The following is a 59,457-nucleotide window of genomic DNA, read 5'->3' as shown; positions in this document are numbered from 1 at the left end:
CAGCTGGAACAGGATTTGACGGCCTTACAGAGATTTGGGAATGTTTTCGTGAGGTTGAGCTCCGGGTTGTTTTGTGCAGTATGCCTGTGGGTGGAGGTAAAAGAAGGAAAAGAGAAAGTTCCCACTTTTCTCAATGGTAGCTACAGTATGGGTGATATACTGTATTATATAATTATATAGATACCAAACCGCTGGTATTCCATACGTACTCCCACATATATTCAAGCCTGTGGTCTTCAGCTGATTCAAATAGCATCCTATCATCACAGGACATACATCACACTGCACACTGCTCCCTCTGGAGTCTTCAGATAAGTTTTTTTCACAGCCCCATCACATGGAAACATTCCTTACTGTGTACATTTGTTATTTATTTGCTGCTAAAAAGCAAGCTCCACTCTTTTGAATAATTTTCCTAAGACTGGCGACTACACAAGCTTTAGTTAGGCTGGATACCAATGTTAGGTAACAAGTTTAATTCATCTGAAAGGTTTTTGGGCTTCTTACTTAAAACTGGCCAAGCAACAACCTTGCACGAGCCCTTGAATCCACACTTCTCACAAACTCTGAACAAACACATAAAACTAAGAGAGTGTCCAAATGAGACACCATGTTGGTCTATTTGAAATCCAGAGACAGACACTGTGTATTCATGTGCAGCCTCTCCGCTTTTATACAGGCTATACATACGTGGTAAGGCAGGGAGTAAAACTGGCATCAGTTATATTCGGTCAGACAACATAAGGAAACAGTAAAGTTAGAGATGTAAGGTGGCCCTGAAGGTCAAAACACGACAGCATTTCACACAACACAACCAATCACATCAGCCTGCGGGTTTTGTCCAATCAGGATCAAGACGTGTTGTCCCTACCCTTTCTGTTTTCTGAAATGCTGTCGTGTTTTGAGCGTAGAGATGGGTTGCCAATTAACTTGCAGAGGTGATATGGATTGGCACTGATATCAGCTGATAAGCTGCTTTTTGGGCCAGGCTAAACTAACTAAGCTCAGGTTTCGCTGTTTTAAAGGTTTTTTTGCGCAGTAATTTTTTTGGTAAGATTTTTAGTTGCCATTACCAAAAACCGTCTTCCATGATATGACTGTATTTGGATTCTACTGACAGAATGCTGGTATATGGTGGTGCTCTAATGTTGGATCATTTTCCTGAATAAATGGATGACTATATAATGCTTCTGGTTCATTTGTTAAATTGCCTTTTTTGTGCAAAAACATGCTATACAGTATATGCCTGATTTTACATACATGTTAGCAACAGGTGTAGCTGTAATGCCTACAAATACTCTTATCTGTCAGAATATTTGTGATAATGTAATAATACAATAGGTCGTCATGACAACAATTTTGTAAGGCAGGAAATACTTATTAGATTTAATTCAGTGGAAGATTTCAAGCCCTGTTAACGAGGGAACAAATGGCAAATGGAAAGGTAACATCAGCTCACTGACGAGCCTTGGGGCCTCTCAGGAGAAATTACATGTTTTCTTTGTGAATGAGCATTAACTGCCACAACATCAGACATTCCAATGCAGCGGCAGAGCCTAGGCACTCTCAGCTGGGGAATGCAAAAGAATAACAGGATACAATTACACTCTGTTTGAATGTACAGTCAGAATTATGTTTTTAGAAGATAAGATAAAATAAATGATTAACCCCCGTGGAGCAGTTCAGTTTTGTTGTGCCAACAAATGTCAACATACAGTATAAGGAATTAGGTCAAATGTCAAATTACCTAAAGAAGTGACGAAGCTGCTTGGAGGAGCAGAGAAATGTCTTAAAGAAAACTGTTAAAATCAAGTTGCCTCGCTTCAACCCTATGAATTAAAATGACCCGGATGACCTAAAAGAACACACATCAGTGTCAGACAATGCAGAGTGGAGCGAACTCAGCTATGTGTGGGAGAATACTGTGTAATAGTGTCAAATTTGGGAGTATGAAGGAAAAAAGACACATACAGACATATTTATAACTTCCATAAAAAACCTGTTTACAAAGCTGTGGGAAGACCTAAACGCAGAACAAAGAAACAGAGGCTGCAGGTATCAGTATCCCTATAATGTGACCAGTAGTTGGGTCATGTCCTCAACATGTGCTTTGTCTCACTAAAACTTCTGAGAAGGTCAGATGGTTGTTAGGAAGCAGACTTGACCTAAAGGTCAACTAAAAAGGAGACAGTTAAACAGAAGATAAGATTAATGAAAACAGGGCCTGTTCTCATTTCTGTGTAACTGCTGTCAAAGGGCTCCATGTTGAAGACAATGTGAAGGCCCCACTACACACTCCACGTCATCATCCACACGCCCCATTTAGTTAACTTTTATTGATATTAACTAAAAACATTTTCACTCTGTTGATAGTAAGGCCACCGGGCTCTGTAGAAGGACAGCCTCAGGACAGATAGTTTTGCTTTGTGGTTGCATTTGTCCGTTACTAATTTTGTAAAATTACTTCATTTTGAAGCAACAAAACTGAGACAAGATATGGAAACTAAATAAGGCCAGGAGATTATTCCCCAGAGAGAGATTTTTAAATACTTATCACAGCGCTGTTAGCTCATTCTTTAGAATTCTTGGCCTCACATTGCAGTAATCTACTTTACATACTTTGTTTTCCAACAAACAGAGTCTGTCAGTTCAAAGTGGAGAACTTCTGATCCACTTTTCCTTGCTGCCCTGGAATCCCATCAAGTTGATAGTAAACCAGCAGATGTTTCACAATAAAAGCAGCATTAAGAAACAACCTGTGTGTGTGTAAAGTTTGAATCAAAATGAGATTACACACAACAATATGGCAAAAAACAGACTTACAATTTACTTTGTCTCATTAAAAATTAATGCACAACTGCTGGCACTTTGAAACAATGAGCTACAAGTGTTGCTAGCAAATGTTAGAAAGAAGTACAGGTAGGAGAAAAATGATTTGTACCCCTCCTGATTTTGTAAGTTTGCCCACTAACAAAGAAAAGATCAGTCTATAATTCCATTTGAACAGTGAGAGACAGAACAATAACAAACAAATCCAGAAAAATGCATTTCAAAACAGTTATAAACTAATTCTCATTTTCATGAATGAAATAAGTATTTGACTCCTTCACAAAACATGCTTTAGTACTTGGAGGTAAAACCTTCGTTGGCAATCACAGAGGTCAGACATTTCTTGTAGTTGGCCACAAGGTTTGCACACATCTCAGGGGGAATTTCGTCCCACTCTTCTCCAAGTCATTGATGTTTGGTGGCTGATGCTCTGCAACTGGAACCTTCAGCTCCCTCCACATGTTTTCTGTGGGATTAAGGTCTGGAGACTGTCTAGGCCACTCCAAGACCTTAACATGCTTCTTCTTAATCAAACCTTTGTTGCCTTGGCTGTGTGTTTTGGTTCATTGTCATGCTGGAATACCCACCCACCACCCATTTTCAATGCCCTGGCTGAGGAAAGGAGGTTCTCACCCAAGATTTGACGTTACATGGCCCCATCCATCCTCCCTTTGATGTGGCACAGTTGTCCTGTCCCCTTGGCAGAAAAACACCCTCAAAGCATAATGTGTCCACCTCCATGTTTGACAGTGGGGACGGTGTTCTTGGAGTAATAGGCAGCATTCCCCCTCCTCCAAACACAGCGAGCTGAGTTGATGCCAAAGAGCTGAATTTTGGTCTCATCTGACCACAACACTTTCAGCCAGTCATCCTCTGAATGATTCAGATGTTCAGTGGCAAACTTCAAACAGGCCTGTACATGTCCATTCATGAGCAGGGGGACCTTGCGGGCACTGCAGGATTTCAGTCCTTCAAGGCGTAATGTGTTACCAACTGTTTCCCAGCTGCCTTAAAATCATTGACAAATTCCTCCTGAGTAGTTCTGGGCTGATTCCTCGCCGTTCTCATTATCACTAAAACTCCACGAGGTGAAATCTTGCTTGGAGCTCCAGAGCAAGATTTGCCAGTCTGCCAGTGTTTATGTTTCCTCCTTTTCCATCACAGAGGTCAGACATTTCTTGTAGTTGGCCACAAGGTTTGCACACATCTCAGGGGGAATTTCGTCCCACTCTTCTCCAAGTCATTGATGTTTGGTGGCTGATGCTCTGCAACTGGAACCTTCAGCTCCCTCCACATGTTTTCTGTGGGATTAAGGTCTGGAGACTGTCTAGGCCACTCCAAGACCTTAACATGCTTCTTCTTAATCAAACCTTTGTTGCCTTGGCTGTGTGTTTTGGTTCATTGTCATGCTGGAATACCCACCCACCACCCATTTTCAATGCCCTGGCTGAGGAAAGGAGGTTCTCACCCAAGATTTGACGTTACATGGCCCCATCCATCCTCCCTTTGATGTGGCACAGTTGTCCTGTCCCCTTGGCAGAAAAACACCCTCAAAGCATAATGTGTCCACCTCCATGTTTGACAGTGGGGACGGTGTTCTTGGAGTAATAGGCAGCATTCCCCCTCCTCCAAACACAGCGAGCTGAGTTGATGCCAAAGAGCTGAATTTTGGTCTCATCTGACCACAACACTTTCAGCCAGTCATCCTCTGAATGATTCAGATGTTCAGTGGCAAACTTCAAACAGGCCTGTACATGTCCATTCATGAGCAGGGGGACCTTGCGGGCACTGCAGGATTTCAGTCCTTCAAGGCGTAATGTGTTACCAACTGTTTCCCAGCTGCCTTAAAATCATTGACAAATTCCTCCTGAGTAGTTCTGGGCTGATTCCTCGCCGTTCTCATTATCACTAAAACTCCACGAGGTGAAATCTTGCTTGGAGCTCCAGAGCAAGATTTGCCAGTCTGCCAGTGTTTATGTTTCCTCCATTTGTGAATAATGGCACCAACTGTTGTTACCTTCTCAGCCAGCTGCTTGGTGATGGTCTTGTAGCCCATTCCAGCCTTGTGTAGTTCCACAGTTTTGTCCCTGACATACTTGGAAGGCTCTCTGGTCTTGGCCATGATGAAGAGTTTGGAATATGGATTGATCAATTGCTTCTATGGACAGGTGTCTTTTATACAGGTAACAAGCTGAGAGGGCTCAGTGGGCAGTGTCAGCTCCTTACCTGTATAAAATACACCAGGGAGCAGGAATCTGGCTGATTGATTGGAGATCAAATACTTGTTTCATGCATGAAAATTAGAATCAATTTCTAACCTTATTTAACATGCATTTTTCTGGATTTTTTGTTATTGTTCTGTCTGACCTGTCTGAAAGTACCATGCTGCTAAGACACATTCTGTGGACAAATATGACAATAATAGAGACTGGACTGTTTCCATCCTTTGAACAAGAGAGGGGCTGGCAGTAACATCGCTGATATCCTTCATCTGCTTTTTATTAGCAACACTAGCAAACAAACACCTACGCCTCATTTGGTAAAAATTAAAACAGTTTTCCCACAAAGCTACAGAAGTTGATTTATGATTGTGGTGACATAGGGCACTCATATTATTTCAACAATTAGTCTAATGTAATGTAATTAGTCTGTAATGATGTTTTCCTAATTCAAATCCTAGCTAATTACCATGATTACCAAACTCTGATATGCAGGTTAGGAAGTTTCTGTTTTATGGCTCTGTTTAAGATGAACTCAACTCCCAACATCATCTTAAAAACATTCACAATCTGTCAGTTATTATACACCTTGATTAAGCTTGACACGTTGCTGTTGTTGCTCAAAACACAGAGGTTCAATACTTGGTCACACCTCCGGCAGAAATACGAGGCACAGCAACATATAGACAACTAAACAGCTAAACAAACTAGCAGAGTGTACAATGGAAGAAACAAGTGACTGAGGTCAACAGTAGATGTTTTCAGTTTGTTTTTGCTCTCACACTGAGTTCTCAGAAAGAGGAAAAAAAAACTGTACACATGCACACAGTTAAACTTGTCACTGACTAATGAGCAACAAGTCTCCTCTACTCAAGTCTCAGCAGAATCCATCAAGACAAGTAGATCTTCCCCACATGAGAAATCTGACCCTCTTCTCACCGCTTTCCTCCACATCTGACTGCACATTTACCTCAGCGACAGAACACATTCTGAGGTTTCTGCACTCATAAACAGCCAACACCTTCCAGTAAATCATTCCTCCAGCTCCGCAAATTGAGATGACATGGGAATGATAGCTAAATTCAATCTTTTCTCTAGAAAGCCATTAAACAATTCAGTCTCACAGCAGGAAAGAACCATGGCCTCGCAAACACACACACACTCACAGTCAACACGCCAATGAAAACTCAGAGCCTCTCCAGATGGGTAGTTTTGAATTAAATAGCAGATAAATTCCAAAGAGTGACAGCTATTGGATGTGTTCATTTTACAGCTTGTTAATCCAAATGTTGTAGAAATATTACTGCTTTCTGGCACACATGCTGGAGTGTGACCTGTAAACTGTGATTAATAGGCAGCTAGGACACACTGATTTAGCCTTTGATTCACCTCCATGCTACACTGTCACATGCACCATAATTAAACATGGTTTATAGATGTATTTTCACTCCTGTCGGTTGTGAATAAATGTATCTACCGGAGGCACAACATATAATCAATCATCAGTGTGTCACTTTCTTTCAACAGCCCCTGTTGTGTCATGTTTGGTATAATTGTCTTAACATTTGACACCATCAGCAGGTTCCCATCCTTTGACTCATAAATTCATCACTCGGGTCTGAGAGCAGTGGCACGCAACCAAAGTCTGAAGCAAAGCCACCACACACACACACACACAATCACACCTTCTCTGTGACCGTCGTCGTCCCTCCCTTCTCTTGTTGCCTCTGGGCTATTCATGTCTCCTCGTGCTCAATGGTATGTCAGACAACAGAATTACACTGCACTATTCCTATTTATTCACTCACTCCCCCGCAGGACAGCACACAAATTGTTTATCACTCATGTTGTGACTAAGTTTGTACGGTATGTCTCATCTGAAGACAAAACACTGAAGCACAGCAGCTGTGCAAAACATGCAAAGAAAAAAGACAAAACCTAATCAAATAATTACAGTTATCCAAAGACTGGATTATATCATGTTATAACAAGTTGAAAAATCAACATGTGCAGATATTGTTAAGTTTCATCAAACAGTGAATACCCAAACAATGTTGCATTATTTAATAATACCCGGGTGTTTCAATAGAAACAGCAGGGCAGCGGATACAGGCAGTCTCTGTGCTGTAAGTCTGCACTACACTGCCATCTTCTGACCATGATCGTCATGATCAACTAGATTGATTCTCAATAGATCCTGTGACTGTTCAATGCAATAGGGCAATTAAAACAATGATTAATAAAATATTGTTTAATACAGGCCAGGCCTAACTTCTATACGCTAAGATCACTTATTATTCTAAGTCCACACTTGCAACAAATTAATGTGTGAGGAGTGCACTTATACATCTATATTTTCATGTAATCTCTGCTGTTCTACACGCCTACATATGGCAGGTATTCTGGTAAGCTACCCGTCTACTTCGTAAACAGATTGAATAAGCATAAGTCACATGATGGTTGTGAGGGAAAGGATTATGTTGAGCTGCACTGAAAATCATTCATTATTATTGTGGTTATGAAATAATACGTTCAGTTTTGGCTAAAATTGTGTCCAAAGTGAAGGATTAAACAGCTTTTTGGAGACTTTATCAGTGTGTCGGGTGACTAGCTGGAGTGTGGGAAGAGCTGTTTTAGACCAGAAAATATTTTGAAATTGCTCAAAAACACACTTGTGTTCCAAGGCATAAAACATAGATGAAACTGTAGCCACAAACCACCTGCTCCTGACAATGGACACATCAAACTGATTTGAGTTTTCATTTTGTAGATTTAAACCATAATCGATTGGAAAGTCTCACCCTTATTGACTGCCATTGAAAGTGCAGGCTCAGCTCCCAAGTAGCTCCCCAGTTCTCTAACTTGTAATATCTTCCTTTGTGTTTAGAGTTAGGTGACATGCAATACATTTTCTTTCTCTGCATCTGAAAGTCTAAATTAAAATTGTCACAGATAAAAGGTATGGTCTAGCATTTTCTTTAGAAACTGCACATTCTAGTTAACTTCATAGTGCTAAACATATTGTTTAGCATGGTTGTAAAAAATCATTTATACTCTGATAAACCAAACATCTGTCTTAAATTAGAACTTTATATTGTGACAATATCTGAAACAAAAATGTGTGAATAGAAGGTTGCTTGGATGTCGACAGATACTGTTTGGATGCTATTCGGCGTGTCATCAGATCATCCATGGCACATGACGGTATCTGAATGGCAGCACAGAGCGTCACAGGTGAGGCTCTTTGGCAACTTGTGTGCAATGTGTCCTTATGTACTGTGACATGCCTGGCAGAGCTCATGTCACCTCTTCAACACGCTGTTAATCGCTTTGATTTCATCAGTGGACAGTGGAGACAGGTGGTATCCTCTCAGTTCAGGCTTTCCTGCAAACAAACAAACAAGAAAACAAACATCATAATAATAATCTGCTGTCATGAATGCTCACAATAACAACTATATAACAGCAACTGACCGGTTCTCTGGATGTTATTGTAGCTGAGGCTTTTCCCCAAAAATAACACTGAGTATTTTTCCTTTTTAACTGCTTTACCAGAGGAATAATTACTGAGCCTCACCCCCTCCCTGTTTGGTTCTCCAAGTCTACAGCTATGACTGAATGGACTCAGTTTCCATTCCTGCTTCCAATATATGCACCACTGGGAGAGATTCAGAGCCTGACAATACATCAGCGGCAATTGACGACCTATTAGAAAAGAGATTACCCTCTAGAAAAACACAATTTACTGAAGACCGGACATTCCTCATAGAGGACTGCAGGGATAATTCATGAGCATGTATGGGTCCAAAGATGATGGGTGAAATGTCACAAGAGCATAAAACGGTCCAAGAAGTGCAGAATGAATCCAAAACAAAAAGATTAAAATGCATCCTCCTCAGAGGCTCTGATGATACATTGGAACACTGAGTTTCTAATTACAATACAGTTGGACTGAAGATACAAGAACTGTGCGATTGTGTAAATAATCAAAAATATGTACTACAAACAAACGATAGGATCTGTGCCTCTATTTTATGGACCCATTCATACTGTGGATTTCATTTGGATGTTACAAAACGTGAACGCGCCAAAACAATCCTGCACACTGAAGGACACGCATAATTCCTTTATTTATGATGTTATGAGACCTTTATGAAGTCAAATTTATGGGTGGAATTTGGATTGTGTGGAAGTGCACAACATTCGGCTCTTTTGCTGATTTTATGATCTTATCCACCTCTTAGAAGAACTTATTGTTTCATACTGGGTGCTCAAAGGGAGATGTCACAACTTTAGTAGTTTTATGTTTGGTAAAAGGGCCTTTACCTGAGGAGGTTTAACGATTTAACAGATAGCTGAGCAGACTAATAATGTGCCTGGCAGTTCAATTGTTTGGATTGTTTTTAAGCTTCAACTAGTGGAGGGTCAAATGGAGGGTCAGGAAGAGAAGGTAGCTCATAAAGAGAAAAATGTAGGAGGAGGAGAAGTCAGCCAGATGCAATCAGACCCATCAAAAGTCAACTTGCACCAACCAGGTCTACATGATGTGGTTTATTTGCCTTTCATTAAATTCAAGGACGCCTTATAAAGGAAATAAGTATGAGCAACACAGATAAAAAGTATGAATAACAATAGCTAAACACATAAAAACCTCAGATAGAAATCATTTGTGTGATAAATAGAGCTGGATCAACAAGAGATCAGATGACAACTGTAGATCTTGAGGAGAAAGTCACAGTGTTACAGAGACAGAGCGCAACACAATAAAAGGACCTGTTCCTCGGAGACGTCAATACGTGAGAGTACTAGAGTCCAGGGGACAACATTTTTATCATGAGAGCTTCACATGATTATCTGTGCTGTTCAGCCAGCATGTGGAAGACTGCACACTATTCTGTGATTTACTGGGCAGAAAACAACAAGGCTGAAGAGAACAGAAGTACCGGGAGTACGATGGTGAGAAGGTCAGCTCCATTGGTGGACTAAAACTAGCCACTGTGGAAGCAGTGTTGGAGGAGGATGAGTATCATTATTACGCATGTCATGTTCTCTGTGCAATTCTGCAGTTCCTGAACTTTTTCCTTTGTAAACGTCTGGTGTATTTATGCTATGTTTATTATCATGAAAATGTGCCTTAACATATAACCCTATGTCGCAGAGCTTGGGGAGCTTGAATTCTTCTATTTTATGGTCTTTTGTTTGTTTTTTTGGAAACAAAATAGAGCCCAAAGGCTACATAAAACGTTTTCATGACATCAGTGTTAATTTCCAAAAGATCAATGTATTCATTCAAAGCACATAGTGACTCGTCTCTGTTCCAAACACTCCTACCTTGTATCTCATTGAGATGATTGACTTTTGCTTTAAGGCCTTTGCGAAGGTCATTTATCTCCTTATCCAGCTGCTCCTGATCTACAGAAGAGGGACAAAAACCAGAGGAGTTCAGAAAATGTGTTCGTGTAAAACAATTTCCAACATGTTTAGATTTTGTGATTTGAAAGTGTTTACCTTTCTGAATCATCTCTGTTGTCTTCACTTTGGGAAATTTAATGAACATGTTCCCAAAACAAACCTTCACTTTCTCTGCAAACATCAGCAGTGATAAATGTCATTTCAAATTCAGTGACATAATGTACAGTACAAGAATAACAACAGATCCACAAAAACATGCAATTCTGTGGAAAAATGATTTACATTTAATTAAAAATAGTACAAAGAAAAACTCTTAGTTCTGATGCTTTACTCTTCTATGACAGCACTCCACTGAAGGGTCACTTACCTGTATCTGACACTTCATGTTTGAGTGCATTCAATGCCTCCCTGTTCCTGTTTCTCTTTGAGTCCAGGTCCACAATCTGGAAGAACAATAAAGATTATAAACATTAAACTGCACCATAAAATAAGTTCACTCTTCATAAATCATGAATGGTGAGAAAGTATTCCCAAGAATCGGACATGAAGGTAGCATCAGTGGTTTAAAGTTACAGTAAGTAAATGTTTATTGTACTCACTCACTCACACACACACACAGTGATTTTGTCCACTAGTAGGTACACTACTACATTTTACCAGGATTATAGGATTTAGTTTCCAATAAACAGCTAAAGTGAGCAAACACACTGGACCACCGCCCCTTGTTTCTCAATGTTTTAATACAGGGACATTTGTCTGCAAATCCAACTTTGCAGAATTATATCCTGATCTCCAAGATCATTAAACGGGAGAAGTAAGCCAGGGTCCACCCAGTCCTAACTGCCAGATCTCCACATCCAGGAGGTGAATCACCAGTGACACACCAGACCCTCATTACTCATTCCTAACACAACAAGTTCCTCCAAGTCATCCGGGTTAGAAAGGTGGATTGCAGGATACGTAATTCAATATTTGCACGTTTTTGACACACACATTTAAGGAGCCGCCTTCTTATTCCAGAGCCATATTAACTACACAGTTTGCAGACTCGGTTTTAAATGAGATTTAAGACCTAAACAGGTCCAATTAACTGGAAGAGATGCCAACTAACTGCATAGTTAATGCTCATAGAAACGGAAGTTTTATCGTTGTTTATACTCTCTTAATATTTGTGAGGAGTATTTTTCTCGCCGCTATTATTGATTTGTCACCACACACCTGCCCACGGGTCCGAGTGTAAGTTTATCTCACTTCAAGCTGTTAGCTAGTATAAGCTAGCTGTTAGCTTACAACTTAGCTAGTTAGGGTTACATGCGGGTTTTCCGAGCGGCCGAGCGCTGCAACAAAGCAGCAACAAATTATTCCTGACAAGTAAACTCTTAGTGACCTGCTGTTTAGTGGTGAGAACATCCTCAGCAGCCTCCTCAACTTCAGTCAAATACTCCAAAATACGCTGCGACTCGCCGTCCATGGTTGTGGTGGGTCTTGCTTTGAAAATACGTTCGGTGGGAAACAATGACTTGGAACAGAAGGTTCCGGCACAAAAAAACAACACATTTCTCTTGATTTAATGTTGGCTGGCACAGTTTTTTTTACCGCCACCTTCTGTAATGACATATATTTAGATTTAAGTATCTGTCTCTATCTGTCTCTAAACCTTATGCTATCTTTCTCTTATTATTCTTTTTTTTCTCCTTCCTCCATACTTCACTTGGTTTGGTTTTCTCGGTCTAACCTAAATCCTTAATGACTTCACCTCATATTTTTCTTCAATAAATACTGGACAAGGTTTTTATTTATATTTTTTTATATATATATTTATTTTAAATAAGTGCAGTGTGGGAAATGCAAAAATGACACAAGAGAAAGCTGGATTTAGCCTCACACAATCTTTTGTAATTTTTTTACATTAATTTAAAATAAATTTGTGCAATACGTCACATTACATCACCCTATACTTTATCAAGATTTGTTTGACCTGCAGTCTAAATATATTTTGCACAGGGACTGGGAGTGAACAGCAATACAGCTAGTCTTGCCACTAAATTTCAAATGGAATGAGGTCCAGGTTCTTTGTTGGCTAATCAATATAATGTGATATCACAAAGACATTTATTTTGTTTGTTGGTTTTGGAGCCATCTGAGTGTAGCTTTGGCTTCATGTTTGCGCTTCTTATCTCTCTGCAGCATCTCAGGTTTTTCCTCCTACCTTGACTGAAATGTTCTCGCTGCCAAGTCATGCTGCCTGAGTACACTGGGATAAGAGGCACTGGGGAGAAACATGACATGCAATAATACATCTCATCGTCTCCACCAGCAGGCCAGAACAGAAAACATTTTTCCTTCTATGTAATCATAATTGTAAATTAGGACAGAACAACTGTTGTACTGTACCATGAGTCAGTAAACATGTATTTAGAGAAATGAAACACAATAAAAGCTACATTTACTTTCAAAGATGGTGCTCAGTTGCATGTAAAACCAACCTGGTAATGTTAAAAAATACATTATATCATACTGTATGTGCCCTTTTACACTGTGATTAACCTGTAAATATATTAGTTTATTAAAGTTTTGAAGCACTGCAGACATTCATGTGAATTACACAGTCAATCTGAAGAGTTTATATTTTTTAATAACTGTTTTTAATGATTCTTTGTTTTTTGACAGACCATGTAGTGTTGTTTACTTCATTCACATCTTTAAGTAAAAAGTCTTTTATACAAATATATACAAAATGTATAGTAGGCTTATTGGGTTACATTAAACCAGAAACACAACGCATGCTCTTTTTACATTTGATCAATCATGTGAATGTATGATCACCATCCACTGTAGCGTATTCGACTGCAATCACTAGAATAAGCATCCATAGTTGACTATAAACAGCTGAAAACATGAATACATAATCTTGCTGTACCCATTCAAATGAGGAAGAATAAAAGAAAATACATTCATTATTAACTCTCTAAGTGGTGACAGGAGCTTCAGTAGTAAACATTCTGCTACGTGACAAATTCAACTTGTTTGGGCCTGTTTGGTCTCTGCACAGGTGAATATTTGGACCCAGGTAAATTGTTCATGATTGCAGTGACAGCATCTGGTTTTATCTCCCGCTCCTTAAACTCAGCAGCTCTCCACCGTTCAGCACCACTTTTTCTGCACTCAGACCCACTCCGTCTTTTCTCTGGCCCATTCTGTTGCCTCTCCACTCCACTTCTCCTCTGCTCTGAGCCACTCCTCCTCCTCCTAAACCCTCCTGCCCTACAGTCCAACACATTCCCCTTCCCTGCCCCGTCTCCACACTCCCTGGCAGTGGACTGAGGTCCTGTTGTAGCACCTTGGACGGGGTTGCGGATGTTTCCTGAGGCTTGCATTCTCCTCAGGTGGCTGTTGGTCCTCACGGGGCTGTTGAACCTCAGTGCTTGGGACCCTCTTCCTGAGGAGTGCACCCGGCTCTCGCTGTAGCTCCTTTTAGGCAGTGATGTGGGTCCCCTGCTGCGCTCCAGCATGGGACTCAGCCTGGACTGACGGGTGTAGCTGTGAGAGGAGCGGCAGCAAGACATGCCACAGGTGGAGTATCGTATCTGACAGAGAGTACAGGCACAGCCGGAGAGAAGGGAAGAGTGACTGGCCACAGAGGAGAGAAAGGTGAGGGGGAAGGCACGCTGACACTGGAGGATGCACTTGGGAGTGCTGAGGCGTGATGAGGCACTAGCAGGTGACCTGTGGCAGCTGGATACAACCTCTGCTGCTGCTGACCTCCCACTCTCTTCCTGGACAGTCTGGATCTGACGCCACTCCAGCTGCAGCAGCCTTTCAAGGTACCTTTCCAAAGGACCCACAGGCCTGGGCTGAGGGGCCCCGTGGCCCTCAATGTTGTAGAAAAGAGCCAGCTGACTGAGGCTCCAGGAATTAAAGGGTGGAGGTAGGAAATCCGGGAAGTCATATCCTCCACGGCCCTGTCTTCTGTTCCTGTAGCTGAGAGAGGAGCAGTCCTCACCCTCCATGACCTCTGGCCTGAGCTCCAGGTGCGGAGGAACACAACCGGAGCATGACACAGGAAGTCTCTCTGACTCAGACAAGTCAGTGTCACTGTCCTCTCCATGGCTGCTCACACACTCTGTTGTCAAAGTCGGTGAGCTTCTCTCCAGCAAGTCAGAGTCAGACAGGCGATGGCAGGGAAAGGCTGCTGTGTGTCTGCTCCCACTGAAACTTGCGTGTTTGTGTTTCCTGTGGCTGCTGTGCTGCATCTTTGGCTCCATCCTGCCCTTTGCTGGGGACGCTGGATGAGACTTTGACTCTAAGGTTCCCTGAGCACTGCAGAGAAAAGTACATTATTAGCCCAGCACTCAGGAAGCAGAGACGGACACAGAGCTCCACAAACTGATCGTGATCTTACCTTTGTTGAGGAGAATTGTGTTTGGTTGAGTGGGTGTTAGGCTTGTGCTTTCTTCTATGCTGCAGCCTCTGCAATTACAAACACACTATACATTACAGTACATACCCCACATTATTCTGACTAAACCTAAAAATATGAATTGAAAATTCCATATTAAATGAATCTAAATCTTGTTTAATTTTTATGCAGCGCATCTTAATACAAAAAAAATATATAAAAACAGTAATACATAAAAAAAATTAAAGAAAAAAAAGCAAATCTAGCAGGGGCAGCTTTTTATTGTCGTGAAGATTGGCCACCATATATTTTTATAAAAAATTGTGATATGACATTTGAAACATTTTCTCTTTGAAAACACTTGTAAACACCGACTTACTTTCGCCTCATTATTTTCCTGACTTATGAAGGTGGGCTGCACAGGTTTCCTCTGAGACTGCCTCCTTCCCATTTTGTTGCTAGGAAAAAAAATCAGGTATTAAAAAAATAAAGAGTGACCCAGATAAGACATATGAGACAAAACATATATAATATAGGAACAATAACAGGAGCGGTGCAGTGCAGTCATGGCGTCTCTTTGTGGTGTGTTCACAGACATATAGACGGATTAAAGATCACAGTGAAGTCACACACACACAGCGTCCCGACGCAGCGGCATTCTTTACACAAACCCCACCTCAGACGCCACCCTTTATTCCTGTATGATAGCCTAATAATAATAATAATAATAATAATAATAGCAATGATGATGGTGGCCGGCGCTACCTGGGCACATTAGGCCTGTTGTTGTTCCACGAAGCCTTCTTCTTCCATTCCCTCTCCCTGATGGAAACCCGCTCCGGGCATCCTTGTGCCACTCGCTCCTGCAGGATGGTGCCCATCCCAGTTTACAGCAGGCACCAATGAAATGGGCGAGTGGGCTGTTCACGCGAAACACGGTGCTGTGATCATAATGAGTGGGGGCTCCAAATGCTCAAACGTACCCCCCTGTCTATTTTTAATGGAATCCTGTGCGGTGTAGCTGCATTTCAGCTGGCGGCCAGCAGAGGGAAGTGCGGCTCTGCACCTGTCGCAGCTAGTCACAAACCTTTGCACACAAAACGAAACAAATGTCACGCCAAAAAACAGATGTTTTATGATGGTGTTATATTTTGCTAGGAGACTAAATTATCACTAGCAATACCTACTATAACATATATACTATACTAACAATAACTACTTCAGATTAGACTACTTCTCTCTCTCTCTAATATATATATATATATATATTCTCATATATATTCTCATATATATATATATATATATATATATATATATATATATATATATATATATGGGAATGTATATTTCAGCGTATCTTAAAACTGTATTCTGTATTCTTCTTAAATAATGGATCATATTGGGTATTACATAATGATCTAAAGTGTTAAATGTAATATTATGTCATCAAAAGTTGGATAAAGTATGATAATGAAGTCTAGAAATATAATTTAATTTCTGCATTAATTTTAATACTAGTAGTAATACTAGATTAGTATTATTGACTTCTGTTTTTGATCTGTGTTTCTGAAGGAAGAGTATCCACCCAAACAACCACTGAAGAGAGTAAGGTCAGGAGTCTTGACACACAGGAAGATAAGATGCACCAGCTATACAGAGACAAAGGGACACTGCATGATCTATTACAAGGTGAAGCTTGTTCACAGGCTGCGCAGAGCACAGAGACATATTCTTGTGGTCAGAGCCAGTCAGCGATACTGCTACTTGTTCCCCACGCCTCTGCAGACTGTGAAGAAGAGGCAGCTGAATGTGGAGAAACAGATCACTGTCAGCCACTCACCTCTGAGAGTGCCAGTGAAGGAACGGAGAGCAGAGGATCTAACTGTTCAAAGATGGTGAAGTCAACAACACAGGTGATACAAATATCCACTGAGAAAATGACAAATGCTTTTTGTTGTAAGGTGTGTGGAGAAGATTTTTGCAGCTGGAGCCTGCTATTGACACATATTCAATTACACACTTCAAACCACGCAGCATCTCTATAAGGTGCTCTCCAGCCCTCAGACACAAATAAGGAGGAAAATCTGTGCCACATCTGCAGCAAAACGTTTAAAACAAAGTTTGGTTTAAAGACACACATGCTGAGTCACACGGGGGAGATTTTCAAGAGGGGAGTGTCTAAAAATACACATGAGGATCCACAGGATGGAGAAGCCCTTCACCTGTGAGTTTTGTAAGAAAATGTTTAGGCAGAAGATTCACCTGGTACATTTGAGAATTCACACTGGAGAGAAGCCGTAGCACTTCAACATCTGCTCCACACAATTCGCATACAAAGTTGACCTCATAAAACATGCAAAGATCCACACAAAGACATGAAATCCACTGCGGGTACATCCACTGAAGCGCAAATCGACTCACTTCTTTGAAAGGGTGTTGGTGCACCTTCATGGACTACAGTTATGCTATTATTCTATATCACCAGCTGGTAGGGACCACATACATTCTTGGATTTTGCTTGTTGCCCAGCCCTGTGTTTGCTTTGTTGGTCTCACTTGTTTACAGATTTGTTTGTGTGGAATTAAAAGCTTTATTTTTTTGGATGATAACTTGGTGTTTTTTGTGATCTTTGGAATTGAGTCATTCCCTGGTTACAGGTCATCTCTTGTATTGTTTATTACAAGTCCACTCAGCTGTAGAATTAATAGTCCATCAGTTGTATATCCTCTTCCTGTAAGATGTAAGTCCAAAGTAAAGCTTATGAAACTTATGAAAAAAATAAGAAATTACTAAACAGAATGAATGTTTGTCCTGTGGAGGGCAGTAATAATAACATTACAATGTCTTGGCTTTGGCTTCTTTTGCTTTCATAGTAAAAGCATGGTCGGCATGAAGCTGGACTCCCTGGTGACAGTGGCAGAGAGGAGAACACTAAGAAAACTCCTGGCTATTATGGACGATGCCAGTCATCCTCTGCACACTGTCATCAGCGCTCAGAGGAGCCTGAACAGTCACAGGCTGCTCCTCCCCAAGAGCAGGACCAACAGACTCAGAGACTCCTTTCTCCCCCGATCCATCAAACTTTACAACTCTCCTTTTGGCAGGAGGGGGAGAAGGAAGGAGGAGTACAGCCTGCCAGATACAACACATGTGCAATAATTTATATGTGCAACAATCCATCTGTACCATTTATGCTGCTGTGCAATGTTTGTTTACATTTACTGCACTATATTACATTACCATTTATGCTGCTGTGCAAATTTTGTACATAATCCCTTTACATTTACTGCATCTCACATCTTTTATCTTTTATTTTTATCTTTCATTTTTTTACTGCACTTTATTCTATTTTATTCTATTTAATTCTTGCTCTGACTGTTGGTGTTGTAGTGCTGCTGGTACCCAAATTTCCCCGAGGGACCTTCCCAAAGGGATTAATAAAGTCTATTCTATTCTATTCTATTCTATTCTATTCTATTCTATTCTATTCTAATAAAGCCAGGGTTGGTAATTTTATTCAGTAACCTATGTACTGTAGCAAACACACAAACCTCTGTACCCTTAGACAGACACTATACCCTCTTACATGTCACACTTTCTTACATTTCCTCTTCTTTTATAAATATTATAATTTCTTTTCTATAAAGCCTAAGCAATGGCTTCATAAATTGGATACACTTTAAGAGATTTTGTTTTTTGTGAACATTGTTTTTGCAGAAATTAGGCAAGCCTGAAGAGAATACCTAACAATGACTTGGTTGGATTATTAAAAGACAGTACACATTACAGTTTATTGGCACTTTCAGATGTTTCAATGATGGCTCATTATGTTGTGTATTTTATATATGCATTTTTATTAAAACGAATTTTTCATTAATGTTCTGTTAAAATGGTCTATATTTTTTAACAGAACAGAAAAGCTGTTATGTTTAGAGCTGCTGTTACTGAGACACTAGAATAGAGCAGAGAGAAGAGAAGGCTGAGTGATACAAGATGCCAAGCATAATCATAAAATCATACATCTAATGAAAGTATTAGGTTAACCAGCTTACTCCATTAGCATGTCACTGGCCCCCTAAAAATGAAATGAAAAGGAAATCAAATGAAACCTTCAATGCAGACCAAAACATCAACATGTGACAGACACCTGATAATGTATCCTCTACTTACAGGTTATTGGTCCAATGGTGAGCAGATCAAGCTGAGTTGAGATGTGAACTGAGCGTCTCCCCCTCCTGCTTCTGCATTTCTGAGAGGTGAGGAGGTGGTGGACTGTTTAACACGCATACACAGAAGTACTGATCGCATGGTGATAGTTGAAAAGTACCACAATGGTAGTCTGACTCACTGGAACACAAGTGTTCCCAATCCTGTTGCACAGGCTCAGTCTGCAGTGAAGGATGATGTATGGGTTGGTATCCCGAAGAGAGGAGATCTGGGCAGAGAAACAAGCACGGGAGGAATTGCCATTCTCCAACACTGACACTTGCTGAGGGTTAACGGGACACCTGGGGAAATGGTAAATCTATATTTTCACTTTTTCAAATATGGTCCATGTGTCTTTTTGAAGACGTCAGAATTAGGAGACACCTACCCGCCCTGAATGAGAAAGAATCGCATTGGGTCATCAGGGTTTGTTGTGTGAGTGATATAGCAGTCTTCAAGGACAACTACTAAACTTCTGTCATTCTCATCTGAAAACACGCCCACATACAGGGGAGAGCCCGCTGGCAGAGTGACCCAGCCTGGTTGGTAGGAGAAATAAAATCTGGAGTCACGGTAAAGGGATATATAGGCTGTGGATCTGGCACCTGACCCCGAAAGACCCTGTCCTCTGTAAAGAAAGAATGACATGGAGATGCAAAGTATTATATCCCTGTCACATTTCTTGATTATCAAGTGATGTTAAATGGTGGGGATGATTATAGAAGACATACAGGAGATCTTGGTTGATAATGCCTGTCAGGTTGGCATTTATTTCCAAGGGATACACACAGGAGAAAGGAATAACCTTAGGTAAAGTTGAGGTATCACCACTTTGATGGTAGAAGAACAAAGAGTTGGAGTAGATGGCATGGGTTCTGTTAGTCTGAAAGAACAAAATGTTAATGTCATTAATACAAAGGAGCAATAAAAAGGATCAGGATGTTCACTATAAATGTTGTCAGCACTTCAGTTTGAGACCTGTAAAGCTGCAATTAAAGCTTGATTAATTACTTTAATCTGTTCTATTATAATTTAAAGATGTAGTGAATAGGTATCCGTTCATTCAAACCTCGGCCAAATGAGTTCACACTGCACACTGACTACATCTATCAGCATCAGGGAATCTAAACAATGATTTGCAATATGTTCAAAATGACAGCAATATGACTTGCATCATATAGCTATCAGTTCAGTGGTCAGCATAACTGATGATGCCAGGGGGCGGATGTCTACAGAAAAACAATACTATGAGTCCAGTTGACAACTTTTGACTATAACATGACCCTGATGGATGAGAAGTCATGATATGATATGATATAGATTTGATGGTTTATTTCTGGTAAAGTAGCAGCATAAGAGAGGGGTTTTAAGATTTGACCCTCTGTCCGTCATGTAAGATCATCAGTGATTTCAGTGTATGCCTCAGAATGAGATATGTTTACATTCATTATTTGCAGTCTACGTGTCTTTAATTGTAACACAAACCGTCTAATAACCTCAAAGGTAGAATTTCATAGAACCCTTTTCTGGTGCTGGTGTGAAGATCATGTCACACGTGTGAGCCGCTGGGAGACTTTGCTGCACCATAAAATTTATACAACATTCAACTAGCACCACGATCTGCTGAAGCTATGTAGCTTCTGCTTGGTGCCGAAATCTGATCAAGTAATTGGCAACAGTAGAGGTCCATGCAAGGCTAAAAACAAATCATTAATCTCATGAACCATAAACCATCTTCTCTCCAATGGTGTTTTACTAATCATCAGGATTGCTGCATTTGCTTTTTAATTTAATTAATCAGCAGAAACACAGACTTTCCGAGGGAGACTACTAAAATCCTCAAATCAGTGCAAACGTTCAAGAACCAATTAAATAAACTGACATCGTCATGAAATGCACTGTAGGAAGCAATATGTAATCCTTTACATGAGCTGCAAAAAAAACCCGTGTCTACCTCCAGTACTGTTCCACAGGAGCCAGACCATCGATCCACTTCGTACCACACCTTAGAGTCATGCAGTCTGTAACTGGAACAATAAGATTCAGCCATGTGACCAGAGAATGGATCCAGACCTGATGATAGAAGGCTGTCCAAACGTACACCAACTTCAAGATGGTCATGAGAACATATAAGCTGAGAGGCTTGTAGTAGAGTCTGCTGTTCTGAAACTTAAGGAGTGAAAACTTTAGTGAAAGATTTAAACTCTGTATGAATACATTTGGCAGAAAAAATATAAATTTACCTTGACATATGACACTGGCATCTTCTGCATGACGACAGTCGTGGGATCCAAACCTTTGGTGTGCACAATCTGTTATGGCTGATTCATTGCCTCTGCACTGAACATCATCCAACCAGATTGGTCCACTGCCCTGTCCAAACTGTGCTGCTTGTGGTGCTGATACCGCCCTGCCACAACCCAGCTGCTGACAGACCACCTGAGCATCATTCAGATCCCAAAGGTCATCACAGACAGTCCCCCACTGGCCATTATGAAAGATCTCCACTCTGCCAGAACATGGGCTTGTAGAATTCACTAGTCTCACTGGGGCATTTGTTGGTGTTGGTTCAGTTGTGGTTGTAGCTGTGAAAGGTGAAATAGACATCAATGTAGTTCTATTTGGTCAAAACAGCTTAATGTGGCTGAACAAAAGAGATAAATGTACCTTGACATATGACACTGGCATCTTCTCCATGACCACAGTTGTGGGATCCAAACCCTTGGTGTGCACATTCTGTTATGTCTGATTCATTGCCTCTGCACTGAACATTGTCCAACCAGATTGGTCCACTACCCTGTCCAAACTGTGCCTGATGTAATGCTGATACAGCCCTGCCACAACCAAGCTGATGACAAACTACCTGAGCATTATTTAGGTCCCAGATGTCATCACACACTGTTCCCCACTGGCCATTAAGGAAGATTTCCACCCTGCCTGAGCATGGACTTGAAGAATTGGCTAGTCTCACTGGGGCATTTGTTGGTGTTGGTTCAGTTGTGGTTGTAGCTGTGGAAAGTGAGTTACACGTCAGTGTACTTCCATTTAGATGTGTTGGGGTGTCAAACTCTGTCAGAAAAGTGGCCAACTTTTAAAACTGGGTCTAACTTAAGTAACATTCCTTCAACATATTTAAAGGTACATTGTTTACATCTTTTCACAATTGGCAACAAAACAAAAACAAAAAACAAAGGAGAGATCAAATTTAAAACACATCAACACAAGTATGATTTTTTGTCTCAACTAACATGGTGTATCTTTTCAAATATAGTTGACCACGGGTTATCGGCTCAGGAGTTGTTACAGCTGTTCAAAATGGAATCAACATCAATACAAATCAAATTAGAAAAACCTGAGTGTGCTTAAATAAAATACAAACTTTACCTTGACATATGACACTGGCATCTTCTCCATGACGACAGTTGTGGGATCCAAACCCTTGGTGTGCACATTCTGTTATGGCTGATTCATTGCCTCTGCACTGAACATCATCCAACCAGATTGGTCCACTGCCCTGTCCAAACTGTGCTGCTTGTGGTGCTGATACCGCCCTGCCACAACCCAGCTGCTGACAGACCACCTGAGCATTATTTAGGTCCCAGATGTCATCACACACTGTTCCCCACTGGCCATTAAGGAAGATTTCCACCCTGCCTGAGCATGGACTTGGAGAATTAGCTAGTCTCACTGGGGCATTTGTTGGTGTTGGTTCAGTTGTGGTTGTAGCTGTGGAAAGTGAGTTACACGTCAGTGTACTTCCATTTAGATGTGTTGGGGTGTCAAACTCTGTCAGAAAAGTGGCCAACTTTTAAAACTGGGTCTAACTTAAGTAACATTCCTTCAACATATTTAAAGGTACATTGTTTACATCTTTTCACAATTGGCAACAAAACAAAAACAAAAAACAAAGGAGAGATCAAATTTAAAACACATCAACACAAGTATGATTTTTTGTCTCAACTAACATGGTGTATCTTTTCAAATATAGTTGACCACGGGTTATCGGCTCAGGAGTTGTTACAGCTGTTCAAAATGGAATCAACATCAATACAAATCAAATTAGAAAAACCTGAGTGTGCTTAAATAAAATACAAACTTTACCTTGACATATGACACTGGCATCTTCTCCATGACGACAGTTGTGGGATCCAAACCCTTGGTGTGCACATTCTGTTATGGCTGATTCATTGCCTCTGCACTGAACATCATCCAACCAGATTGGTCCACTGCCCTGTCCAAACTGTGCTGCTTGTGGTGCTGATACCGCCCTGCCACAACCCAGCTGCTGACAGACCACCTGAGCATTATTTAGGTCCCAGATGTCATCACACACTGTTCCCCACTGGCCATTAAGGAAGATTTCCACCCTGCCTGAGCATGGACTTGGAGAATTAGCTAGTCTCACTGGGGCATTTGTTGGTGTTGGTTCAGTTGTGGTTGTAGCTGTGGAAAGTGAATTACACGTCAGTGTACTTCCATTTAGATGTGTTTGGGGGCCAACTTTGAGTGGCCAACTTTTAAAAGTAACATTTCTTCAACATATTTAAAGGTATGTTGTTTTCATCTTTTCACTATTGGCAACAAAACAAAAACAAAAAACAATGGAGAGATCAAATTTAAAACACATCAACACAAGTATAATTTTTTGTCTCAACTAACATGGTGTATCTTTTCAAATATTTTTGACCACGGGTTATCGGCTCAGGAGTTGTTACAGCTGTTCAAAATGGAATCAACATCAATACAAATCAAATTAGAAAGAAACAAATCTTCTCCATGACGACAAGAAACAAATAATGCTTCATTTTTGGAACTTTTTAATTTTATACTAGGGTCAAAAAAATGAACGTTTGAAAAACACACTCAGGGATAAACTTGTTTCTGATTTGCACTTGCAACATAAAACAGTGTTGTGCAAAAAAACAACCAAAACATATTTTTAAGTATTCCTGGCTCCTTAAAAGATGGACAACATCACAGCTTCAAAGGAAGTGAGGGCAACTCTACTCTGCATTGTTCCATGTTGGCTGGCTGCAACAGGTCAAACATCCCACCTCCTTCATGTTACTACGTACATTGAACATGGACTTTTACAGCAGTTGCCATTGGCTTGGAAACTGTATGAAGTCCTTGTGTCATGGCAGTTTTTCTCTCCAGTCTGCATCTGTGAACTCTACTATCAATACTCATTGCCACCAGACCCAGTTTTGTATAACCTCTTCTGGGGGGGGGGGGGGGGGGGGGGTCTTAGTGTTAATGGCAAGCTAAAGCTAGCTCAAGGCTTTATGTGCTAGTTCTTTGTATTCTTATCTTTCATCTTTGAGCATATGAATGAGAGCATCAGAGTTATTGCTGAAAAATCCATCTATGTCATGACATCTGACCACTACTAGTCTAATCTTGCTGGTTCATTCAGACTATGCTGGTGTGAACCATGTAAACCAACATGTTCCTGTAGTTGCAGTGCATCTAAACAGCTTTTTGTGAGTATTGCCTTAACACACATATGTTTGAGTCTGAGTTTATTTATTGGGACAATGTACAATAACATTAAGCTCGAAAGAACAGAGATGTACATTAATCACATTATAGTGTGCATATAAATATACGGCAGTCAGTGTTGACATCTAACTCCAGCTCTTTTGTGGTTTGAATGCACTTATTGTTGGTCTTTTACAACAAAGGCATCTGTGACAATAAAGAAAATGCACACAATACAGTATTGTTGCTATGAATATTAGTTCAGTGAAAAAGACATATCAGTTCCATCTGTCCTTTTCTCTGGGGATAATTGATATAGGGTGGATTCAGATTAATTTACAATAGCTTCAATTCGTAGATTAGGAGATACAAACCTAAGTATCATACTAAGATGTGTTTAAAATGGCCTCCACATTCAAGCAGATTCCCACCAGTGGAAATTTTGGGGATTTTTAATGAAGGCACTGTCTATTATTAGGATGTGTCCTAAAGCATGTGACATGAATGACATGAACAGAATGTGTAAGTGTGACAGTTTACCTGCATATCCCAGAAAAACCTGGAAAAGTAGGAGTAGGAGCAACATGTTCCAGGTCATCCTGGTCATTCACAACCAGGAAACAAGATTAAACAAACTTGCTGCAAAGAACAAAAAAGATATTGTGATTGTTAAAACCTTTATTGTCAATTATACTGTTTAACTTAAACTTTTACACTACATAGCCAAAAGTATTCGCTCATCTTTCTTTACAAGCATATGAACTTAAGTGACATCCCATTTTTAATCCATGGGGTTTATTATGACGTCGGCCCACCCTTTGCAGCTCTAACAGCTTCAATTCTTCTGGGAAGGCTTTCCATCCCCAAACTGTTCCCACAAAGTTAGAATCCTGGAATTGTCCAAAATCTCTTGGTATGTAAGTAAGTATTCAGACTTCCTTTCACTAAAACTAGGGGCAAGTCCTGCTCCTGAACAACAACCTCACACCATAATCCCCCCTCCACCAAACTTCACACAATGCACTCAGACTAGTATCGTTCTCCTGGCAACTGCCAAACCCAGACTCGTCCATCAGATTGCCAGCTGGAGAAGCGTGATTTGTCACTCCAGAAAGCGCATCATCACTGTTGTGGAGTTCAGTGGCGCCGTGCATTACAACACTGCATCCAATACTTTGCATTGCACTTGGCAATATATGGCTTGGATGCAGCTGCTCGGCCATGGAAACTTATTCCATGAAGCTATCTATGCTCTGATTTTGAGATAATCTAAAGGCCACATTAAGTTTTGAGGTCTGTGGCGATTGACTCTGCAGAAAGATGGCAACCTCGGCACACTATGCACCTCAGCATCCACTGACCCCGCTCTGTCATTTAACCTGCTGTACCACTTTGTGGCTGAATTGATGTCATTCCAATTCACTTCCACTTAGTTATAATACTACTGTGGAATATTTAGTAGTGAAGAAATGTCATGAGTGGACTTGCTGTACAGGTGGCATCCTATCACAGTACCACGCTGGAATTCACTTATGTTTACACTGCTTCCAAGTAATTTACAGTTCAGTACCACTATGCACATATGCAGGAATAGGTTTTAAAGAATTATATCTGAACTACATAATGTAGTAGATTAGCTAACACAAGAACACAGGAGTCATGGTTGATTAAAAATCAGCCTTTTCTAACTAGAATAGTCATTTACCACATTAACAATGTCTGATTACTTTGTTATCTTCATTGAAAAAAAAAGTGACCCCAAACTTTTGAACGATGTAGTGTATATTTAAACAATAAAAGGGGAAATCATCTAAGGGGATAAATACATGCACTGTAAATAAAATAATAACTTAACAGTAATTAAACCTGCCTTGGAAGACTCATATTGTGAGAAACTGCACCAAGTTTGTCTCTTACCCTATGGAGTGCTGAAAATACAAGAACAAATCCACACAACTATGCTATATTGCACCTTGTAAAAACAACATATAAACTGTAACTGTGGCTGATGTTTAATCAAAGATTAAAGATTATTGGCATTCATTACCACTATATTGTTCATCTAATGCTAATAATTGCATGGCCAAGGTCAATTTTCAGTTTCTTACCTTGAAGCAGATGTCCTTGGAGACTGACGGTGCCTTGTCAGTGAAATCAGCTGGCAGACCTAAAGTTTTAAAGGACCTCCACAGAGGAGCAGGTGTGGCTGAAGATAATGGTTATCTGACATCATAGCCAGGGCCATTCTTCCAGGAAAAATTGTTTAAAAGCAACAACAAAGATCCTGGATATCTGAACTAAACAGGTGATCTAACACCACTTTGAACACAATTCATTTTGTTAGGAATCCTGTTACAGTTGTTTTTACATTGTGTGGGTGTATTGTTATATATATGCTTATACAATAGGTACGGAAAGTATTCAGACCCCCATAGATTTTTTTACTCTTTGTTATATTGCAGTCATTTGCTAAAATCATGCAAGTTCATTTTTTTCCTCAATAATGTACACACAGCACCCCATATTGACAGAGAAACACAGAGTTGTTGACATGTTTGCAGATTTAGACAGGTGTGTGTCTTTCCTAATCAAGTCCAATCAGCATCATCAAACACAGCTGGACTCAAATGAAGGTGTAGAACCATCTGATGGATGATCAGAAGAAATGGACGCACCTGAGTTCAATATATGAGTGTCACAGCAAAGGCTCTGAATACTTAGGACCATGTCATATTTCACTTTTTCTTTTTTAATACATCTGCAGAAATGTCAACAGTTCTGTGTTTTTCTGTTGATATGGGGTGCTGGTCTGAGGTGGTCTGAATACTTTCTGTATGCGTAGAAATTGTGAAGCTCCTTTAAAGTCAGCCGTTTCAGCAAAGCGTCTGACAAAGACAGTGGCCTGCATCAGTTTGGCACCTGACACGCACCTGTTTTATACATCAAGTCAAGTCAGTACCAAAGGCACAAAAGTATGCTGAAAAACTATACTGTTTTTAGATAAAGAATTTTTAGCATCGGGGTGTGGCAATGTAAGCTACCGTCTGAAAAAAGTTTGATAGAAGAAAAACAGTTCCTTTAGTAATGAAGACAAGGGTGAATTTAATAATTTGCCATTCACAAAACTTACACAGAAATTGATAATATGAGGTATGAGGATAACATCTATGTTCAATAACAGGTTTAGGAATACAAAGCTGAAAAATAAAATCTTTATTACAAGATTTTATGCAGTCACACTCCCTCTTATAACCACAGTCTATGCTTTTATTGCCTAACACATGACTGAAATTACATGACTTTGCACTACTTCTTTGACCTGCGGGCATGTTACATACACACCAGAAATGGCAGCAGTTCAAATAGGTTATGTGGATGAGCTGTAAGATCATATGGCAAGTGCCTTTGTTTGCAAAACGTTACCTAAGATTGACTGCAAACCTACCTTAGCTTTTACTAAGAGATAACAGACTATGTTTTGTGAAGCGACAACAGAGAGAGTTAATGAATAGAAAACTTGAGAAGGACAACACCACAATTTCTGTCACCACAGACAATGCCAAAAAAAAAATAACTATGTAAATTCACTCAATACAGTTACTGTAGCCTGGAGCTATGGATCAGATGTAATCACTAGCTCAAATATCAATTTAACAATCATCAGGTCTAAAAATGATTTCACAACAATGAGTAAAAAAATGGTGACACATGCTTGGTTTGGAAGCTGGTTTGCTTGAAAAAGAGTTACTGTCAGGGTTTTGTGTGAGGAGAGGACACAGTTGCAGGACACAGAGCGGTTAAAATCCAAAAAGTCTTTTATTTAAGGCCAGGAGGGCAAAACAATGCAAAACTAAAAATCACACTCGTCGTGGTCAAAGGGTAAAGTACCAAAATAACTAACTAAAAATCACACTTTGCGTGGCAGGAAAGAACTAAGGAAAAATAGGCACATGGCATAAAAGGCAGGAACGAAAAACATAACAAGAACAAAGAAACTACCTGGAACAGAGCAGGGCATGGCATGGACAAGACATGGACAGAACAAAACCCTACACCAGACGAGACGAACTAGCAAGGACAAAGGGGAAGACACAGACTATATACACAGGGACCAGGGAAGACGAGACACAGGTGACACACATGAGGGCAGGGCTGGTAATCAACAAGGAGGGAAAACACAGGAAGTAGAACACAAGACAATACACAGGGAGGACAGGGCTACCAAAGTAAAACTGGAAACACAAGACAAGACTAGACAACTAAACACAAACCCAGGAAAACAAAACACCAGAACTACAGGAAAAATAACTATAACTAAACACAGATTAAACTAAAAACCCAAAACAAGGAAATCAAAACCATAAACAAACACCAGGTCGTGACAGTTACATGAAATCTCTTTGTAGACGCCAGAATTAGAAACAATAAATTACATTACTTACAATAGTTTACATGCATTCACTGCAGTAAAGCACATTTTGCTCATATTTTAGCCTGATGAAAGAATGAATGAATTCCTAGAGTATATGATGCATTCTGGGTAAGGATTTGGGGCACTTGGCCGTACGGCCTGGCTGTGGCGCCGCCACAAAGTTGACCATTTGCCAACACACAGGAAATGGATGTATTTGTGGCTGTATCTCCCTCATACTTCCTCCAATGTGGATGACAAAAAATCAGGCATGCCGAGCCTGTCATTCTGAACCGATTGATATGCAAATGAGCTGACACTCTCATAGTGCCATCTACTCACTGTATGAATTGTGTTCAGGCTGCTTTTCCATGTTCCACACCTCGTATTTGAACTAACTCCTCCTAGGGAAATACTCTGATGGATCTGAGATTTTGTCACATGGTTCTGAAGACATGGCTGAGCAAATGTTATCAAAAACCAGATCAACGTTACACCGTGTGGGCGGGGCAATGCCATGAAGTTGACCTTTCACCCCCATAGAGAAAGCTGCTGTGATTCTTGATTTAATAATCTTATCTGCCTCTTACTCTACAATGACAGCAGCCCCCGTGCACCTTTTCATATCACCTTATCATCATATTCGGGCATGGCCACATGACTCAGCAGCGCCCCCTAGAATGAGATCTAAGTCCTGGTTTCACCTACAGGCATGAAAATCGGTACACATATGTATCTCCTCTGGACGAGAAAAAAAGTCTGTTGGAGGTAACCTCTAAAATGCACAGGAAAGCCGCCATTTTGAAAAAACTGTGCCATTTTGCATTTTTTACTCCCCACACTCCTCCTAGGGGAATTTGTCCAATCCACCTGAAAATTGATCTGGTTACTCTTACAGGATTAGGGACCAAAAGTTATCAAAAACTCAGCACTTTTTTTTCTCACAATTTTGTGAGAATAATAAGAGTATTTACTAGAAACTCAGTTGTTTTTACTAGGTGGGTTACTCCAAATTGAATGTTTTTAAATGACCAAAAGTCAACATTAGGAAATTTGAGTGATATTGAGTCGTGGAGAGCTTTCCAGAGGTTCAGAACAGTATCACATTCATAAAACATGTGCTCAGTTGTTTCTAAGTTAGTTTTTTAGTCCACATTCACCTTTTTTATTAAAAATTAGCCATTTTATGTGTTTTTTTCCATTTATCAGCACCACCCTTTATAAAATTGGTGATTAAAGGGTTAGAATCCTGGGGGAAAATGATTTTTTACTACTTTTGATCAGAACCGAAGTTAATTAGAAGGTCTATGCAAAAAGTTACAGGACATTTTTATCCCAAACAAGACGAAAGGGTAGTGTTTGTGAACGTTGCACAAGAGTTAATCTGTGGTTATTTATATCTAATCCTTGAATATTTGAGTGTGTGACTATTAAAGACAGTAATTCAGTGGTTACAATAAATAAGAGAGGTGAGATGCTGCACCCTTGCCTGATTCCTCTCTCAACCTTGAACCTGTATCATGTGCCCTCTGATAAGGAAACACAGCTATTAATATCATTGTATAACATAGCAATCATGTTGAGGAAAACATCACCAAACCCAAAATGTTTAAATGTATTGATAATTAAAGTGTCACGACCTGGTGTTTAGTTCTGGTTTTGTTTCCTTGTTTTTGTTTTTCCTGTGTCCTGTTATCTTTGTTAGGTTGTTGTTCTGTCCCCTGGGTTTCTGTTTTTGTGATGTTGTCCTGTGCTTCCTGTTTTATTTTGATAGCCTTGTCCTCCGTGTGTTTTACTTCCTGGGTTTTCCCTCCTTGTGTGATCACCTGCACCTGCCCTGTGTCTCGTTGTCTTCCCTGGTCCCTTTGTATATAGTCTGTGTCTTCCCCTCTGTCATTCCTAGTTCGTCTCGTCCAGTGTAGGGTTTGTTTCTGTCTATATCTTGTCCATGCCATGCCTTGTTCCTCGCCTACCATGCCATGTACTTCTGCCTGACCTTGGTGTGCTCCAGGTAGTAGCCTTGTTCATGCTTTGTTTTTTGTTCCTGCCTTTTTACGCCCTGTGCCTGTTTTCCTTAATCTAGTTTTGCCACGCGAAGTGTGATTTTTAGTTACCGTAGTTATTTTGTACTTTTCCTTTTGACCACGCTGAGTGTGATTTTTGGTTTTTGTATTGTTTTGCCCTCCTGGCTTTGAATAAAGGAGCTTTTGTTAGCTTTAACCGCTCTGTGCCTCTGCATTTGTGTCCTTCCCCAGACGATCCCTGACAAAAAGCATGTTTAATAGAGTCGAATGCTTTGCGGAAGTCAAAAAACAACATAAACCCATCGTCTTCAATTACGTGATTATAATCAATAAGGTCCAGGATCAGCCTTCCTTTAAGAAATCCTGACTGAGTAGGGCTAATAATGTTAGAAATGCCAGTTTGTTGCCAAACCTGTTGCCAAAACTTTAGTAAAGATTTTATAATCTGTGTTTAAGAGTGTTATAGGTCTCAGGTTGCTTAGGATCTTTTTATATTTTCCAGGTTTAGGAATCAATTTTAGTACGCCTTGTTTCATTGTTTCCATGAGCTCTTTTCGACTTATACATTCAATTAATGCTTGGAGCAATAAGAATTTTATATCTTCCCAAAAAAGTTTATAAAAGTGTGTTGTTATTCCATCTGGCCCTGGTGAATGGTTAGATGCCATGTTGTTAATAGCACCATCAAATTCAGCCATAGTTAATCCTGCATCACAAGTTTCTCTGAAATCATCCTCAATTACTGCAATCAAATGGTTAATTTTATCAAAGAAGGAAGTGACATTTTGTTCTGAGTATGAGGATTTGTAGAGATTGCTGTAAAAGTTAAAGACTTCCTTTGAGATGCGTTTGGGATCTGTACATTGTACATTATATTCTTGTCTGCACTTCTCTAAATTGCAAAAATAGGCTGTATTTTTCTCTCCCTCTTCTATCCATCTGGCTCTGGACCTGACATAAGCACTCTTAGCTTTATACAAATACATTTCATCCAGTTTGGATTCCGATATATTAATTCTTCCATTTTCTTCCTCTGTCCAATTTAACCTGCTATACAGACTCATAAGTTCTTTAACTAAATTTGTTTCTTCTTATTTCTTTTGCTTGTTTGTTTGCTAAATGCAATTGCGGATTTTCTAATGCAGAACTTTAGATATTCCCATTTAGATATTGGATTGCTGATGGCATCATCATTTTTGATCTCCAAAATTAGTGTTTTAATAGAATTACAGTACTCCACATTCTTTAACAGCTGGGAATTAAACTTCCAATAATCTTTAAATGATTTATTTTGGTTTCTGTTTTTGAGTCTTAGATTAACAGTACAGTGATCACTTAAGGGACAATTGGAGATCACTGTTTCCATAACATTTTGCAGTATTGAATGTGATACCAGCCAGTAATTAATACATGATCTAATTTGCCCATTAGGTTTGTGCCAGGAAAATTGTCTTACATCTTGGTTCAAGGTTCTCCATATGTCTATTAATTTGTTATCATTAGTGAAATTTTCCATACTTGGGTTTTTATGTTCCCTTAAAAGCCATCTATCCATCCATTCATCAGGAGTTACATATCAGATAGTCTGTAGGGAGTTTAGCATTTAGTTCCTTAACAACTGTTGATATTTGATGCAACAGGCTTATTCTTTGAATCATTGTTATACCCATAGATGTTAACCAAAGTAATCATAATGTTATCAATCTTCAAAACACAGGCCATCCAATGTCCATCTTTGTCCGCCACGTTACACAAAATATTTCCAGGACATCTGTTGAAGCAAATGGCAACACCAGCCGAGCGGTTTGTGCCATGACTGAAGAGAATTTTATCTCTTCTCTATCTTTATCTCTCTCTCATTGCTGTAACCAAAACTTTCAGAATCGTCAGAATGAGTTTCTTTAAGAAAAATGCTCGTTGCCTCTTGCAGAACAGAAAAACAGCCCTGCGCTTAATTGAGTCTTTAAGTCCCCTTGTATTGAAAGAAAAAAAAAGAAATGTCTGTTTTCAACTGGAATACAGAACACATAAACAAAGTTTATATAAGAGGTATAAGGAGGTGGAACGGAAAGGTCTTGAGGAAAAGTCCCATTTTAAACCTTACCGTATTCATTTTATGTTCAGTGTATTTCAGCCCGAACCTTTACTCAACCGTGATGCGCTTGCCTTCTATGAAACCAGATGGCCCTTTGAAGCCCACAGCTTTACCTTCTTTTCTAGCCTGAGAAATTTTTGGCCACAAAGCCTCTCTGGACCTCCTGTCTTCATGAGTTAGGGCAAAGCAAGCAAAGCAAAGTAGATCTCCTTTACACACTTTCAGTTTAAAAAGGCCGCCTCACATCAGGCAGCGCAGTTACCTTTCAGCAGTTAAACAGGATAATCACTTATTATCTTGACAAATTGACATGAACAGAATGTTTCCCTTAGCAGCTAGCTTGATAAGTGATATTAGCATTTCAGCATGCAGCTACTTTGATAACTGATGTTAGCTTCACTGAACGTTTCAGTTAGCAGCTAGGCATATTAGCATTTCAGGTAGCCACTAGCTTGATACCTGACGTTTGCCTGGAGTTGATCACGCGAATGCAAAATTCAGTCAAAGATAGCTTCATCATTCCCAGAGGCCTGGGAGTTTGAGGGTTCTTTGCAGTCTTAATCTTAGCTGTTCCTAGCACTGCGCTCTTCTGGACTGAGAGTTCTGACGTTGTGCCTGGGATCTGTTGGAGCCACTCTCTGAGTTTGTGGAGCCCGAGGGTTCCAATTACCACAGGGACCACTGTTACCTTCACCTTTCACATCTTTTCTAGCTCTTCTTTAAGCCCTTGGTATTTCTCCAGTTTATCATGTTCCTTCTTCCGTATGTTGCCCTCACTTTGGATTGCTACATCTACCACTACGGTCATACTTGGCACAGATGTTCCTGTAAACTATGCCTGCCACTTGGTTATGCCATTCCATGTACGCCCTGCCAGCTAGCATCTTACACGCTGCTGTTATGTGCTGGATTGTCTCAGGGGCATCTTTGCACAGTCTGCACCTGGGGTCCTGTCTGGTGTGGTAGACCCCAGCCTCGTTCTATCTTGTGCTCAGGGCTTGTTCCTGTGCTGCTATGATTAGTGCCTCTGTGCTGTCTTTCAGTCCAGCTTTTTCCAGCCACTGGTAGGACGTCTTGATGTCAGCCACTTCCTGTATCTGTCGGTGGTACATTCCGTGGAGGGGCTTGTCCTGCCATGATGGTTCTTGCTCCTCTTCCTCTGCATCGGGCTTCTGTTGCCTGAGGTATTCACTAAGTATTCTATCATTTGGGGCCATCTTGCTGATGTACTTGTGGATTTTTGTTGTTTCATCTTGGGTGGTGGCTCTGATGCTCACCAGTCCTCGGCCTCTTTCCTTCCTGTTAGTGTACAGCCTCAGGATGTTGGATTTGGGGTCCTCCATGCATTGTGAAGAGCTTCCTTGTCTTCACATCAGTGGCTTCTATGGTCTCTTTTGGCCAGTTTATTATGCCAGCGGGGTATCTGATAACCGGCAGGGCGTAGGTGTTGATGGCCTGGACCTTGTTCTTCCCATTTAGCTGACTCCTTAGGATTTGCCTTACTCTCTGTAGGTACTTGGTTGTGGCTGCTTTCCTTGCGGCTTCTTCGTGGTTCCCATTTGCCTGTAGGATTCCAAGGTACTTGTATCTTCCCTCAACATCCGCTATGCTGCCTTCTGAGAGTTTAATTCCCTGAGTCTTGACAACCTTCCCTCTCTTTGTTATCATTCGACCACACTTGTCCAGTCCGAATGACATTCCAATGTCGTTGCTGTATATCCTGGTGGTATGGATCAGTGAGAAGATGTCTCGCTCACTCTTGGCATACAGCTTGATGTCATCCATGTACAGGAGGTGGCTGATGCTTGCTCCATTTCGTAGTCAGTAACCGAGGCCAGTCTTGGTGATGATCTGGCTGAGGGGGTTCAGGCCTATGCAGAACAGCAGCAGGGACAGAGCATCTCCTTGGTAGATGCCACACTTGATGGAGACTTGTGCAATTGGCTTGAGGTTGGCCACTAAGGTTGTTTTCCACAGCCCCATTGAGTTCCTTATGAAGGTCCTAGGGTCCTATTGATGTTGTACAGCTCCAGGCATCCCAGGATCCATGTGTGTGGCATTGAGTCATATGCCTTCTTGTAGTCAATCCAGGCAGTGCACAGGTTGGTCAGGCCTGGTCTGCTTTCAGGTCTGCCAGCCACTGGGCATTGGTGTTATGTGATGCCTCTCTCTCCCATATATTCTTCCAGTATTGTTCAGTCTCCAGCCTTGGTGGTTCCACTGTCATGTTCCTACTTTCCCATTGAGAGTACACTTTGGATGGTTCAGTGGAGAACATCCTGTAGTTCTGATATTTTTGCCTCTAACCTTCTCCTCCATGCAGGACACTGCTCCTTGGTGGTGTGTATTTTGTGGCCAAGCATCTCAAGGATCACTGTTGCTGTGGTGTACATTAGCTGATTGGTCTCAGTGATGGTCACAGTAGGGATTGTTTTTAGTGCTACATTCACATCCTCTAGCAGACTTTCAGAGAGTACTTCACTTAGTCTTGGCAACCGGCTGCGGAGGTTCCAGGTGTCCATCTTGCCCATGATCTTCTCTCTCAGGTCAGCTGCTCTTGTGTTGAGCAGGTGGGGGCTTACTATTGGGGCTTGGTACCCAATCTTGGGTGAGAATGATGTTGTCCCCCCCCCCCCCCCCCTGATCTTGTGTGCTGGCTCCCCTTTGCTGTAGCATTTGTGTTGTATTTTATCAATCTCTAGTTGTGATAGCAGAGCTACTGAGCCACTAGATGAGCCACTAGATGTTTTGGCTGTAGTGTAGATGGTGGGTTTCGAAGTTTCCATAGGTCCCACATCCACTTCATGTAACCCCTAATGCTGGGGTTACTCATGTAGCATTCCAACAGTTCCCTGTTGTCATCTCTCGTCCAAGAGAGCTTGTTCTTTTTCCAGTAGCCCATTTCTCATCAGGTTGCCCTGGTCCCCTAACACCTGACGCGGACCTTGTTGACCCGGGGACGTCATTTATTTGTCAAGGACAGCAGACTGTCTCTTATCACTATTATAATCATTGTTATGAAAAATATGTTGATGCTGTACATAAAGGCCTCAAATGAAAATTATGATGGTATGTGAAGCAGCTTTGAAGGAGTCAGATTCTCTTAAATTAAGCCCTTTTTGTCAGCACAACAATGCCATTATCATCTTTTTCTAACTTGATAGCAAACAGTTGTTTATTTACACAGCCAGCTGTTTTGGAACATCATTCATTTGGAGCTGTGTCTGTCCACCTGGTGAACGTAAGCCCAATATTCACTCTCCTTTGGCTCTATGTCTTCTACATCTGCCTCTCTAGCTGCCAAATGTTCCATATGTTCACCAGGCAGTTGACAATGCTGTCTGGCAGCCGCCCCCAGTGGATTAATATAACACGGTGAAATCAGCAAGAGTAAATCAAAACTGTAAAGTTGTACACTGTTATTTTAAAAAATGTCTACCATAGCTGCTTGATGTGAGCGACCATTAGGCAAAAAATAAACTTAGCCTGTCGAACTTTTAAAAATTTTTCATGATGTTCAATCAGATAACTGATCATCACATAAATAGTAGTGTTTTAATGGTACACTCCTTTTAGGAGAAAGTGCCTTATTTTATAATTCAAAGGTAATTGACACTAAGTGAGAGAGAGCTCATTGTCCCAAACAGTACCATACTGTATGCTGGATGGGACAGGTCTAGTAATCCAGATGTGTACAGCATAACTGCGAGCCTAAAACATACATGCAGATTGCATAAGAGTGGAATAAACAGATGATATACATTTACAGCCAGGTACTGTGACAGTATTGTTACATCACTTTATACATTTGTTCATGTATTCATTCATATTTATACAAGATTTACAGAAATCCCGAATCACAAGGGATAGTGTAATCGGCCATGTTGGGAAGACCAGACACACAGCACACAGCAGCTCAGAACAACCCGGCCGATGTCCATGTCGCACGCCTGAGACCACTCATTTGTCCATTAACCTGCACACAAAGCATATGCAAATACCCCGCATTACATATGAGTTTATGTACTTGTACTAATAATAATAAATTATTATAAATGTTTGTGCCAGCACCCAGCTTTAACAGGAGGCTTAGTAACTTTTGTTTCGTTTTCTTATATTTTCATGTTTTGCTCTTTCATAGGTAGGTTGTCACACCACAAATGCTTGGTAAGGTTTTGGAAAAGATGATGATTTGCATAAATTCTCCTCCATTTTCAGAGTTACCCAGAAGACCAGCATGCACATGAGCACAATGAGTCACTCATGTAGTCTGTGTTGCTTTCTATATATCACTCATCAGAATAGATGATATTGCACCGTCTGGCCTATAAAAGGGTAAAGGATGGCTGTACTGGCCATCATCATGACATGGAGCACATATAATAACTGATAACCCTCTATTGGGCTGAGGATGGCTTCAGTCACTGTCTTGAAATTAATTAATCTACAAAGTGAAATTTATAATCTATAATATAAAGTACCTTTGACAAGAGCAAAGCTGCGTATCCTTCTCGTTCCTGAGGTTCATATGTGATCCACCGAATGATGGCCTCAAACACAGCTGCCTCCTGTCTCACATTGAGGTCATCACTGCTGATGATGTCACTGACATCCTGGTCCGAGAGCTTCAGGAACTCTTCGCGGAAAACCACTTCCTCAAAGTGACTGAGGACATAGTGGAAAGCCTTGAGGTGCAGTTCAGGGGCGTAGTAGTTTTTTGTGAACTGCCAGATGCTGATGCAGTTGCCTGGGCAGAGCGTCTTTTCAAAAAAGTTGCAGCATATTTGCAACAGCTCCACTATATTAAAGGAATCAGCTGCCATGAAAAGCCTCCTTGCATTGGACTCTGTCACGTTAACAGAGCCGGTGTATGCAAACTCAATGATGAGCTTCATTATGTCTGAGGATAGGTCAGGGATAATGTAGACTTTCTTGTCAGGTTTAGACCAGCGTGTGAAGAGAGCTCTGAAAGACACAGAAAAAGTTCCACAACATTATACACCACTTTTATGCATTTCAGTTTTTAAAACAGATACTAAAATTAGTCACTAAGTCACTGGTGGATTTATGGGCAACTTTATTCAACAGTCTAGTTATAGGTCTAGATCTGATTGATGTAACATTATCTAATTCACTTATGACTTCTAAACTATACATCAAGTTTAAGTTTAAGATAAAATAAGTTTGAGCCTATAGAGGTAGAAATCACTATTAGATGTTTTAATGTCAACATGTCAAACCTGTCATATCATCCAAGTCCCACCTGGGGCGAGCAGATTAACACACACTTGTTCACCGGTTGTTTTTGTCATGTTAAAACATTAAGGACTGCTGCTGTTTTCGTTATGAGGTCAGGCTGACAACATTTTCCCCAGCAGTTGACTAGTCATGACAACAATATCAGCAAACACACTAAAACACTGTAAGCTATAAAAACAAGATCGCAGTAAATAATCTCCAAACACTCACATTATAAACTACAACAAATCCTTGTTTTTGTCTCCCTATGTAAAGGTTACTAACACATTAATTCAAAATTGAGATAATCAGTTCACCTGAAGTAAGAGTACTTCGCCAAGATGACTCTGTGGATGGGAAAGTCATCATCCTCCACCTTGATGACGGCGTCACAGAAAAGCTCCTGGTCAAGGAGATCCTTGTAAACTAATTCCCCATCTTCTTTAATCATGTTGACTTTGCAGACTTTACATTTTCTCTGTTTGTTGCCTGTCTCCCTATCAGTATATAACACAAATTCAAAGACACACTGTGAATGGAACTCTTGTCATCAAAGCACTTCACATCACCATGGAGACATGTATACATGTCTATTAAAAACTCATCCTGATGTAGCCAGGTAGAAAAAGACCCTTTCTATGTGTTTTGATGAATGTAAAATGTTTTTGCACTATGCAATTTACTTGAACACAGTTATGCTGCACAGCTGAGTAGCTAGAGGGTAATTTTTAGTGCATTTCTCTTTCATGAACAGGCCTGTAGTGTCAGAGTAAATTAAGCACACTTTTATACTACCTCTAAACCTAAACTCAGGATGAGTGCTGTTCTTTTATTTGCACATTGTTTTGACATAGTTATGATAAATAATATTTTGAATTTTGAATGTTACTTATCATCTTACCATAAGTATTATTGAATCACTGTTCATATGAACAGCAGGAAGATGTTTGAGCACTTTAATGCCAAGTTCACAGAAATGATATACTTAGATTAGGGGTGTGCGATTTGACAAAAAATGATCGTGTGTTATAAGACAATAAACTCAGGATCCAAATGCTGGTCTCAACAGGTGTTCAGGTTTATTCAAAGAACAAAAAACAACCACTAGGGCGAAAGAGTCTCTCAGGAGAAAACGAAAAACAACCACAAGGGCGAAAGTCTTTGAGGGAAACAAAAAGTCCACGACGGTGGGAATCCTTAAAGGTGCTCTGGAGACTGCAGCGGGAGACTGGACGGGACCAAGGCTGAGGCTCCTAGGAGGCGGAAGGAAAAAAGGATAAGTACGAGCGGTTGAAGAATCAGAGTTTCAGGAAGGAGATCGATCTGATTACCACGACGTGAGCTGAAGAACTGACGAGGAAGGCAGGTAAGCACCGAGTAGATATCCACGTATACACCACCCATTCACACCAAGCATCCTTGGAACAAGGTGAACTGCAGTAACTCTACAACCAATACACCTGACACAATTTTTATTTTGGTTTAAGGGCCCCAACAGACAATCTTTTATTTTTATCGTGGGCACACTATTTCTTTTATTTTTTTAACTTTTTGGGTTATTTTATATTCGTGTACAAACCTGACAAATTATTTTGTCATTTGTAATAATATTAGAGTGGCTACTGAACTGTTACTCTTGTGTCTGCCTCATTATTGTTGCTCAGTACAGTGGCTCCTGTCGAATTTGGTTTCTTCTGATTCTGTTCCAGATTTCCTTACTAGTCTAAGTCATTATCATACTGTAATTCACTTTTAAAATTGGTTACACTGACACTGGCATTTGTGTTTTAGTTGATTTTTAAATAATGGCCACCACTACTATGACAACAACTACAACTTTATCAGGTGCTCCAATGCATCCCTATAGCCTTCCATCTTCTTTCATAACGTGGGTGTATTATTAGTAGGGGTGGGACGGTTCAGGTAAAAAATCCAAACCATTCGGTACACTTGTTTCAGTTCGGAGTGCGTGTTCAGTTCGGCTCTGGACATGCGCATCAAGTAATATAGAGAGGAATTTTTACCACAGCATGGAGACGAGTGTTAGCAACTTGGTGTCTCTCTCGCTACATTTGGCAGCTTTCCAAACTTTTTTTAATCAAAAGCAACTAGTGACTCTGGTGACTTTTGGAGACTGAAGTGAAATCATTCTGCAGTCAGCTACTCTCTACGACAAGCAGCGACCGTGAGCTCCTCCCCTGCCTCAAAACACTCACAGCCAGTCAGTCACTGTAGCTTCATGCAGCAGGTTTAGCTGCAGGCAGAGCAGAGAGACCCACAGCACTCTGCATCCATTTGTGCGCAAAGCTGCCGCTGGTCCCTTCATGGCTTACAGAGCGGGATGTAAATAGCATATTTCATTGTCAAAAATAAAATAAAAACACGGACATCAGTAACTTTAGCTTAACCTAGCGTAGTCATAGAGTTCAGTCTATCCAACTAGCATGTAATGAGCAATGGTGGACAAAGCAACACACGTTCTCTGTCCGACGGTTTGTGTCTGTGTGTACGCACATCGGGCCTCTGTGCACAGACAGGAGCGCAGAGAGAAATGACATGCTGCCGTGCAAATAAGATAAATAACATGAGCTGTTTAGTTTGTTTAATAAAAGAACATGGTGTAGACCTGTTGTATAGGAAAGGTTATCTTAAATGGCTTCTGTTATGATCTGGTGCTATATAGAAATTAAAAAGAAAAAAAAAATTGATTAGACCTGATATAATGATATGGGAAACACTGAACTGATTCTTAAATATGTTGAATGTTGGATAAATAGACTATGTATTTCATGCTCATCTGGTATTTCCAGAGTGTTAAAAGTAGAAAAAACCTCAACAATGTAAACTGAACCGAACCGAAAACCGTGACCTCAGAACCTTGATACGAACCGAACCGTGGATTTAGTGAACCGTTCCACCCCTAGTAATTACTCTGCTTGGCTGCTTTGGAGCTACAAAGATCTTGTATAATGCCGACATCCCACTTATCGTGAGTTTGTTTGTTGCAACGTGCATTATCACAGGAGTGAGACCCTTCACTGTTAAAGAGTCAGACCTCTATCTCTGCTTTAGCTGACAATAGATAGAAGATTAGTGTAGCTGACTGTAAGGCAGACCTCTGGTGTTTGTGAATTTAATTCTGTGAACGTGTGGATGACTGTCTGGAATAATACATCCCGTCTCCCATGCCATGTCATGGCATGACATGGGAGGACAAATAAATTCAGTATGTTCTGACTTGACTAGTTTGCCCATAATTTAGTACATTTGATAAATGTTTTAATTTAATTGTGTTCATCAAACACGATCCAAATTAATTTTAATATGATATGTGATCATTTTAGCTCGCTCATATATTTCGTGCACCCTTATCTCCTTTTTCACCCCTGACCCATTTTCATGTCTGAGATTTTTCCCTTTGTTTGGAGAATGTACTGTTTGGATTCACTACCTTTTCACTTACAAAGACTAATCAATATTACCTTATTAGGGCCCGAGCACAAAACGTGCGAGAGCCCTATTGAAATGCAAATGTTTATTAGGGCCCGAGCACCGAGTGGTGCGAAGGCGATCTTGGCAATTTACACCATTGGTATGATCTCCTCCTAGGGATTTCACCTGGTTGACTTGGTATTTGGTGGATGTGACCTAAAGGACCTGTTAATCAAAAGTTAGCAAAAGCTTTTCTCTAACTTAAAGGGCGTGGCCTTTGTGGCTCGCCAAAGTCTGGCGACGATTCATGATTTCACCATGAAATTTCAAACGGCTCTCACGTAAATGGCTCAATGGCGCCTTCTTGAATTTTTTAAACACCCCTCTCCATGGGGACATAAAAGTCTCTTGCACCATTGATCTAGACCACACAGGAAGTTGGCCATTTTGATTTTAGTGGTCAAATTTCAGCGATTTCCACCTTTGGTATGCGGAGGAACTCCTCCTAGGGATTTCACCCGATTGACTTCATATTAGGTGGATGTCACCTGAAGACCGTGCTGATCAAAAGTTATCAAAGGCATCAGTTAAAGGGCGTGGCCGCTGTGGCGTCACTTCGCCATTCATACACGAACACCTCTCTCTCCTACATTCTTGCTCCAAACGGCTTCAAACTTTCTGCACGTGGTCAGAGCCCCATAGAGCCGTCTCTATGTCATCATGATCTATGTCACTCAATTCTTGGCAATTTGCATGTATGAATCAAATGTTTTTTGAGGTTTGAAGCACAGACAGGTCTCCACTATTCTCAAGCATCAGTCAGCTCCTGGACAGTCTGTGGTGCAACGTGGTGTTGGTGGATGGAACGAGACATGATGTCCCAGATGTGCTGGATTGGATTCAGGTCTGAGGAACGGGCAGGCCAGTCCATAGCATCAATGCCTTCATCATGCAGGATCTGCTGACACACTTCAGCCACATGAGGCCTAGCATTGTCATGCATCAGAAGGAACCCAGGGCCCAATGCACCAGCGTATGGTCTCACAATGGGTCTGAGGATCTCATCCCGGGACCTAATGGCAGTCAGGGTACCTCTGGCTAGGCTGTGTGGCCTCCAAAGAAATGCCTCCCCACACCATTACTGACCCACCACCGTCATGCTGGAGGATGCTGCAGACAACAGAACGTTCTCCACGGCGTCTCCAGACTCTGGCACGTCTGTCACATGTGCTCAGTGTGAACCTGCTCTCATCCTTGAAAAGCACAGGGCACCAATGGTGAATCTGCCAGTCTTGGTGTTCTCTGGCAAATGCCAATCCCCCTGCACGATTTTGGGCTGTAAGCACAAGCCCCACTTGTGGACGTCGGGCCCTCATACCACGCTCATGGAGTCTGTTTCTAAAAGTTTGAGCAGAAACAATTAGTGCATGTTGCAGGGCTCTGGCAGTGCTCCTCCTGTTCCTCCTTGCACAAACGAGGAGGTAGCGGTCCTGCTGCTGGGTTGTTGCCCTCCTATGACCCCCTCCATGTCTCCTGGTGTACTTGCCTGTCTTCTGGTATCTCCTCCATGCTCTGGACACTGCTGACAGACACAGCAAACGTTCTTGCCACTGCTCTCATTGATGAGCCATCCTAGATGAGCTGCACTACCTGAGCAACTTGTGTGGGTTGTAGACACCGCCTCATGCTACCTCTAGGAGTAAAAGCACTGACAAAATGCAAAAGTAAGCAAAACATCAGGCAGAAAGGATAAGAACAGAGAAATGATCTGTGGTCAGTACCTGCAGAACCTCTCCTTTATAAGGGTTGTCTGATAACTGCCTCTCATTTCCACCTGTTGTCTGTTCCATTTGCACAACAGCAGCTGTAACTGATTCACAATCAGTGTTGATCCTAACTGGACAGGCTGATTTCACAGAAGTGTGATTGACTTGGAGTTACACTGTGTTCTTTAGGCGTTCCCTCTAGTTTTTTTAAGCAGTGTATTTATTGGCAAACTAGTCAAACTGGCAAACTATCTTTTTAGTTATTCACCTTTCTGCAGCTTTTTAGTGATATAGGAGTTTTTATTTAATGCATGTCATTAACAGACAGATTTTAATAGTTATACTGGCAAAATCTTTTCTGTATGTATTTCCTCATTCACCAAACTAAGTCTGTCTTCCAGCAACAGATCAACCTTAACCTGAAATGAGAAGAAAGGGAAAAAAATGTGACACATCAGGTTATTTGGGCTTCAAAAAGATAAAATAATCTACAATCACTTGTCATAAACTGAAACAGTCATGTACCTTCATTGTCTGAACACATGTATTAAACTGATGTGAGCAAGCACTGCAGAGGGTTAAATAGGTCAGTGGAGCTTAGACGCACACTTTGATTGTCCTCTGAGCTGCCTGTAATGGCTTATACACAGTAAGACTCTTAAGAAAAAGAGATCAGGATGTCAAGCCGCACAAGTAAGACGGTTTAAGGATTATGGCAGCAGGATGTTTTGGATAAGGTGTAAGTTAGACATTATCAACATGTAACCTGTATTATAAACTTTTCCGAATCTAAACACAATTTTTATTTATTCATTCAATGATCCAATATTACATATATATATATATATATATATATATATATATATATATATATATATATATATATATATATATATATATATATATATATATATATATATTTGAAGGCCATCTGTTCAGAGGTCAATGGAGGATGTCAGTAAGTGCCCTGTTTTACTAAAACAACAGTGATTTATCAAAGTCTGATCTTCACAACGTGTTTGTGAAAGTGTATAATGACATAATCAAAGTTTCTGAGGACCTCACACAAACAGTTGTTGCTGCTCATCAGGCTGGAAAGGTTACTCCACAAATTCACAGACAAGTGAAGCCCATTGTTAGGTAATAGGTGTCAGGGTAACTGTAAGCAGCTAAAGGCCTCTCTCACACATATTAGCTAATGTTAATGTTTACAAATCCACCATCAGGAGAACACTGAACAACCATTGAGTGCATGGCATAGATGCAAGGAGAAAGACACTGCCCTCCAAAAAGAACACTGCTGTCTGCCTGCAGCTAAAGCTCATATGGACAAACCAGAGGGCTGCTGGGAAAAACATCTGTGGACACATGAGATGATAATAGAATTATTTGGCTTAAATGAGAGGCCTAATACAGTATAGTAAATCCACTGGAAGAAAGAATGACACTGCATTCTAGTATATAAACCTATCCCACGTGTTAAACATGGTGGTGGTAGCTTTGGGCTTTTTTTTCTGCATCTGAACCAGGATGACTTGCACGCATCAATGGAAGAATAAAAAATACATTTCGGGTCAGAAATATATACAATTCTACAGGGTTCACAAACCTTTAAGCTGCACATTACCTTGTAAAGGAAGGGTTTGGGAGCACTAGAAACAAAATATGTCTAATGTTTTTAAAAATTAGAGGTCTACAAATTTGAATTGCTTTTAAACAAATCAGAGCACTAGAATTACATTGTGCCCAGCCTGAACAATGAAAAATCAGCTGTTTCTTGTGTGAATGACAGACAGGCATTGGTGCAACACGGCTGACTGACATCATTGTGACTAAATGAAGAGAATCATGTGATATAAAAACAAAGGCTGATGCTCCAGTAAGCCTTTGTTTCCTAATCGCTTTGGAAGTCAAGCTGTTTGGGATAGCTCATATGCAAAGCCTCATTAACCTGCTGAAACAAATGACGTAGATGAACCAACAAACATTTTATTTTGAAAGCCTCTTCTACATTCGTTGTTTTCATCAGGTTTTGTTCTGTTTCTTGTCTGGAGAGTGTGTAGGAGGTGTAGTACTTTGTGATTTTATTCTTGCATCTTTATGACATAATCTCATCTAAAGCCTGAAGTCTTTTATAAATCTGTCAGCTTCTGAACAATAGTCTAGTCAATACTAAATACTATCTAAACAAGTTAAAGAGGTTATTAGCACTGATAGTTGCAAAAACTTCAGGTGTAAAGGCATCTGACACTAGCAGCAACCACATTTTTTCACTTTTTTATGCTTGGTGTGTGGGCGTGTGAAATAGAATATATATATATACATACACACACACACATGTACATGTATGTATGTTTCACTCCTGTGATGCAGTCGGTTAGAACCAAGGAGGTCGCTTCAACACATTCTTTGCTCACCTGTTCTAGTCTTATGTAAATAGATGGCCCACATAAGCATGTATGTAGCTGTAGCAGATACCGATGCTGGGCTGTTCACTGATTTTGTTGAGCAGAGAAAATATGTTTATAATCAGCAGTAGCAGGATTTCCCTTTTTTGAATGGGAAGCTTAAACATTCCACATCCACATTAAAAAGAAGATGAAGCTGTTAGAATAACTTCACCCTTCTTTCTTTGGTATTTCTCCTGCCTCTTACAGTTTCAGTGACCTTCAATGCACCGCTGACCTAGAAAACCTCTTACGTGAAAAAAGGCAAACACTGTGTGCAGATCTGCACTCCACATAGGGTAATCCTTTGTTGATCCTCGTAATATGACAGCAGAGATCATCCATCCTAATCCTAACAGAACGCAGGCTAAGTGAATGTCATTAGCCTAGGTAACTGGATTATCTGATTCCCAATTAGTGTGTGTTGGACTGTTGAATTTGTTGATGTGTTAAACAGTTTTTGAACTGTTGCTTTTCAATTTTTATGCCATTTGTATGCCTGTTTGTGAGTTTATAATAGGTCTCTATGGGAAAATGCAGTTTGTAGTTTGTGTGCATGTGGTTGTGTATGTTTCAGTGTATTGAATGGCGACCTTTCGGTGCCCTCAGTCAGATCAAGATAAGACAGATGTTTTCTAAAATTGTTTTTCAGTCACATTAGTCTGTTATTCCACTGCCAATGTTGTGTGACTGTTCGTGACATTCTAATCTAAGTTAGGTCTTATTTTTTAAAGTAAATCAAGCAATTAATTATTCAATCATTTAATTAATTAAACGTTCAGTCAGAGAGGTCTATAAATTGACTCCCAGCCACTCTGTCACACTGCCTACATGAGACACTGTGCTGATCATATCATCACATATAAATCCAGTTTTGATTTGTTTTGTTAAATTCTTGGCAAAATGAGGCACAGCCGGGTTGAAGAGCTTCCGGAGGATTTCTGGATCCCCATCCAACTGGACACAGACAACATCACATCTCTCAGCCCCTTTCTGGTCCCCCAGGACCATCTAGCATCAGCAGCTACTTACTATGTAATGGCCATTTACATGTTTTGTGTATTCGTCGGGGGCACTTTCATCAATATACTTACAATCCTGTGTACCATGCAATACAAGAAGCTCCGGTCCCACCTCAACTACATCCTGCTGAATTTGGCTTTTGCCAACCTTATTGTGTCCGGTGTGGGTTCCTTTACTGGCCTCTGCTCCTTTGCATTCAGGTATTTTGTCTTTGGACCACTAGCATGCAAGATTGAGGGCTTTATGGTAACACTTGGAGGTAAGTTGATATGAGATACAGACACATATGTTCAGCTAAATATGTTTTATAAAAAAAATCTCATTTTTGTTCCTTCAGGTATGGTAAGCTTGTGGTCTCTGACTGTGGTAGCTTTTGAAAGATGGCTGGTCATCTGTAAACCACTTGGGAATTTTATTTTCAAGCCTGACCATGCTATAGCATGCTGTGTGTTTACCTGGGTGGTTGCACTGGTTGCTTCAGCTCCTCCACTGTTCGGGTGGAGTAGGTCAGTACTTAACGTGCATCCATCACATCTGTGCTGCTCAAACCTTCATGTACACTGAGTACTACGTGTTTTAATCTCCGCAGGTACATCCCAGAGGGCCTGCAATGCTCCTGTGGACCAGACTGGTACACCACAAATAACAAATACAACAATGAATCCTATGTGATTTTTCTCTTCGGCTTCTGCTTCGCTGTTCCCCTTGCCGCTATCATCTTCTGCTACGGTCAGCTCCTCATTACACTGAAAATGGTGAGGCACAGTTACAAGTAAAAACAGAACAGAAAAGCACCGATTGTGACTGACAATGATAAAATAATTATTTAATTTGCTTTTCAGGCAGCAAAGGCCCAGGCTGAGTCTGCCTCCACCCAGAAAGCAGAAAAGGAGGTGACCAGGATGGTGGTCATCATGGTGGTGGGCTTCCTGGTGTGCTGGACACCTTACGCTTCCTTCGCTCTTTGGGTCGTAAACAACCGCGGGAAACCATTTGACCTGAGATTTGCAACAGTCCCAGCTATCTTTTCAAAGTCATCAGCTGTCTACAACCCAGTTATCTATGTCCTCCTCAATAAACAGGTCTGTTAGATGCTCTGTCACACTGAAACATTCAGTTAAATGAAAATTGCTACTTGGGCTATCTACATAAAGAAAATAAATCATCTTTTCTGTCTTTCAGTTCCGCTCATGCATGATGAAGATGCTGGGAATGGGCGGAGGTGATGATGAAGAGTCATCCACACAGTCAGTCACCGAAGTCTCCAAAGTTGGGCCTGCTTAATCTGGAAATCCATGTTATTTTTTGGTTTTGTCAAACTACTGCTGAACAGGTGACAATTTGTGTATTGTAAATATGTACACATGATGATGCTTTGTGTACTAAACTGCAGAGTTTATTGCATGTTTTTTTTCCATTAGGGAAGGATTTACACTTTTTTTTGCCAGCAAACAAAAAAACAGAAAAATAAAAAAATTGTTCAGATGAAGGCGTCAGCAGTTTTATGTTGTGTAAAGGTCGGCGCCTCTGTTGCACTGTTGTGGTTGTTGAAATGACAGTGTTACAATGGGTAACTTCTGACAGTTGCACTGTCAGTGGCGGCTATTTCAGTTCAGTGAAGGAGCTTGGCTCAAACCAGCAGAGTGGATTACACTGTGCTTCGCATGAGATTACAAACCACAATGTTATTAGGGACCAGATTAGCAGGTAAACACCTGCTGTGCTCTTCCTTAAGAAAGTGGGATTAGCCTGTTTAACCAGGTTTTGATATAAAGAGTAAATCTTTACTGTTTTCTAAAAAAACACTTTTAAGGAGCCTGTGTGTGCTCAATAATTCAGATATTTGTGAGTTATGTTTCTACCGATAACTAAATCCTTACATTATGCTTAAATTTCTGTATTCATATTAGAATTTCAGACCACAGTATTGTTCTGAACATCAACACTAAGGAGTCAACAAATGATTTGCAATTCTTAGTGTGCTCTTTGTGTATTAGAGGAATATTTATTTTGCAGTTTTAGAAATGTGGTCCTGAATCCTTCGCACAACACATCACGTGTGAGCTCCTGTATCCTCTTTGGCAGCACAGCACGCAACACAAAAGGAAACCACTAATGGGCTTACACCAAACCATGAACACCCAAAGCATTAGTCAGTTATAAAATAGATTAACATCCTAATGAGCGTAAATCTCCTCCTGCAGCCCTTTATAAACACTAATGCATGACAGGTCGAGAAGACAGAAAGCCAGTAGAAGTCCTGACACTGTGGCATTCATGTTTGCATCTTTAAACCTGATTATTATTATCCAAGACTGACAGGTAGCCTGAGCTATAGCGACGGAGAGGGACAGGTTACAAACATAGAAATATGAGGGGCAATCGTGACATGGAGCTGCCAGAAGACTTCTGGATACCCATCCCACTGGACACTAACAACATCACATTACTTAGCCCATTCCTGGTTCCTCAGGACCACCTGGGCAGTTCAGGGGTCTTCTATGCAATGGCAGCATTCATGTTGTTCGTATTTGTGGTGGGCACTGCAATTAATGTGCTCACCATCGCATGTACTGCCCAATACAAGAAGCTCAGGTCCCACCTCAACTACATCCTGCTGAATTTGGCTGTTGCCAACCTTCTCGTGTCCTGCGTGGGCTCCTTCACAGCCTTCTGCTCCTTTTCAGCAAGATATTTCATTTTTGGACCGCTAGCATGCAAGATTGAAGGATTTATGGCAACACTTGGAGGTAAGATTATTTGAATTGCATACACACATACAGGATGATACTCAAGTTTGAATGTGTTAAGATGGTGATCAATAAAATTCATGTCATTCCAGGTATGGTAAGCTTGTGGTCTCTGGCTGTGGTAGCTTTTGAAAGATGGCTGGTCATCTGTAAACCACTTGGCAACTTTATTTTCAAGCCTGACCATGCTATAGCATGCTGTGTGTTTACCTGGGTGTTTGGACTGATTGCTTCAGTTCCTCCACTGTTCGGGTGGAGTAGGTCAGTACTTACAGTACACAGGAAAGTACATCTTTACATCAGTACTGATTACACTACACTCAGTCTACATGTAATCATCTCTGCAGGTATATCCCAGAGGGCCTGCAGTGCTCTTGTGGACCAGACTGGTACACCACAAACAACAAATACAACAACGAATCCTATGTGATTTTTCTCTTCGGCTTCTGCTTTGCTGTTCCCTTTGCCACCATCATCTTCTGCTATAGTCAGCTCCTCATTACACTTAAAATGGTGAGAACGCACATCATACTATCAACATGGCAACAGAGGTCAATAACTTATCAAGCAAACCCCTCATAGTGCCATAAATTTACATCACCACACCAATATGTCTCAATCAATATGACCTGAATCTCTCTCTCTGGAAAAACAGGCAGCAAAGGCCCAGGCTGAGTCTGCCTCCACCCAGAAGGCAGAGAAAGAGGTGACCAGGATGGTGGTCATCATGGTGGTGGGCTTCCTTGTTTGCTGGTTACCTTACGCTTCCTTCGCTCTTTGGGTTGTCAACAACCGTGGTCAGCCGTTCGACCTGAGACTGGCCACGATACCTTCGTGCTTTTCTAAGAGCTCTGCAGTCTACAACCCTGTCATCTATATTCTCTTTAATAAACAGGTAGATAATGTCATGTGGCACAGGCTATAAGTAAAAGCTGTATACTGTGTGTACATGTGAAAACATGCAAGTGTTTAATACAACCACTGTCACATTTCACACATACTGACTTTTTGTCATGATGCCTGACTGTTCTGACTTCTGATTAATTTCCCTTGCAGTTCCGTTCGTGCATGTTACAGATGTTGGGAATGGGCGGAGGAGATGAGGAAAGCTCCGCCACATCATCAGTGACTGAGGTCTCCAAAGTTGCACCTGCTTAAGCTGCACATGGACAATCACTGATTTCTCTGCCACTAGTGATTTGTTACTTGTAAATAACAATGCATGTGTTTTGTCATATGAAAAGTAAGAAATTACACAGAATCTGCAAAGTGAAAAAATAAAATAAAAAGTTGCAAACATGTTTGATGAGCCTGTGGATTTTTAATAGTGCAGAACAAGACATTGAAAATATCGGGGACACATAACTACTGACTTATTTGTGTATTTGGCAGAGTGAAGCCTGAAGAGAAAGGGTCTGAAGCTTGCAGATTTTCCATCCAGTGGATAACAGCATCACTCAGTGGCTGTAGAAAGAAGGTTCAGATGGGCTTTGCAAGGACCAGTGTCTGCAATTTATGCAGCAAATCAATTAAAACTTTTTTTAATCAACTGATTTAAAAAAAAGGAATTATTCATAATTAAACAGATTATATAAGATTTTAAATATCTTATGTATTGAAATATCCTTCTATTATAACGTTATGTAGTATAATGACCTTTATCATAAGGTTAAATGTTTTGTGATGATAATCTGATTTCATGTCAATAGGACATTATTTGGCAATTCTTAAAAACTTTTGTAACTGTGACCTGTCCGGGCTATGTACGGTATGTCCTGTGACCACTCATGTGATCAGCTTGATAGATGTCACTAAATCTATAACTTATTATACAACATGCGTTTTGTTCTCCTGGTCCTGTGCAACAAGGCGTGTCCAGCGTCTGACGTCAGACCTCACGGACAGAGCTTGTTTTGGAGGAAGTGAGCAAAGCTCGGCTAGTAGCTAGCACGTTAGCATTTCGGGAAAACCCAGCGTCAACTGGAAGAGGGCGAAACGGACCAGTATCCCCAATTGTTACACAAAGGGAGCTATACATCCATAGTGGCAGTGGTGTTTTTGATAAGAAGTGTTAGTGGAGGGGCTTGCTGCCAGAAATAATTTAGCTGTCGACGCTCAAAACGCGTTGTTTTGTTGCGGCAGACATTTGTAGGAGCTGTTAGCCTGTTAGCTAGCCTGTGCGTTAGCTAACCCTTCCATCCGAAACAGAGGAAAAGTCCACTTTTGATTTTTTTTGTATCGAAGGATCATCGTCCAGGTTGGTTTGTTGTGACTTTGTTGTGGTGCTGATTTGCTAACATTATATGTCAACAGTACAGCTGTCGTTGTCCAAGGTTCACAATTTTTAATAAACATTGCTTAGCTAATAGAGCGTTAGCTCAAAATAAGTGTCACTGATGTAGTGGGAAATTGTTAACTTCTGGACACCGTGTTTGGATTCCTTTAGTTTTCAGTGTTCAAATTATTTGTATATTTATTATTGGCACTGTTTGCAATCTATGTTCGATCATTTTCTCGCATTTCCCTTATAAACTCTTAAGCATTAGGTTTGCAAATGCGTGTGTTTATTCTGTCTTGCTAACCCGTCGTGAAGTAAAACATGGACACAGGAATGTCAGTAACAGTTTAATAAGCTGATTTTTTTTCCTAATACTTATCAACAACTTGTCGTTTATCAGTGTATTAATCTTTGAGGCAATTTGAGTCCAGGTCCAGTAGTTGCTGTGCTATCATGCTTGCCAAGTCATGGTTCCGTTAGTCCGGTGTTTTAAAACCATGTGATCAGTCCCTGACACAGTGTCATGGGGTACAGATTATGATAGCTGCACCGATAGCTCTCTCAGCTAGTTTCGCCTCAAGCCTTTGCTTCTTGTCCATATTATAACTATAAATGTTAAGTGATGCGTGTTTAGCATCTGTTTCTTTTCTCATAAATGATGTTTCCAAGGTCTAACCTGATTGGAATGATAATTTAAAATCCCACCGGTAGTTGGATAGTTTGGACTTTGGCCAATACAGCTGTATGAGGAGGTTATGATTACAAAGCACACCCGGCCCAAGTCAGACATGCTTAGGGATGTCTTCGGCTGGACAGAAAAGAAAACAATCCGTTCTTTTAAACCTGATGGTTAATTTACAGAAATATACACACAGTTTCATCAGTATATTACAGACCTGGCATATGTTGTATATATTGCATGTTTATTTGTACTTATTTGTAGATTATTATGTTCAGTATAACATCATATTGTTTGTTTGGACAAATAGGATGTCATAATAAAAGAACTATATGGATTTATGACAATTATTGTTTTCATTTTTTGTGAAGTTATGAACATTACAATAACAGTAACTTTATTTTATTCTATTGAACCGTTTGCCTGCTAAGTCACTGCTATATATAATCACCCAAAAAAATCAGACGATGTGACAAAAATGATGATGTCTATTTATGCTTATATTGTATTTTTTGAATCACACACAGACTTTATGATCTTTTACTGAGACAGTATAAATGGGCAATAAGCAGGCAAAGCTGTTCAGTTCTGTTTTTTTCTGCTTTTCTGCGCCTCTCGAATTTAATTTGCTTTTCTTTTTTGTCTGCACAGCTGTGGGCACAATGACGTCAAGGAAGAAAGTGCTACTCAAAGTCATCATCCTCGGAGACTCTGGGTGAGTGACACTAAACAGGTGCCTCAACACAAAACTGTTCACTGACAAAATGACCATTTTTTAGATTTCACCATTTACTTCATTATGGTGACTTTGTGATTCACATGTTTTCCCCCTATTGCCTTTACTTACTGGTCTTTTTTTTCTAGAGTTGGAAAGACCTCATTGATGAATCAGTATGTGAATAAGAAGTTCAGCAATCAGTACAAAGCCACAATAGGTGCTGATTTCCTGACGAAAGAAGTGATGGTGGATGACAGACTTGTCACAATGCAGGTAATGAAGAAATTATGCTTGAATTTTATAGTAATGCAGTAAAATATGCAAAAGCCAAACTATTCTGGTACAGATAGACCCCCTCTTTATTTTAACCTTTGCTCACATAGTGCCTGTGAGCAAAGGTTTAATGTGAAGTCAACCTAGTGCTGCCTTGCTGCACACTTTTAAAGGACATGCCAGCACTGTAGAATTTGAGGTGTGCCTCGGGGCAGTTATTCTCTGTGGAGCATTCTGCCATGCAGTTCAGTCTGCCCATTCACACAGCAGGCAATGTGGTGCTGTTAGTACAGTAGCAACAAAATGCTATGTTGCTCTAACTCCATGCATTTCACACAACAGGGTTCAACAAGCAGTCTAGGTGAATGAGCGTATGTTTTTTTGGTGATTAATATGTCGTGCTTGTACCATGTCATCTGTATGGCTTTCTTTCTCTCCATTCTGTCTCTCAGATCTGGGACACAGCAGGTCAGGAGAGGTTCCAGTCTTTAGGTGTAGCATTCTACCGTGGAGCGGACTGCTGCGTGCTGGTGTTTGATGTGACTGCACCCAACACTTTCAAGACCTTAGACAGCTGGAGGGACGAGTTCTTGATCCAGGCCAGCCCACGAGACCCGGAGAATTTTCCCTTTGTGGTGCTGGGCAACAAGATCGACTTGGAGAACAGACAGGTGAGCCGAGATGTGATTGTCACAAGTGTTATTATGTGTTAGCATGATTTTTAAGGCCCAAAAATGATTATATTATACTGGATCTGTTGCCATTTGCTTGATGTTTCCCGTGTTAACATCAGCTCTCTTTTGCTTCAGGTTACAACCAAGCGGGCACAGGCTTGGTGTCAGAGCAAGAACAACATCCCATATTTTGAAACCAGCGCCAAGGAGGCAATCAATGTGGAGCAGGCCTTCCAGACTATCGCACGCAATGCTCTTAAACAGGTAAACGCAGATGGTTTGACGGTGTCTATAGTGCTGAGGAGTGACCATTTTAAACATCTGTTCCTGTGAAAGAAGAGGCACTCACTGTTGTTATATCTTCAGGAAACCGAAGTGGAGTTATACAACGAGTTCCCTGAGCCAATAAAGCTGGACCGGAGCGAGCGAGCCAAGCCGTCGGCAGAGACCTGCAGCTGCTGAGGACTCTGAAGATCTTCAGGGGGGTTATCCTTGCCCTCAATACCCTGTCTTGCCTTGTCTATATATCCCCTTTCCCGTGGCCCACTGTGTTATTCCTTAATGCTCAACGTACAAGCAGCATCCCACTCATAGAGTATACTACACACAAACATGCTGCACTCACCTCCTTATGTATACAGAATACACATTTTCTATAAAATACAACTCTCCCAGCCCAAAGAACACCTTAAGGAAACATGGTGGCATTACTTGTATGATGCTTATTACTTCCCATTGTTCCTCGTCACAGCAGTGGTGGTTTGGGCTCATCTTGAGTTTCAGTTCCATATATACGGGTGCTTTCACACCCAGGATTGGTTGCTTTTATTCAGTTACATTAAGTTGCAAAGCATTATTTCTATACACATTTGTGTTTATGATTCAAGTTAATGTAATTTTTTAGATCAAATTTACAGAAGTGGTGGTGGTGGTTGTTGTCTTTACATTTACAGCCCACCACTGCTGCACATAGAGAGGAACACGCCCCCCCCATTTTACTCATTTGTGTTGTGGCTTCAGTTTGTTTCACCCTCAGAAACACTTGTTACCATGGTTTACCTCATGGAAAAAAACATTGTGATACTGTAACAGGGGGTCATGTGTGAAGGTACACATGTGGATCACATTAAGATGCTGCCTGCTGATTCTTGTTAATTGGCATAGAAATGAGAATCCAGTCCATAAGACAAGTGTGTAGAGTTTTTTGCACTTTGCTGTCATTCTCAGTAATTGAAGACTTGTTGAAACATCTCATTTTTTTTGAGCCACAATAAATGTAGTTGTAGCTCAGGTTGTGTAGTGAACACAAACTCAGCTCCTGGATGTAAGTGCGGTTCCTCCATTGGGGAAAATGAAGGGTCAACTTGTAATCTGTTATTCTTGATACAACATTTGACATGGGAATGAACCAAATCAAGACAGCATGTCAATCTACCTGATAGTCCGGGAGAAAAGACATTTTTCTCAAATATAAGCATAATTCATAACTTGAGTACTATTAGCTAGTACATTTCTTTTTACTGTCAACTATTGCAAGACTTTGTATATTTGCAGACCTCTCAATCATTGTGTGGGGAAGGTGAAAGGTTGTATTGTAAATCTCCATATCTGCCAGTTGCTCGTGTTGGCAAACAATTTAAGTGCTTGACATTTCTTTTTAACTGATCAGATCTTTTACTGTCTGTTCGTGTTATGTTAAAACTTTGAAATGCGTCATAGATTACAAGATAGCATACATAGTGTAACTCTAAAAGATGACAAATGTGGGGGGAAGTACTGGCATTCATCATTATATTATGATAAATGCATAGCATCAACATTAGTTCAAAATGTCTTTGCGTTTCAAGTAATAAGGGTAATAAAAATCTTGAATAAAGCACACTGTGAGATGAGATTTATTTTATAAGAAATCTTTAAATGATAGTAATAGTACATTTACATTTAACAGTTTACCAGAACAAAGACAAAACATTTTTCTTATACTTTCAAATATTCTTATATCAAAAAAGAAAGAATAAATAAGGCCTAAATGGTTTCTCAAAGTGCAGGCTTTTCAATTCATTCATTTGGTTCTTGGTTTCTTATCGGCTCCCTGAAGCCACTGCTGAAGTCCTCCTGCAGACTTGCGTTTAGTCTTTGCGTTACCTTTTTGTTCTTCTTTACCCTCATATGTGTTAAGCTCCTTCCTCTTTGAAGGGGCCCTGCTCGTCAGCCAGCTCACCATCAGCTTACTGCTAGCTGTGGGCTTAGGCTCCTGCAAGTCAAAGGTCACAAGACACAAGACTCAGTTGAAATACTATATCCTGTATACTGGTGCTGTGTTGCTACATTTTTTTAAGAAAAGGGTGAATAGTAGATTTATATGGCTTTGATTACACACACATATACAGATCAACTCTTCCTCACTAAACTTTGAAGTAAAATCCTTTGTGGCTTTTAGGTAAGTCAGCACTGTCAAACAAAGAAGGAAGTGCACAACAAAACACTAAGATAGGATGCTTCTTTTTAGTGCATGGCAAATTTAAATGTGGGAGAAAAGGCCAAGAAGATCGTGTCTCTCCTTGAAGGCCAGTCACCATCACCACAAAGACCCTCTGATAAGATTCATAACTTGATCTGATTACCTTTAACCAAAGGAGAAACATATTTAAAACGGAGGAAACTCTCAGTCCTGGAAAATGGTCACACTATTACAGGGGGTTGATCACTCCTCCACCTGGACAATGCGGCAGCCTACAAATAAATGTGGTGATTGCTGCCATCTAGCCATGCAGATATGAACTGGTCCAAAACCTGCCTATATTCAAGAAAAATTGTCACTCTTAGACGTCTTACTCCTTTCCCCAAGTTGCAACTTTCTGGGACATTTTCTCCTTCTAAAACTCCTTTTACCTTACACCTAAGCACACCTTAGTGAGTAGAATATGTGTTTTTCTGATACCTTTTTGCTGTTGAGATCTACTGGCTGGAGGCACTGAGGGGAGTTGTTGCGTGTGTTATTGACTAATGAAGACACAGGGTGAAACGTCAAAATGTCTTTAGACTGAAGCAGTTTCAGAGCATCCAGAGACTTCACCTCCCCAAAATCAAGCCATCTTCTCACTTCCTCCTGTCCATCTAGGATGGCTGGCATCCTAAAACACAATCAAGTCATTCATCATTTCACACAAGCCTAACAATAAAAAGAATTTTTTTCCCCATCAGCATCCTTACCTGTTATGGATGCTTTCCAGATTTGGGGAGGCATTTACAGTAATTACACTGTATGTGTAGAGGGGCTCTCCACCACCTGGAGGTGTCCAGCAGTCAAACAGTCCAGCCATAGTCAGCAACCTCCATCCAGTCCATTCACCTGTGTCTTCCATTCTCTAGCCAATGCATAACAAAGAGCAGAGAAGCATGGTCACAGTATTTTTCTAACAGTCCAAACATCCAAACCAGCAGGAACACCTAGTGGAAAACTGCACGTTTAGCCTCACACACAGGAAATTTGCAGCAAGGGCAATTTCCTCTGTGTCTGCTTTCTCTGTACTTCTCTTCCAGGTGACAGAATATACTTGAGATGATTTATTGCTATAGAAAAGAAAACAAACCTTTGTCAAAACAGAGGAGGCTTCCCCTGGAGGGCATACTAAATTCTCTTTAGATGAGATTGTGGGGTCACGCTTCTCTGGTTCAGGCACCGGACTCTGAGGAAAATAGATAAAGAAAGGTTGCTTGCCCTGTTCCTTCCTCTGCCACTCATAAAATCCATCAGCCAAGATGACACAACGCTGTCCTTTTAACATGGGGTCCTGTCGGGAAGACAACGACAGCAATGAGACACTTTTGTCTGACACTGAAAAGTTAATACAGCTCACCACAAATGTGTGCACCTTGTAGGACTTCTTCTCCAATATATTCTCACTGCGGCAGTTGCTGGTGCTGTATTGCATTTTGCTCGGGTCATTCTCCTTGAACCACGCAGGTATCAGGCCCCAACGCATTGAGGTAAGTACACACTCGTCCACAGGAGCGCTCTGAAGAGGAGAGATGGATAGCACAATAACATTAGCTTTACACAGTATAATGTCAAAAAAGCAACAAACATTGTTCTAAATAGTACATGTTATTAGGTGTCATAATAAACTTTGCCACTCAGTGAATGTATTAAGATAACAGTTTAATAGATTACCTAGCTTTTCTTTCAATACAAGTTAGATAAATAAGTAACATTAAACACATCCAGACAGCGTTAGCATGCTAGCTTGAGGTGAAGTTACCTTGTCGAAATGTCTCTGAGACAGCAGCACCGGATTCATGGACTGCGGGCTCTTGTTGTATGATGGTCTGTATTTCTCCGCGTCTCCATCTCTCCAGCGGGGTTGTCTCCGCTGCCCCCCTCGGTTTCTGTAGGTGCAGGCTCGACTCACCTCGTCCGGAGCAAGAGTGCATGCAGTTCTTCCACACATGTCAAGTCGAAGTTTTCTGCCACCCAAAAAAGCCGTCAGTAATATGCTAAAACAAGGTCTATAATGTTAGCATGTTAGCAACAAAACACACGTTTTCTCTAGCTGTTAAGACATTTCAAAAGCCGCTAGACTCACCGAGTTTCCACTTGTTATATAACTATAAATGGCAACGTTGCACTTGTCGTGTCTATGAAGTTGTGAGTGTGTGTGGGACTGTGTGCAGCTTTGTGTATCAGTGTGTTTTGAATATTGTGCGGGGATTTGCCTGAACAGGAACTCTGCAGCTATGACGCACGTGACCGTCTCCGCCTCTTTCTTGTGCAGGAGCCAAGATGGCGGCAGCGCAGAGAATATTAAAAGCATAGACATATATATAGATGTAGACGCCGCATTGAGCGATGCGATCTCGCGTCAACGCCACCGCCATCTTGCAACTGGCAAAAAGTGGAGCGACAGGAGAAGATGCCACAGTCATGTTCTGCGTGGAATTGTACTAACCGTTTTACATCACAAACGAGATCCACTGGTATAACTTGTCACAGGTACAATTGGAAATGTATTTACGTATGATTGCATTTTCCATTATAAAGTCGTTTGTGGCTAGTACTGTTAATTCTCCGGTATAATAACCGTGAATCCCAGTGATGAATTC

At 40.7% G+C, this 59,457-nt stretch overlaps 7 protein-coding genes and 1 long non-coding RNA gene across 9 annotated transcripts; 3 read left to right on the top strand and 5 right to left on the bottom strand.

Annotated features, from left to right (window-relative positions):
- Positions 1-8,118: 8,118 nt before the first annotated feature.
- On the bottom strand, positions 8,119-11,974 carry pdrg1 (p53 and DNA-damage regulated 1). Its single transcript, XM_028407140.1, has 5 exons — positions 11,848-11,974; positions 10,828-10,903; positions 10,557-10,631; positions 10,380-10,460; positions 8,119-8,433 (listed from the first exon to the last, which is right to left on the bottom strand). The coding sequence occupies exons 1-5, from the start codon at positions 11,929-11,931 to the stop codon at positions 8,351-8,353; spliced, it is 399 nt and encodes a 132-aa protein (XP_028262941.1). The 5' UTR covers positions 11,932-11,974; the 3' UTR covers positions 8,119-8,350.
- Positions 11,975-13,465: 1,491 nt separating this feature from the next.
- On the bottom strand, positions 13,466-15,755 carry fam217bb (family with sequence similarity 217 member Bb). Its single transcript, XM_028405227.1, has 4 exons — positions 15,625-15,755; positions 15,239-15,317; positions 14,863-14,930; positions 13,466-14,780 (listed from the first exon to the last, which is right to left on the bottom strand). Exons 1-4 carry the CDS (start codon positions 15,738-15,740, stop codon positions 13,466-13,468), a joined length of 1,578 nt encoding a protein of 525 aa, XP_028261028.1. The 5' UTR covers positions 15,741-15,755.
- A 3,168-nt stretch (positions 15,756-18,923) lies between these two features.
- Positions 18,924-22,912, bottom strand: LOC114435519 (scavenger receptor cysteine-rich domain-containing group B protein-like). Its single transcript, XM_028405226.1, has 10 exons — positions 22,891-22,912; positions 22,450-22,791; positions 21,733-22,074; positions 21,309-21,692; positions 21,020-21,234; positions 19,797-19,948; positions 19,454-19,693; positions 19,208-19,367; positions 19,030-19,108; positions 18,924-18,934 (listed from the first exon to the last, which is right to left on the bottom strand). Exons 1-10 carry the CDS (start codon positions 22,910-22,912, stop codon positions 18,924-18,926), a joined length of 1,947 nt encoding a protein of 648 aa, XP_028261027.1.
- A 336-nt stretch (positions 22,913-23,248) lies between these two features.
- Positions 23,249-26,686, bottom strand: LOC114436506 (uncharacterized). The gene is made up of 3 exons (XR_003670688.1): positions 26,655-26,686; positions 25,087-25,185; positions 23,249-23,508 (listed from the first exon to the last, which is right to left on the bottom strand). It is a non-coding gene; the product is annotated as an uncharacterized LOC114436506 (long non-coding RNA).
- Positions 26,687-46,859: 20,173 nt separating this feature from the next.
- On the top strand, positions 46,860-48,266 carry LOC114435833 (blue-sensitive opsin-like). Its single transcript, XM_028405750.1, has 5 exons — positions 46,860-47,241; positions 47,320-47,488; positions 47,572-47,737; positions 47,825-48,064; positions 48,165-48,266. The coding sequence occupies exons 1-5, from the start codon at positions 46,863-46,865 to the stop codon at positions 48,264-48,266; spliced, it is 1,056 nt and encodes a 351-aa protein (XP_028261551.1). The 5' UTR covers positions 46,860-46,862.
- A 1,087-nt stretch (positions 48,267-49,353) lies between these two features.
- On the top strand, positions 49,354-50,890 carry LOC114435718 (blue-sensitive opsin-like). Its single transcript, XM_028405636.1, has 5 exons — positions 49,354-49,732; positions 49,825-49,993; positions 50,080-50,245; positions 50,388-50,627; positions 50,789-50,890. Exons 1-5 carry the CDS (start codon positions 49,354-49,356, stop codon positions 50,888-50,890), a joined length of 1,056 nt encoding a protein of 351 aa, XP_028261437.1.
- A 733-nt stretch (positions 50,891-51,623) lies between these two features.
- On the top strand, positions 51,624-56,233 carry rab7a (RAB7a, member RAS oncogene family). Its single transcript, XM_028406431.1, has 6 exons — positions 51,624-51,989; positions 53,341-53,404; positions 53,554-53,680; positions 54,133-54,351; positions 54,490-54,618; positions 54,721-56,233. Exons 2-6 carry the CDS (start codon positions 53,352-53,354, stop codon positions 54,814-54,816), a joined length of 624 nt encoding a protein of 207 aa, XP_028262232.1. The 5' UTR covers positions 51,624-51,989; positions 53,341-53,351; the 3' UTR covers positions 54,817-56,233.
- Positions 56,227-59,083, bottom strand: hmces (5-hydroxymethylcytosine binding, ES cell specific). Of its 2 annotated transcripts, none has more exons than XM_028406430.1 (7): positions 58,941-59,083; positions 58,617-58,821; positions 58,215-58,373; positions 57,948-58,043; positions 57,568-57,722; positions 57,296-57,488; positions 56,227-56,608 (listed from the first exon to the last, which is right to left on the bottom strand). In XM_028406430.1, the coding sequence occupies exons 2-7, from the start codon at positions 58,803-58,805 to the stop codon at positions 56,417-56,419; spliced, it is 984 nt and encodes a 327-aa protein (XP_028262231.1). In that variant the 5' UTR covers positions 58,806-58,821; positions 58,941-59,083; the 3' UTR covers positions 56,227-56,416. The 2 variants fall into 2 exon arrangements, with proteins under 2 accessions (XP_028262231.1, XP_028262230.1); XM_028406429.1 differs by having other exon boundaries at positions 57,948-58,148; positions 58,230-58,373.
- Between the last annotated feature and the right edge of the window lie 374 nt (positions 59,084-59,457).

The sequence above is a fragment of the Parambassis ranga genome, chromosome 5 (genome assembly GCF_900634625.1).
Source record: "Parambassis ranga chromosome 5, fParRan2.1, whole genome shotgun sequence".
Classification (NCBI taxonomy): Eukaryota; Metazoa; Chordata; class Actinopteri; family Ambassidae; genus Parambassis; species Parambassis ranga.
The sequence above is the reverse complement of the archived record's forward strand: the minus strand, read 5'-3'. Positions and strand labels throughout refer to the sequence as shown.

Coding starts and splice junctions, on each gene's coding strand:
- hmces (XM_028406429.1), bottom strand. CDS start 58,805: ATGTGTGGAAGAACTGCATGCACTCTTGCTCCGGACGAGGTGAGTCGA. Junction 58,374..58,616: donor CTCAGAGACATTTCGACAAG/GTAACTTCACCT, acceptor TCTCCTCTTCAG/AGCGCTCCTGTGGACGAGTG. Junction 57,723..57,947: donor CCTCCTCTGTTTTGACAAAG/GTTTGTTTTCTT, acceptor TGCATTGGCTAG/AGAATGGAAGACACAGGTGA.
- rab7a (XM_028406431.1), top strand. CDS start 53,352: ATGACGTCAAGGAAGAAAGTGCTACTCAAAGTCATCATCCTCGGAGAC. Junction 53,405..53,553: donor ATCATCCTCGGAGACTCTGG/GTGAGTGACACT, acceptor TTTTTTTTCTAG/AGTTGGAAAGACCTCATTGA. Junction 53,681..54,132: donor ACAGACTTGTCACAATGCAG/GTAATGAAGAAA, acceptor TCTGTCTCTCAG/ATCTGGGACACAGCAGGTCA.
- pdrg1 (XM_028407140.1), bottom strand. CDS start 11,931: ATGGACGGCGAGTCGCAGCGTATTTTGGAGTATTTGACTGAAGTTGAG. Junction 10,904..11,847: donor TTCTCACCACTAAACAGCAG/GTCACTAAGAGT, acceptor TTGTTCTTCCAG/ATTGTGGACCTGGACTCAAA. Junction 10,461..10,556: donor AACAGAGATGATTCAGAAAG/GTAAACACTTTC, acceptor CCTCTTCTGTAG/ATCAGGAGCAGCTGGATAAG.
- LOC114435833 (XM_028405750.1), top strand. CDS start 46,863: ATGAGGCACAGCCGGGTTGAAGAGCTTCCGGAGGATTTCTGGATCCCC. Junction 47,242..47,319: donor CTTTATGGTAACACTTGGAG/GTAAGTTGATAT, acceptor TTGTTCCTTCAG/GTATGGTAAGCTTGTGGTCT. Junction 47,738..47,824: donor TCCTCATTACACTGAAAATG/GTGAGGCACAGT, acceptor TTTGCTTTTCAG/GCAGCAAAGGCCCAGGCTGA.
- fam217bb (XM_028405227.1), bottom strand. CDS start 15,740: ATGGGCACCATCCTGCAGGAGCGAGTGGCACAAGGATGCCCGGAGCGG. Junction 14,931..15,238: donor AGGAAAATAATGAGGCGAAA/GTAAGTCGGTGT, acceptor TTGTAATTGCAG/AGGCTGCAGCATAGAAGAAA. Junction 14,781..14,862: donor CACAATTCTCCTCAACAAAG/GTAAGATCACGA, acceptor TTTTCTCTGCAG/TGCTCAGGGAACCTTAGAGT.
- LOC114435718 (XM_028405636.1), top strand. CDS start 49,354: ATGAGGGGCAATCGTGACATGGAGCTGCCAGAAGACTTCTGGATACCC. Junction 49,733..49,824: donor ATTTATGGCAACACTTGGAG/GTAAGATTATTT, acceptor ATGTCATTCCAG/GTATGGTAAGCTTGTGGTCT. Junction 50,246..50,387: donor TCCTCATTACACTTAAAATG/GTGAGAACGCAC, acceptor CTGGAAAAACAG/GCAGCAAAGGCCCAGGCTGA.
- LOC114435519 (XM_028405226.1), bottom strand. CDS start 22,912: ATGTTGAAGGAATGTTACTTAA. Junction 22,792..22,890: donor GTTGAAGGAATGTTACTTAA/GTTAGACCCAGT, acceptor CACTTTCCACAG/CTACAACCACAACTGAACCA. Junction 19,368..19,453: donor TTCTTTCTCATTCAGGGCGG/GTAGGTGTCTCC, acceptor CCATTTCCCCAG/GTGTCCCGTTAACCCTCAGC.